This window comes from Hordeum vulgare, chromosome 2H (genome assembly GCF_904849725.1).
Source record: "Hordeum vulgare subsp. vulgare chromosome 2H, MorexV3_pseudomolecules_assembly, whole genome shotgun sequence".
Lineage (NCBI taxonomy): Eukaryota > Viridiplantae > Streptophyta > Magnoliopsida > Poales > Poaceae > Hordeum > Hordeum vulgare.
This window is the reverse complement of record NC_058519.1, coordinates 364,228,723-364,300,811: the sequence shown is the minus strand read 5'-3', so window position 1 is coordinate 364,300,811 and position 72,089 is coordinate 364,228,723. Positions and strand designations below refer to the sequence as shown.

The window sequence follows — 72,089 nt, the reverse complement described above, 5'->3', positions numbered from 1 at the left end:
GCTGCCGGCAAGCCGCTTTCTATGGTAGTTGCTGGAGTTCTACGGGCTTCAGATGCAACATGTGGGGCCAAACTCGGTGTTGTACTAGACATGCTTCGCCACGTTGTGCCACACATACCTAGGTTTCTTGCCCTATCCTTCTTTCTTCCGCCTACTTTTTCCCTTCCGCACCTAGATGCACGACGATGTGTTGTACTCCTGCGGCGGTGCATTAGTGTACTCGTGGTGAGGCGGGCTTTTTCCAAAGATGAAGTGGATCGACTCCTTCAAGAAGAGGCAACGCTCCTTCTTCTATGTCCGCAGCCTCGGCCAGGGATGGGACTTCGTTAACCTCCCGTTGTTTGTCGACACACCGCCGACTGGGGAGAACTGGAGCCTCGGGTGCGCAACGATGAGTTGCTGGCGACTGCGGGCAGGCTGAAGGAGCTCACGGGCTCCCAGGGGTTGATTCCCTCGGATCTAGTGGAGCCCTTCATTTCCCATTATGTGTTGCCACTAGAGGTGCGGCTACACCAGATCTGCTACATGAGCCACCGCAAGGACCCGTGCCGGCTGTCGACTATGGAGCTGCCACCGAGCAAGATCGCCGCCAGGGTAAATACCATCACGAGTTTCCGGCTGAATGAGCAGGGGTGTGGAAGTTCGGCATGGATATGTTCCGCCATGGCAATCGCACGCCGCCGGTGAGTTCTCGTCCGACTGAGGTCATCCTTGCTTTTTCTTGCGGTATTTGATGCGCGGTCGCGCCTTTCCTTAGTGTTTTTCTTGGCAAAATACGGTGGACGGTCCTAACCCTGAGAACTTTGAGCCAGACCACACGGATTCTGATTCTGAGGACTACAAGTCGGACGGGGGTGGCCCCTCCGGCTCCTAGGATCCGGATGTTGGGGAACGTTGCATGGGAAACAAAACTTTTCCTACGCACACGCAATACCTATCCATGGTGATGACCATCTACGAGAGGGGAGAGTGCATCTACATACCCTTGTAGATTGCTAAGCAGAAGCATAAATAACATGGTTGATGTAGTAGAACATCTTCGCGATCCAAATCGAAGCTCGCCCCGCGATCTCATCACGATCTCATACAAAAACATCACCGAACATTAAGTGAAGGTCGGAGGAGCCACCAGGGCCCCACATCTATTTTTATTAATTCCAAAAATATTCTCCGTAAATTTTCAGGTCAATCCGAGAACTTTTAATTCTGCACAAATATAACACCAAGGCAATTCTGCCGAAAACAGCGTCAGTCCGGGTTAGTTGCATTCAAATCATGCAAATTATAGTCCAAAACAAGGACAAAAGAATTTGGAAAAGTTGATACGTTGGAGACGTATCGACTCCCCCAAGCTTAAACCTTTGCTTGTCCTCAAGCAATTGAGTTGATAAACTGAAAGTGATAAAGAAAAACTTTTAGAAACTCTATTTGATCTTGTTGTTGTAAATATGTCTAACTGATGTTTAGATTTTAATCAAAGATTATAGACTAACCACATTTAGAATAATATTTAGGTTTCATATTTACTTATATGAATGGCATAATCAACTAGCAAGCGATAATAATAAGCCTTGTATGACAATTTTTTTATCAAAACAATCATAATACAATATGATATACTGGTATCTCGCTAGCCCTTTCTGAGACCACAAAACATAAATGCAGAGCAACTCTAAAGAACAAGGACTGACTAGACATTGTAGTTCATGGTAAAAGAGATACAGAAATACTCATTCTCAATATCAATTGATAACAAAGCATAAAAATGACAGAGGTGCTGTATAATTGGTACCTTTTTACAAGAAGGGGATGACTCAACAGTAAAGTAAAATAGATAGGCCCTTCGCACAGGGAAGCATTGATTTACAAAGGTGCTAGAGCTCGAGCTTTTAAAAGAGGGATGAATCAAAATCTTGGGCGGTATGCTTTCATTATCAACATAACAACTAAGATATCTCAATATCTTCCATGCTAGATACATTATAGGCGCTTCCCAAACAGAATAGTATAGTTTTTACTCCCCCTCCACCAATCGATCACACTCCACGGCGGGACGAATCCAGGGGTACCGTCCATACAAACAACAATCCTGGGGGAGTTTTGTTTCATTATACTTTGATTTGACTTTTGAGCATGGAACTGGGCATCCCGATTACCAGCCACTTTGTTGTGAATGATAGTGAATCAACACATATCTTGAGAATAACCCACCTAGCATGGAAGATACTGACTGCCCCTAGTCACTACATGAGCGATTCAGGCATACAAAACATAATATTTATTTGAAGGTTTAGAGTATGACACGTGCAAATTTACTTGGGACGACAGGTAAATACCACATATAGGTAGGTATGGTGGACTCATATGGAATAACTTTGGGTTTATGGAAATGGATGCACAAGCAGTATTCCTGTTTAGTACAAGCGGAGGCTAGCAAAAGACTGGGAAGCGACCAACTAGAGAGCGACAACAGTCATAAACATGCTTTGAGATTAACCAACTTTGAAAGCAAGCCTGAGTAGGATATAAATCACCATGAACAGAAACATCGTGGATGCCACGTTGGTTTTGTCTCAACTACATGCGTGAACTTGTGCCATGTCAAGCCACTCGAATCATTCGGAGGAGGATACCATTCGATCATACTACATCACAACAATTTTAATATGCATGTTGGCACTCAAGACAAACCATTATTCACCGCTAGCTAATTAAGCATGGAATAAGTAACTATAATCTCTAATTGTCATTGCAAACATGTTCAATTTATAACGATCTGAATCCAGAATGATGAGCTAATCATATTTACAAAAATAAGATAGGTCGAGTTCATACCATCTTTTCTCCACCTCCATCACTTTATCATATATCGTCATTATTGCCTTTCACTTGCACGACCGAACGATGTGAATAATAATAATAAGAGTGCGAGTGCATTGGATTAAGCTGGAATCTGCAAGCCATAACTCAAAGGAGAAGACAAGGCAATACAGGCTCTCTGATAGATAAATGATAATGCATATGAGAGCCACTCAGCATGTCATCATGGTCTTCTCCTCACGATCCAAATAAGAAAGAAAACTATTTACACGGGAAAGCCCCCAACAAGAGAAAGAAGAAATAAAAACGTTTTTGGGTTTTCTTTAAACACTACAACTAAACAAACTAGAAGGTAAAGCTAGAACTATTTTTGTTGGATTTTCTCAAGGTTAATTAAACACACAAGAAGAAAACAAAAAAAGAAATAAACTACCATGGATGGTACAATGAAAGAGTGTGAGTACCGACAACTGAAATGAGTGTGTGAACATGAATGTAATGTCGGTGGGAAATACGTACTCCCCCAAGCTTAGGCTTTTGGCCTAAGTTGGTCTAAGGCCATGGCTGGCCCGGATAATATCCAAAGTCATAGTTGGGGTTAAACCGGGCTGCGGCAGCTGCCGCTTGAACGGCTTCAGCATGGACGTGAGCAGTCTTTGCCTCTCTCTCGTACTCGTCTGCCTCCTCTCTGGTTAGAAAGTACCTCTATTTTCCCTGAAAGTTAAAGAAGACAGGAGCAGGAAGGGTAATATGGACAACATGTTGTCTAGCAAAAATTAGTAGGTATAGGAGGTGTTATTCTTTCTCTTATGGAACTGGTAGCGCACCATACCCTCATAATCAAGAAAAGCAAGTGGTAACTCAGTATCATTCTCCCTTATAGGTATCTCAAGATAATTAGCTGCGTGGGTGTTATAAATTTCACCAAAGAAATCTTTGTCCTTAGCATTTTTATGTAGCCTCCTAGTAATAATAGCTCCTAAGTTATATCGTCTATCACCCAGGACCGCACTCTTAAGAATAATAAGGTCAGGTACACAAAGGTGGCTATGCTCATGTTTACCGTTAATACATCTACCTATGAAGAGAGCAAGATAATGTATGGCAGGAAACTGAATGCTCCCCAAGGTAGCTTGTGTAATATTTCTAGTTTCTCCCACGGTGATGCTTGCAAGTTAATCATTATATTCAGCTTTGTGAGGATCGCGATGGCTACCCCATTGTGTAATTTTGCATCCATGGTTAAAATATACTTGGTCCATAGTATAATATTCATCATAAAGATTTAATAGAACAGAATGCGTATTACACTAGGATGAAAATTCAAACCTCCACATGAAGGAATCAGTGAGTTGATAATATTGCTTGCATTGGTCTGAAACGAAATCTTCAAGGCCAGCATTTCGTACGTACGCGTAAAATTCTTCCTTGAATCCGTCCTGGACCATGCATGATTCCCATGGCCATTCACAAGGCCGCACTTGAGATTCCCTTGGGTGTTCGAAGTCGGGCTCTCGTATCGCGAGTCTCGGGGTCTTCTTGCTCGAGGAACCACCTTGGTATATTTTAGTGACTCCAAATAAGGGGGAACAAATCTCAATCATTACATGTACCAACGACTCCCACAAATGTCTAGAAGCTATATCATGCATCAAAACTACTTCGGACCCTACAAATTTGATATGCAAGCTCAAGAAGAAGGTCACCACAACTTCAAAAAATTACAACATATAAAGAACTAGAACAAAAATTAATTGGACCATCGGAGGAGTTACATAGCGATGAACAATCCCCTAAAATAGTTTTGCGAATGGAGCTTTGAGCAAGGAGATCGAAAATGTCAGCAAGATGAGCTAAAACACGGGTTTGAGCAATGGTGGGATTTTGTCTGGAGGAAGAAGACGTGGATGGGTACTGGAATAAGTAAATGGGCCCCACGTGGGACCCACAATCCATTGGGGCGCCCAGGGCAGGGTGACCGTGCCTTGCAGGCTTGTGGCCCACTAGTGCCAAAAATTATTAAATAATCCAAAAAAAATCATACTAAATTTTCAGGGCGTTCCGAGAACTTTTATTTTCAGGTCATTTTCTACTGCGTGGACAAAACGGAAAATCATACTAAATTGAAACTAAGGAACATAAAATAAAAGTTGGGTACAGAAGGTTGTGCTTTCTAAATTCATCCATCTCATGCCCGTCAAAAAGAATCCATCAATAAGGTCGATCAAATCTTATTGACAAACTTTTTTTGAATGACATGGAGCCAGAGAACTTTCGAATAACACTAGGTTACCTCAATCGGGATATGCATGTCTCCAACCATAAGTATATTATATTTCCTTTTGACAGTGGGGAGAGGGAATTCAAAGTCTCCAATAGTAAACGTTGGAATTTTTTCAACGGAGTTGATGCTATGAACTTGAGGTTGTTTCTTCGGAAAGTGTACCATATGCTCATTACCATTAACATGAAAAGTGACATTGCCTTTGTTGTAGTCAATTACAACCCCTGAAGTATTCAGAAAGGGTCTACCAAGGATGATCGATAAACTGTCGTCCTCGGGAATATCAAGAATAACAAAGTCTGTTAGGATAATAACGTTTGCAACCACAACACGCACACCCTCACAAATACCGATGGGTAAAGCAGTTGATTTATCAACCATTTGTAGAAATATTTGAGTAGGTGTCAACTTATTAAAATCAAGTCTACATTATAAAGAGAATGGCATAACACGGACACCAGCTCTGAGGTCACATAAAGCAGTTCTAACATAATTTCCTTTTATAGAGCATGGTATAATGGATACTCAGGGATCTCCTAGTTTCTTTGGTATCCCACCCTTAAAAGTATAATTAGCAAGCATGGTGGAAATATCAGCTTCTGGTATCTTTCTTTTATTTGTAACATTTCTTTCATGTACTTAGCATAAGGAGACATTTAATATCAGTTAGGCACATATGTAAAAAGACAAGTCTTAGCATTTCAGCGAAGCGCTCAAAATCCTCATCATCCTTCTTCTTGGATGATTTAGGAGGGAAGGGCATGCGTTTCTGAACCCATGGTTCTATTTCCCTACTATGCTTCCTAGAAATAAAATCTCTTTTATCATATCTCTTATTTCTAGGTTGTGGGTTATCAAGATCCACAGCAGGTTCAATCTCCACATCATTCTCATTACTAGGTTGAGTATCGACATGAACATCCTCATTAATATTATCACTAGGTTCATGTTCATTACCAGATTGTGTCTCAGCATCAAAAATAGAGATATCAATTGGGTTTTCATGTGACTCTACAATAGGTTCTCTAGCTGCATGCAAATTCCTATTGTCATTCTTATTCCTTTTATTAGAAGGACCAGGTGCATCAATATTAACTCTCTAAGATTCTTGCTCAATTCTCTTAGGATGGCCCTCAGGATACAAAGGTTCGTGAGTCATTCTACCACCTCTAGTCACAAATCTAACAGAATGATCATTGTTCTTACTAATCATTTCATAGAGCAAATCATTTTGTGCCTTAAGTACTTGTTCTACTTGAGTAGTTACCATGGAAGCATGTTTACTAATAAGCCTAAGGTCATTAACAATTCTACTCATATAATCACCCACGCGATTAAGCATGTAAGCATTATGTTTCAATTGTTTACTAACATAAGCATTGAAATTTTCTTGTTTAACAAGAAATTTATCAAATTCATCCAAGCATTGGGTAGTAGACTTATTATAAGGGATATCACCGTCATCAATTCTGTGAAGAGAATTTATCTCTGCTACCTGTGTCAGTTATCAAGACCATGTATTTCTTCAATAGGTGGTAGATTCTTAACATCTTCAGCTTTAATACCTTTTTCTTTCATAGATTTCTTTGCCTCTTGCATATCTTCAGGACTGAGGAATAGAATACCTCTTTTCTTCGGAGTTGGTTTTGCAGGTAGTTCGGGAATAGTCCAATCATTATCGTTGCTCAATATATTTTTCAATAGTAGTTCAGCTTGTTCAACAGTTCGTTCCTTGAAAACACAACCAACACAACTATCTAGGTGGTCCCTAGTAGCATCGGTTAGTCCATTATAAAAGATATCAAGTATTTCATTTTTCTTGAGAGGGTGATCAGGCAAAGCATTGAGTAACTAGAAAAGACTACCCCAAGCTTGTGGGAGACTCTCATCTTCAATCTCCACAAAGTTAAATATTTTCTGCAAGGCAACTTGTTTCTTATGGGCAGGAAAATATTTTTCAGAGAAGTAGACTATCATATATTGGGGACTATATGCACAACGAGGAGCAAGAGAACTAAACCATATCTTAGCATCACCCTTTAGTGAGAACAGAAACAACTTAAGAATATAGTAATAACGAATTTTTTCCTCATGAGTAAATAGGGTGGCTATATCATTCAATTTAGTAAGGTGTGCCACAACAGTTTCAGATTCATAACCATGGAAAGGATCACATTCTACTAAAGTAATTAACTCAGGATCGACAAATAATTCATAATCCCTATCACTAACACAGATAGGTGAAGTAGCAAACTTGGGATCATATTGCATTCTAGCATTCAAAGATTTTTCCTTCCACTTGCATAACAATTTCTTAAGATCATCTCTATCCTTACAAGAAAGAAAGTCCCTAGCTACTTCTCCTTCCATAACACAACCCTTAGGTATATCAGGCAAATCATATCTAGGAGAGCTAGGTCTAGTAGGTGCATCATAGTGTTCAGTTTCAATAATTTCATCAGATTTAGAAATATCATCAGTTTCAGCATTCACTCTAGCAATTTTTTCATCAAGAAATTCACCTAATGGCACAACAGTATTAAGAAATGTATCATCATAAGCATCATGCATAGCATAAGTAGCGTCATCAATTACTTGCGACATATTAAATTCACTAGCAGGTGCTGGTGTCGCAAATTTACTCATAACACATAGTGAATCAAGTGCAGAGCTAGATGGTAGTTCCTTAACTATCCTCGTAGTTGAGGGGTATATATTAGTTTTAGCATATTCACATTCTTCATAGTGATCAACAGATATAAATTGCATGTGATTTAGAGAATAAAGCTAGGCTCCCCGGCAACGGCGCTAGAAAAAGGTCTTGATAACCCACAAGTATAGGGGATCACAACAGTATTCGAGGATAGAGTATTCAACCCAAATTTATTGATTCGACTCAAGGGGAGCCAAAGAATATTCTCGGGTATTAGAAGCTGAGTTGTCAATTCAACCACACCTGAAATTCTTAATATTGATAGCAAAGTATTTAGCAGCAAAGTAGTATGGAAATAACGGTAATGGTGGAAAACGTGACAGTAGCAGTTTTGTAGTGATTGTAACAATAGCAACAGAAAAGTAACTTAGCAAAGATCAATATGTTGAAAGCTCGTAGGCAATGTATCAGTGATGGATAATTATGTCGGATGGCATTCATCATGCAACAGTCATAACATAGGGTGATATGAAACTAGCTCCAATTCATCAATGTAATATAGGCATGTATTCCATATATAGTCATACGTGCTTATGGAAAAGAACTTGCATGGCATCTTTTGTCCTACCCTCCCGTGGCAGCGGGGTCCTAATGGAAACTAAGGGATATTAAGGCAACCTTTTAATAGAGAACTCGACGAAAGCATTAGCACTTAGTGAATACATGAACTCCTCAAACTATGGTAATCACCGGAACGAATCCCAGTTATTGTCACTCTCGGGGATGTGGATCATAACTCGTAATAGGTGTCTACAACTTGCAAGATAGGATCAAGAACACATATATATGAAAACATAATAGGTTCAGATCTGAAATCATGGCACTCGGACCCAAGTGACAAGCATTAAGCATAGCAAAGTCATAGCAACATCAATCTCAAAACATAGTGGATACTAGGGATCAAACCCTAACAAAACTAACTCGATTACACGATAGATCTCATCCAACCCATCACCGTCCCGCAATCCTACGATGGAATTACTCACAAACGGCGGAGAGCATCTTGAAATTGGTGATGAAGAATGGTTGGTGATGATGGCGGCATAGATTTCCCCTCTCCGGAGCCCAAATCAGACTCCAGATCTGCCCTCCCGACGAAGAATAGGAGGCTGCGGCGGCTCCGTACCACAAAACGTGATGAAATATTCTCTCTTATTTTTTCCTCCCCGAATAGGAATATATAGAAGTGGAAACGATGTCGGCGGAGCCACACGGGCCCCACAAGACAGGGGGCGCGCTCTCGGGGGCGCTCCCTGCAGGCTTATGGCCAGGTGGTAGCCCCTCTCTAGTTGATTATTTTGCCAATATTTTTTATTAATTCCAAAAATATTCTCCGTAAAATTCCAGGTCAATCTGAGAACTTTTATTTCTGCACAAAGATAACACTAAGGCAATTCTGCTGAAAACAGCGTCAGTCCGGGTTAGTTCAATTCAAATCATGCAAATTATAGTTCAAAACAAGGGCTTTGGGAAAGTAGATATGTTGGAGACGTATCATGGAGCTGGCAACCGAGGACGTGTTGAGTCTGGCGTTCGACCAGGGTCGCCGGGATGAGTTCGAGGCCAGGAGTGGCGACGGACGGGCCCTGGTCATTTCGACGACGCAAATGAACCAGGCTGTGCCGGGGGCGCCCCGTGTTCTGGAGCCAGTCGGGTGACCTGATGGATGTCCGCCGTCCTGGAGGATTGGGGTAAGCTGAGCCACGCCCCAGCGTCAGCCGAGGCGAGCTCTTCGATTGGGGGGCAGCCCGTGGCGCTACCTACGGCCGCTGACATGATAGCTTGGTACCACCGCGGGAAAGCCAACTTCGCCCAGTCAGCGGTGGGTAACTCTGTGCTGGTGGAGAAGGCGTTTCAGCTAAGCTTTTATGGAACCTTCCTTTCCGCGTATACTATGGTGGGTGCGCGCGAGCGCACCGCTTGAGCGTAGTTCCCGAGATTCGGGCCGGCTGCGCGGCTTCGTGACAACTGGGCAAAATCTTCTTTGCTTCTAATCTTCTTCGTTGTGTTTCCTTAGGCCGACACGACAAAGCGTGAGGCACTCTTCCATGAGGCGGCCCCGCTGTGCCTCTATAGCAAGAAATCTTACTTCAAGATCCGCAAGGTGATGGACGTCCGAACGATCAAGCTAGAGAAGGTCAAGGGTAAGTTTTCAATGTGGTGGGTGCGTGCGAGCGCACCCACTGGGTGTAGTCCCCGAGATTCAGGCCGGCTGCGCGGCATCGTGGTAGCCGGGCCAAATCTTCTTTGCTTTGTATTGTTTTGTCACCGAGTCACTGGTGACTCGTTGTTTACGCAATGGGGGCGCTTCCCGAGGCAAAGGCGAAGGAGGTGCGTCGTGCGCTCATCGATGTTCGGGGCAAGCGCGATGAGTTTGCTGGGGACCACGGCCGTCTAAGAATGGAGTTGGAGGCCAAATAGGCGGCCGCAGTGCAGGTCAAGGCGGAGGTGGAGTTGCTTGCTGGGGCACTCCAGGACGAGACGCGGCCAAGGAGGCAACATCGCAGCTGTCGGTGGTGCTCAAGGCGAGAGCGGAGTGGGGGGTGACCACGACGCTCAAGACTCTCGACGAGGTGGACGACATGTTTATCGGTAAGTGCCTTTGTTTTTGTTTGTTGCATTTCACCGGCTCTTCTTCTTGTCATCTTTCTTCCAGCCAGCTTGCTTCCTGAAGACACGGGCGTGAACGGAGCAGGTCGTGGAGGCCCGCCAGGAGGAGCACCCCTGGAGGGTTGCGAGCCATACATCGATGCCGGTTGGGCAATGGACAAGGTGGTCCATGCCTATGATACCCAGCTAGATTTCTGGTGGCTTCTCTATGAGAAGCTCTAGATGGCCAGCTCGAACATTGTTTCGACCCTTTGGCCCGACCGGGCGGCAGGGATTCCCGTTAGCCTGGTCGCAGGATGGCTTGAACACGCCGTGGACCGCTTCAATGCGTGGAGGCAGTTGGAGGCGAGGGGTGGTGCCAGGATAGCGATAACTGTTGTCCTCTCCTGGTAGTAAGGTACTAACATGAACCGGTTGGCCACCATGCGAGCGGAGTCGCAGGTGCATCTGACGTAATATGACTAGGGCATCGGCCTTCGGGCCAATGAGCTTGCGAGCCACACATCGCTGGACACGTACTACCCCGAGATGGGTGAGGACGGTGCAGCGAACTGGAGGACGAGTTTGGAGTCCCGATTGCCTCTAATGATGAGGAGGTTGGATCCAACTCAGAGGAGCCTGCTGCTGATGATGGGACTACCGAGGCGGACGCCGGGGGGCGGCCACATCTTCTATGCAAGGGACGGAACCGCCTGCTGGTGTCGCCGAGGAGGACCGGACGACAATGCCGATTAGAGACGTGGAGGTGCCGCCGGTTGGCGAAGCGGAGGCTAGCCGGCAGACACCGCTAGCCCCCGACGCTTAGATGAGCCCGAAGACCCCGCCGCCTAGGAGGTGAGGCGGCACCACCAACGCCCGCAGCATTGCTTTTATCTTCCTGCTTTTCTGACTCGTGCACTTTTGTTATAGACAAGTCCACCCACTAGGGGTGTAAGTTTATTGTAATGCACTCTCGGCCTTGCGCCGCTATCTTTTAATTATGCAGTGTAGTTTTATTTCAACTTGGTTGCCGTCTGTTGGTTCGTTCGACACTTTCCTCTTGCGTTAGTCGTTTACCCATGTGCCCTGCTCCTTTGCCTTTTTCGTACTGGCCAGCCAGCTTGCGGACTGTGTCCGAGTGAGGAGTGGGCTGCCGGAGGGTGGGTGTTGGTACTTTTGGCTTTTGGAAGTGGGGTTTTTGAACTAACCGAGTAGCATGGCTGGAGCCGACACGCCCCTTGTCGATATTTCCCGTGCGCTATGCCCCTTTGCTTGTGCTCCCTCCGACCGGATAACCAGGTTGTGGTCTATAGCCGGCAAGGGTTAGGCCACCGGGGAGAAGGTATGGTACTTTGCCGAGCCGGGGTGGGGCTTGGGTGGTCCGACAGTATCCGAGCTGGCTGGGCCGATCCGGGGGCGGTCGAAGAAAGAAAGAAATCGAACCATTGGTACGATGGAAAACATAGTCCCCGAGTCTTGCTCTAGGGCGTCGGAAGTTCATTGATTTGCTTGAAAGAGGCAAGATACATACATACACTTGTTTAACTATAAAATGGGCAGAGGAGTTCCGCATTCCACTTCGCTCCGTTTTGGAGCCGGAGGCGTCCTTCTTGTTCTTTCTTGCCTTATGACCATTGATCATGTAGCAGGTGTTATTGCTCAGAGATTTGCTGATGAAGAATGGGCCCTCCCATGGGGCGGACTGCTTGTGCTAGTTGGCTGTCCATTGGCCATTCGATCACCTGGAGCAGGAGGTCACCATCTCAGAACGAGAGAGGCTTGACCCGCCGGCTATGGTAGCAGCATCGTTCCTATTGGTAGATGGCTGTTCGCCGGCCGAGCGTTCGAGTGGCTCGACCAACCTGGGTTTTAGGCCGGCCAGGATGAGGCTATTTGTCCGCTCCGCCTGGCCGTTTGATTGCGTTTGGGCCACGGATGCAAGGTCGAGCCAGATTCCATGCCCGCTGCAGTAGTGGGCCAGCGCACCCTTGGCGAAGTTGGTGCCGTTGTCGGTAATGGTGCTATTGGGGAGGCCATAGCGGACGGTGATGTCCTTGATAAACGTAACGGCTATCGGACCGTCAAGCTTCTTGATTGGCCTGGTCTCGATCCATTTTGTGAACTTGCCGACGACCACCAGGAAATGCATCACACCGCCTCGGGTGGCTTTGAATGGGCCCACCATGTCCAATCCCTGGACGGCAAAAGGCTGTGGGGACCCTGACTTGTTAGTCGAGATCGTTGAATGCATGTGTATAGTGATCCCACAGATCAATGCTCACTAAACACACATATACTGAATAACAAGAGTCATACATCCATACATAAGGTCTGATACAAATAGGGCTATTAGGGCCAAGTCAATACATAAATACGGCCTTGAAGGCCGACACACCAACATACTGCTAAATGCGGATAACTTGGAGGATAATGGGAACCCATGCCATCTGCGTTAACCTACACACATTCTGACTGGGAAGCATCCTAGATCGCATGTTCATCCTCGACGAACTCTTATTTGAACTCTGTTTTTTACATGCGAGGCCAATTAGATAACTAGTGGCAAGACAATGAGTACTTTGAATGTACTCGCAAGTAACCCATGATATGGAACAAGGCAACAACGAAGTATGACATAATACTAGTATGCAGATTTTGCGGAAAGTAGGCTTTCCCCCAGTGCACCACACCACAACATGATCAAATTCTTGGGCGACATGCACCACAAGGGATAACGGTAACCCAATGAACATGATACAAATATCAATATCAAGTGAGGTCTGGACATTCCATGTCCACCCATCATGCCAAGTCACTGAACTTAGCTTGAACATCATCTTTCCCCATGTCAGCATCTTTTTCTTATATTACCCCATGCACAAACACTTGGTTTATGCGGAAACAACTGGGCATAGTTTAAGCAAGATTACCCAACTGTCCTTGGCCGTGGACACGACTATTTGAGTATTTTTACACTCTACAGAGGTTGCATGTTGTACCCACAAGACTCGGGGAACTTCCGTCTCATCCACGACTCGCGGTATATAACATGCCGAGATAAGCACCCGAACAATGTCTTTCTCTTGGTGATACTAAACAAAGACTCCACTCGTTGGTGCCATCCCTCATGATATACATCATACGAGCCTCGCTCTAGATCATATCATCCATGACGACACGCAACGGTGTGCCCGGAACTTGTAAAAACAGCATGGTTGCCCTATCTAGCATGACCCCATCACGAATTTGACCACGTTAGTGCCGCCACTAGTAATGCGAGCTCTCTACTAGTATCGACAAAGGTAATCAACAAAGCCCCATCCCATAAGGGGTATCGTGGTCGCACATGTAAGGTTGGGACGGTTGACAAATCATAAATCTAATCCCATTTCCGAAACCACACACGCAAAACCTTTCTTCGTAAACCACTTCTTTCTCAAGTGGTCATCCATCTCAACACCATCACCCTCGGGCATTACTGGGACCCGACGGGTTTTTTGAAAAGCCTTCCTAACACACCCCTCATCGTCACCATGCATAATTAAGGCATCATATGACATGCACAAGTAGGGTCATGCCCAAATGCAGGTTTGAACGAGGTGTTCTTCGGGGACAAAGGGGGTCTCTGATCCAACAGGAATATATGCATAAGTAAGGCATCATATGCCATGCAAGTAAATGTTTCTTAGGCATGGTCAAAGGGCTGCTTGCCTTGGTCAGCAAAGTTTGCGGGGTGTTCAGAGTCTTCGGGTCCAACTCCTTCGTCAACCAAGTGATCTATCCTCGCGATATTAATAGCAATAGTAAGAATCACCACACAAACAGAACACAAAACTCACTCCTAAAATGTTACTCTATTCTGCAAAATACTAACTTCACATCTAAAAATATTTAATTCTTCTTTTGGACTGAAAGAGGTTTTAGAATCCATTTTAACAAAGGATACAAATACTCAAAAGTAGGTTTTAAAATAAAATCGTGTATAAAACTTTTAATAAATATTAAACAAGTAGTATTATTAAATTTTACATATTTTCACATGATTTATGGTGGAAAAAAAAATTGGATTTGGAAGATTTTTTCTCCATGTAGAATTTTTGGCAAAAGCCAGAAAATAGAAAATCAAAAGGGCTCATCACCATGGGCCAGGCTCGGCGAGCACTTGGGCCGACCCAGCCAACCAGCCAGCCAGCCAAGGCGCACACGCCGTCAGGTTTGAACCTCACGCGCGGGGCCTTGTGGCCAGTGACTGAGAGAGGAAGAGGGAGATAGACTGAGACCGACAGGTGTTGTCACCTTGTCAGGGTCGTCGTTTACCTCGCGATAAAAGGAAGAGGAGCTCACCGGCGTCAGCTTCGTCGACGGCGAGGGAAGATGAGCATAGGAATGGGCTCCTCGCACTCCCACCGTTCAGATGAGGGTTGAGGGAGTGTCTGAGGTGGCTGGAGTTGCCGGTGACGAGAGGGCCATGGCGGAGGGCGTCAGGAGGTGGTCGGTGCCGACGCTCAGTGAAAGAAAAGGAGCGGGGTAGTGGTGAGGTGATGTTAGGGCGTGTTGCGGTCATGATAGAGGTGGAATGGAGGCTGGAGCAGGCTTGTGTCCCGAGATCGACGGAGCCCCGACGCGGCAGCGCCTCGGTTGATCTCGAGCACTGGTGCTCAGGAAGCTCAAGTGGGGTGATTGGGTCATCGATTGAAGGTGATAGAGAGGTTCTGGAGGGGGGGAGAAGGCTCGGGAATGAGCCCATGGTCTTCGTGGGCAAGGTTTACAACCGAATGAAGGATTGAGGAGGAGCGGCGCTGGACCTTTGGCGCCTTGCGGTGGCTAGCACCAGCTGACCGCTTCGGGCGTGCGCGGGCACGCGTCGCCGGGGGCAGGAGAAAGGGAGAGAGGAGGGGGTCGACGCAGCGCTAACACCGGTCGTCGAGGCAGTCAAAGCCAGACAGCCTGTGGGGGCGAGGCCTAGCTAGGGCTGGCCTAATTTGGCTCAGGCATGCACAATGGCGTTTCGAGAGCGCAGTTTTGGCATGCCACGGCATGTTGGCGCCCTCTGGCGCACTCCCATCGTGTCTAATAGTGCCTAGGGCATTTGGAGATGCCCCTGGGATACTTTGGAGCTGAGGAGAGACATGGAGGTCAAAGAAAAAGTGAGAGGTAGTCTCTGCTAGTGATGAACCATAAAAGGAATTGGGGATTTTTTTCTTTCTCGCATTGAAATAGAGATGGGGCTCTCGGCTGCAGATGTGGGGCTAACCCACAAACCTATGATAAAAGTTTGGAGTGAAGGAAGAAAGTAGAAGGGGTGAAAGTAGTTGTTTTACTAAGTCACTAGAAGGTGTTTTATGCTTCTTTGAGCAAGTTAAACCTCACCAAATGTATTTGAGAATTAACAGGATTAAATCATGGGTAAAAATAGTAGGATTCACCAAGTTTGAGCTCATTTGAGAAAGGTTGACAATGTAGACATGGAAAACACTAGAAATTGGCGGAATTAGAACCAAGGTGAGTAAACGAGCTCCCACAAATGCACAAATTGGTGTAGCATCCTTCTTTGGGGGTTGTATCACTCCTACAAAGTTTGAGAGGAATTGAGCAAACTTGGCAATGTAGAGTTGTTCCAACTTGGTTTTGGACAACAAGGGTTTTTGGTTTATTGGGTGACCCAAATCAACTTGGATGGGGATGAAAGTTTGCAGGGTTACCTCCTATAACATGTGGGACATTCTTGAATTTTCCTCGGATTTATTGAGAAAATTTCTTTGGAAATATTGCAAAAGCTTAGAATAGGCAGAAATGGTTTTGAGGGGTTTTGCTCAATATTTTGAACATGATCATGTTTTGAAACTCAAATATATGGAAAATGTATGTCCTGTGAGTTTCCCTAAATTTTCTCAAATATATTTAAGGTAGGTAAATAATATTTTCCTATGAAATACCATTTCTAGCCTCTGAAAAGGATGTTTAAATAATATAGGAAAATAACTTCTAAAATAATTATTTTGTGGTTTTGGGAAGTCATTTTAATAATATAATTAAGGGAAAATCTTTGGGTAAAACATCTCTCCTAAATTAAGGACTTGTACTACACATCCCAATTAAGGTGTTTTGAAGCTTTAAAACTAAATAAATGCCTTTTGTTGAAATAATATTTTATTAAGAACAGTTTCTGATCCTATACACATGGCATGATCATTGGTTAAGGGTTTGGGGTCAAGGATATAAGGTTTTATAAATAAATTAGTTTTGGTAAGTTAAAACACTATCAAGCACATAAGCAAGTTGCAATCAAATCAGTCATCACAATCAGTCAAAAAGTTTTAATTGGTTCCAAATTTTGTAAAATAGAAAGTGATAAAGTGGTACAAACACAGGGTGTGACAAACCTACCCCCTTACAAGAATCTTGTCCCCGAGATTCCTAGGCTACGCGCTAAAACTATAAGGGAACTCGCGTCTATGGGTGTCGTAGACGGGACGACCGCCGGCCAACTCCTCGCCGACAGCGCCGCCACGGTGCTCCACATCCGCGAGCAGGCTAGGCCCGGGGCAGCCGGCGTGAGGCCGTGGGCCGCGTTGAACTCGCGTTGATTGGTCGTGAACTAGCGTTGGGTAGCCTCTAGCACCTCCGCCTCATGGAGTAGCTATTGGCGGTGGTTGTCGAGCTCTTCGACAGCAACCGCGGGGTCAGCCACTATAGCGATGGGGGTGCACAACGTGTCCATCGTGGCACGGAGCAGGGTCCGGTATCCGGACACACCGCCTAGCGAGATGGTGGTCAGCACCTCCATGCGGTTGCATAGGTCGTCGATGTCGCCAAAGAGGTCGCTGTCGCTAGACGGCGGCAGCTCGTCTCAGCTGAGTACCTCGGTAGGGTACTTGTCGGTGACGACCGCGACATAGACGCGATGCGAACCGAAGGAGAAAATGGAGCCGTCTATGGGGAAGTCCGCATCCTCAGGATGGGGTGCGTTGTCGTTTACGCTGTCGAGCGTGCCATAGTGCACGACCAAACCGTGCGCCACACGCTCGCCGAAAGGGGTGAAGGGTCCTCCCGGGAACGTTACTCCAGTCGGCGTTGTTGTCGGACCCGCTTTGGGAGCGAACTGTCGTGGTATTCCTGTGGCAGATGCCAGGGAGTGGCTTAGATCGTGGTTTGGGGCCAACGGGCGCCGGCGGTGTCTAGGAACAGGTGTTGGCATCATACACATGACGCTGATTTACCCAGGTTTAGGACCCTCCGATGAGGTAAAACCCCTAGTCTTGCCTGTGTGACTATATGAGATCACAGTACAAATGGTGCTCTTTGAGATGTTCATGAGGAGGGATACACAACTCTAGTTGCCGGCCTCGCTGTCCCGATGGTGTGCGTGTTTCTATGTAAAGGTCAACCTATTGGATGTGCCTCCTCTCTAGGCGCTGAGATGAGGCTTTATAGCGCAGCCTAGGATTTACAGTTAAAGGAGTAAGTAGGAGGTGGGACCCGGCTGTCAGCCTCTATGGCTGACAGTGGGGCCCGCCGGCTCTCGGCTCTTGTCCGGCGCGGGCCCGCCGATCGTGAATCTCAGCGGCGAACGCGCAGGTCGTCAGAGAGTAGGTAGGGGTGAACATGGCTACATGGTCGGCTCGCATTGGTCAGCCTCGATGGTGACGGGGTCCTTGTAGCCTTGCTGACCCTCACATCATTGCGCCCGTCACCACGCCGAGCTTGTCAGCATGCACTGCTGCCACGAGCACCTCTTCATCGCACGTTGGGTCTCGTCACCATACGTGGGTACGATCGGATGGGACGGGAGCCGACCGGCCGGCTTGCTTCAGGCCAGACGGTCAGGCCGATTGTTGCCAGTTGGCCTCGTGCGCGTCGGCCAGACGGGAAGGCTACAGCGAGCCGACCGAGTGGTCCAGTTGGCCCCAAATGTCTTGGAGATGGGTTCTCTCCACTTGGGCATACCCAGGGGCTGTATGTCCGTCACTTGTTACGAATTATCTTGCTACAAAACTATCTATCACTGTTACCTACAACACTTGAACATAATTCCTTGGTGAAAAATACTTATCGTTTCCTTCTGCTCCTCATTGGGTTCAACACTCTTACTTATTGAAAGGACTACGATTGATCCCCTTTACTTGTGGGTCATTAGCCACCTGAAACTTAGTTATTTTGTCAAATTGAAACCGTGTGTCATGACTAATATTGTGTTGTGACACGTGTGTCCTAAGAATGCATCCCCACGGATTGCACATCTGCCCCATAGGATTTACACGGATCGAATGGCAGGCCATATCTCTCACACCGGAGTTACATTTGGCACACATGGTTGCCTCATCTAAACCATCGCCTCGAAAGCACATTATTCTGGCAAAAAACCCTCCCCACTCCAAGTTAGAAAATCCTCACCCCGTATCCCCGGTCACACTCGTACCTGCACTCCTCCGCAACTCTGCATGTCACCGGCTATCATCGCGGTGACCACGTAGCTCAATGCCTATCACCCTAACCTCCTACCACCAAACCACACCGTGTTTTGCCACTTCAGCTTGTCTCCCCTTATCGGCACCAAATTTCACGTCGATGCTCGCCCGTCGACCCAACTCCGTCCGATTAGAGAATCTGCAATATTTGGTGTTTCTCTCATGGAGAACCAGGTAACTAATTTATTGAAATACTCGCTCATATCTTATCCCAGTATGTCTATGCCTCTTAATCACAAGGCCGAAATCATTGTGAATTCATTTTTCTTCTAGCTGATTCAAATGTTTTCATTCATAGAGTGCACAGTGCAAGGATAAATCAGGACTATGCGGCCCTATCCAAAATGGACGAGAAGTTCCATCTCACTGTACCAAATGACTTCACGAAGCACATGATCTGTTCAGTCTCACCCTACTACGGTTTGCATGGCCTACTTTTCTGAACATAGACTATATATTGCTACGTTTGGATAGATGGTGCCACATGCAGCATCGACGTCAAAGGGGATTTTTTCTTTATATATTAGGAAAATGAATGTTGTATTGTTCTTTGGATTACTCTCATATTTGCATGACATCATAGTTACATTATTTGTTTAGCTATTTATTTGTGTCCTTTGATTTCTACTGATGTACCGTTTTTTTAGTTACTCTCACAAAATCATGTGACTATATTTTTTAACAATCAGATCATTTCATGCAGTACATCTCTTGCTTTGAAGCAAAATATGTAGTACAAAATATTAGCGTTTACATAAGGGATGACTCTAGGGATATCATATTGGTCACAAACCATAGATTTACAATCGTTTTTTGTGTAAAACTTGATGGATATGGTCAACCCTATTTTTATACAAGCCCTTGGGGAGAAGTATCTATTTTTATGTATGGAAAACTGGCACTGAAATTATAATCCACGTAAAGGAGCCAAGTCATATGATACATGTTGTCTTTCTTGACAACATCATCCGTCCATACTTTGTTCCAATTAGAAAGTGCTCTTTATGTTGGGGGACATTGCATGCATGGGAGACAAAACAATCCTAGGAACACCCAAGATCTATCTATGGAGAGGCATCGCAATGAGAGGGGAGGGTGTGTCTAAGTACCCTCGTAGACCGCTAAGAGACAACGCTAAAAACTCGGTTGATGTAGTCATATGAATTCACGATCCAATCATGATCCGTCCCGATAAAGCTTCGAACGAACGACACCTCACGTTCAGCACTAGCATAGCTCGATGACATCACCACCACCTCGATCGAGCAAGTGAAGGCGGAGTAGTAGATGGGATCTCTGTCAGCCCGACGGCATGGGGACAATGGTGGTGAAGTAATCCTAGCAATGCTTGGCCAAACACTACCGTAGATGCGATAGAAGAAAGAAACGGAGCAACGAGAGAGAGGGAGGGTTGTCCCAAGGGTTTGGGGTGCGAGTGCCCTCCCTCTCCTCCACTGTATATAAGGGGGAGGGGGAGGAGTGCCGGCCTTGGCCCCTCCTCCAAGGAGGGGGCGGCGACCCAAGGGAGAGGAGTAGCCCCCAAGTAAACGGGTCGTCCCCTTTAGGGTTTCCCCACCCCACCAACTATAGCCCCATGGGCCTAGGAGGAAGGGGCTCCTGATGACTACTACACAACATTATTCTTGTAGACTACATGGGGCCTGCAACCGCAGAGTTTTGTAGGAGAGTAGAAATTTTCCCTCAAGTGGATGAGCTAAGGTTTATCAATCCTTGGGAAGTGTAGGATGAAGTTAGACTCTCTCAAACAACTTTGCAATCAAATACAAAAACTCTCTCGTGTCCCCAACACACCCAATACAATGGAAAATTGTATAGGTGCACTAGTTCATTTTTTGTAATCTGGAAATATAAAAACAACAATGTAGGAACTGTAAATAGCACGCAAAACATTGTGTAAATTCTTGGTAATGAGGCCTAGGGTTCATATTTTCACTAGTGCAATCTCTAAAAAATGTTAACATTATAGAATCATATGATCATCCCTCGACGTCCAACAAAGAACCAGTCCAAAGTTCCTATCCAGGGGAGAACAATAAGATGAAATTGGTGTAGGTAGTAGGACCACCTCAAAGTTATTCTTTTTGTCCAATCTTTTGAGCTATTCCTATAAGTGTCACAAACATCCCTAGAGTTCCTTGACTCTATGGAAACACTAAAACAAGCAAACTATGCATCCAAAACAGAATCTGTGAAAAACAAAACTGTCCGTGAAGATCTGAATGGACGCCATACTTCCCTGACTCCAACAATGTAAACTATGTAAAATTTGCGTATCCAAACTATGTAAACATTTCTGAATTTTTTGACAGTCTAGTAAAATCCGAGAAATTCTGCACTCGACATAAAAGATTCTATCTTTTCACATAGCCAAACAAACAAGCATCCACACTACCCCAAAGGCTTTACTTGGCACCTTATTGAAACAAGAGACACAAAACATTATTAGTACAATAGCTTAATCATGTGAACACACAAACACATGAAGGATAAATATTGGGTTGTCTCCCAACAAGCGCTTTTCTTTAATGCCTTTTTGCTAGGCATGATGATTTCAATGATGCTCACATAGGAAGTAGTAATTGAAACATGCAAGAGAGCATCATGAAGCACATGACATGCACATTTAAGTCTAATCCTTCCTATGCATAGGGATTTTGTGAGAAAAAAATTTATGGGAGCAACAATCAACTAGCATAGAAAGGAAAAACAAACATGACTTTCAAACTTTGAACATATAGCGAGGAAACATGATATTATTGCAATATCTACAAGCATATGTTTTGCCCTAATAATAATTTTCAATAGCATTATGAAGGAATTCAACAATATAAAACTATCAGATAAAGCATTCTTTTCATGATACAGAAGCATAGAATTTTTATTACTACCCACACAAAAAAAATTCTTATCATTCATACTAGTGGGAGCAAATTCAATAAAATAACTATCACGAGATACTTGATTGAATAATCCTTGTGAAAATTAAAATCATGATGACAAGTTTTATGGTTATCCCTATTCTTTATATCATAAATGTCATCACAATAATCATCATACATAGGAGGCATGATTTGATCATAATAAATTTGCTCATCAAAACATGGGGGACTAAAAATAGCAGCTTCATCAAACATAGCATCCCGAGCTTGTGGCTTTGTCTATCATTAGCATTATAGATATTCAGACAATTCACACCAACAATATTGCTATCATGCTCATCATTCAAGGATTTCACATTAAGCATTTTCATAAATTCTTCCTCTAGCAATTGAGCACAATTTTCTGAACCATCATTTTCACGAAAGACATTATAGAGACAAAGCAAATGAGGCAACCTAAACTCCATTTTTTGTAGTTTTCTTTTATAAAACCAAACTAGTGAAAAACAAGAAACTAAAAGATTTAATTGAAAAATGTAAAGATATAGCTTCAATCACTCACCTCCCCAGCAATGGCGCCAGAAAAGAGCTTGATGTATACTACACAACTTTATTGTTGTAGATTATGTTGGGCCTCCAAGCATAGAGTTTTGTTGTACAGTAATGATTTTCCCTCAAGTGGATGACCTAAGGTTTATCAATCCGTGGGTGGTGTATGATGAAGATGGTCTCTCTGAAACAACCCTGCAATCAAATATAAAAAAACTCTTGTGTCCCAACACACCCAATACAATGGCAAATTGTATAGTTGCACTAGTTCAACGAAGAGATGGCGATAAAAGTGTAGTATGTATAGTAGATATAGGTTTTTGTAATATGAAAATATAAAAACAGCAAGGTAGAAAGTGTAAAACAACGATCAAAATGGCGCGTAAATGCTTGGTAATAAGGCCTAGGGTTCATACATTCACTAGTGCAATCTCTCAACAATGCTAACATACTAGAAGCATATGATCATCCTTCAACGTGCAACAAAGAATCAGTCCAAAATTACTATCAAGCGGAGAACAGTAAGAAATTGGTGTAGGTAGTAAAACCACCTCAAATTTATTCTTTTTGATTAATCTTTTGAGCTATTCCAATAAGTGTCACAAACATCCCTAGAGTTCATACTAGATCTCACGCATGATACATATCAATCAACCGTAATGTCATCTAGATACTCCAATGTCACCTCCAGTATCCGTGGGTAAATTATGAGACATGCATCAAACCATTTCAGATCTATCATAATCAATCCAACACAAATAACTTCAACGAGAACCCCAAGATTTCTGTCGGAGAACATAGTATGAAAATGTGCAATCAACCCATATGCATAGATCCCCAAGGTCACCGGAATGTGCAAGTTGATGCCGTAATATATATCAAGTGAATCACTTGAATACCCCAATGTGATTAGGGGTATCCATATGCAGGACATACATCAAGTTTTTTCAAACCAAAATATTCAATCCAACATAAGGAAATCTTAAAGGGAAAGATTTAATTCATCACAACAAGGTAGCAAGGGAATAACATCATATGATACAACTAGATTAACAAGGCCCGTGATACATGAAGATCGTGTCATCTCAAGAACACGAGAGAGAGAGAGAGAGAGAGACTGAACACATAGCTACTTGTACATACCCTCAACCCCGAGGGTTAAATACTCCCTCCTTGTCATGGCTTCCGCTAGGATGATGAAGATGGACACGGGAGATAATTTCCCCTCTCCGACAGGGTAGTGGATAGGATCTACATGGATTTTTTTGTCGATACAGAGAGTTGAAGTGGTGGAGCGGAAGTTCTCTCTTCATTTATGGGGTTTCTGGTATATATAGGATTTTTTAGCGTTCTAATTACGCAAATGGAGCCATGTGGGCCCCACAAGCCATCATGGCACAACCTAGGGGGCGTCCCGTGTTGGCTTGTGGCCCATGGGTGGCTCCCCTCCGGTGGTTTTTCGCTCCGATATTTCTTATTTCCTCCAAAAAATATAAAAAAAATGGGTGATTCACGGAACTTCCATTTTCCGCACAAAAACAACACCATGGTAACTCTCCTGAAAACTGCATCAGTCCAGGTTAGTTATAAATAAATCATATAAAGTGCATCAAAACCATATAAAAGTATTGTAAATATAGGCAAACATGGCATGAATAATTCATAAATTATCGATATGTTGGAGACGTATCAGCTCCAATCCCACCACGGCTTGGTGCGCCTCCCTCTTAGCCTGTGTGGCCCTCTAGGATGGGTGGGCCCTTCTCGGTGGAACCCTTCTACCCTTTCGGCACTCCTAGTACACTGTCAAAAGTACTAAGTACCTTTCCGGAGCACGAATACAACTCTCCCATGTATGAATCTTTACCTCTAGACTATTCTGGAGTTCCTCTTCATGCCCGGTATCTCATCCGAGACTTCGAACAACATTCGATCACCAACATACATATCTAAGTAATACTATATGGTCATCCAACATTAAGATTGCGGACCCTACGTGTTCGTGAATCATGTAGACATCACCGAGACACCTCTGTGATCAGTATCCAGTAGCGGGAGCTTGATGCCCATATTGGTTCCTACATATTCCACGAAAATATTTATCAGTCGAACCATGAAGTCAAGGATTCAATCAATCCCGTATGCAGTTCCCTTTGTCCATCGGTATGTTACTTGTCCGTGATTCGATCATCAGTGTCTCCATACCTAGTTCAATCTTATTATCGGCAAGTCTCTTTACTCGTTCCATAATACAAGATCACGTGACTAACTCCTTAGTCACATTGCTTCCAAGCTTCTTTGATGTTGTATTACCATGAGGTCCAGAGATACCACTGTGTCATACGGATTGACAAATCCTAGTCTTAAATCATGCCAACCCAACAGAAATCCTCGGAGATACCTGTAGATTACCTTTATGATCACCAAGTTATAAATTGACAATTTATACACGCAAGGCATTCCTCCGGTGTCACGGAGTTGCATGATCTCACGATCTTAGGAACATATACTTGACATGAAGAAAGTAGTCGCAATAAACTAAGTGATATGATCAAATTCTATGCTTATGGTTGGGTCTTTTCCATCACAACATTCTCCTAATGATGTGATCCTGTTATCAAATGACAACTCATGTCCATGGTTAGGGAACCTTAACCTCGATTCCTACTATAGAGATATGAAGGATGCCTGCAAGAATAACAAGGTTGCCTGGCAGCATGACTAGGTCCATATAATGTATAAAGATCACGTCAAGTACATGGCCAAGGATGCATACATAAGCTACAAAATGTGCGGCGGATCATTGCTATGAGGAAGTGCCTTCGTCCTGGGCTGACCGACAACACTTGTCACAAGAAGTGCTGGATTTGAGGATCATAACTACTAGTTTAGTACACATGTCCTTGTTAATTCAGTTGTGCAAATGTTATTGGTAGTCAACTATGAAATTGGATGTTTATTTTGGTTATGTACTCATGTTATTATAAGTATATATGTTATTGTTCTGTAGACAGATAATAAATGTTGTGAAAACAGAGCAAATCATATCGTATACAATTAAGCTAAGGAACACGCTGGTGATGATTTCAACAATCACATACAATTGTTTACTAGGAAGTGTTTGCACACATCACACATAGCTTATTAGCATGAATGATATGTGTTATTATCAGTCAACGCATACAATCCTGATTGATGACATGTTTACCACGTATCACACACATCATCTTACAATGAATTGTTTGTGTCATTTTGGTTCATCGCAAACAGTTCATCCGAGTCACCCGTTTGCCGCGTGTCACACACACCTTGTTACGCTGAATCGTTTATGTTATTTTGGCACATCACAAACAGTTCTTTCGGGTGACCTGTATGCCGCATATCACAGATATCTTGATATGCGTAATCATTTGCATTATTTTGGATCATTACATATAGTTCGTATGGATCAACTGTATGCCACGTATCACATACAGAATAATCATCTGAATCTTGCATGATGGATAAACCATTGCACACAGTTCATGTTATTGGAGACGTTTCTATAACTTATATCATTTGCAATTCATGCATCACACACAAGTTTGTCGAAGGGAATTCTATGGATGTGTAATCTTACGTGCGGCCTTAGACAAGGGAACCCGATCTCTCCCTTGCCTTTTGATATTGTGGTGGACTTTGTTTCGGCTATGCTTGACAAAGCTATGTCATGGGCCACCTCAAACGAGTCGTGCCCCACCTCATCTCTTGCTGGATTTCTCATCTTCATGTCATACACTGTGTTTTATCTTCTTTGCTAAGTTAACAAACATAAAAAACTAGGGCCAATTAAATTTTTTGTGAGTGCTTGTGAGGCTTGACGTGATTGTTGATTACTTGTTTGCTTGCTATTATTTAAATCCCCAAAGCTCCCTCCTACTCTCTAGACTCATCTCCTTATCCCAAACCTTTGTATAATGACCGTACCATGTGTATAGGACATAAAAATACGTTTACCAAATATTATTTAAACCAAAAAAGCATTTACTTAATTTAAGCTTTCCAAAACCCGTGAGTTGGGATTTGTCCTGCAAGTCCTCAAATTAGAGAAGTTGTTTTACCCCAAATATTATATTTGGATCCTATTATCAAAAATACTTCCCAAAACCAGAAAATTTATATTTTAAATGTTATTTTACGATTTTATTTAAATACCTTTGTTGAGGCCAGAAATAGTCATTTACAAGAAATAATACTTTTCTTGCTTTCAAAATATTTGATAAAATTAATGGAAACACAATAGACATATATATTCCATATAAAATAGTTTCAACACATGGTCATGTTCAAAATATTGGACAAAACCCTTCAATACCCTTCCTGCCTATTTCAATCTTTTGAAATATTTTTATAGGAAATATTCTCAATAAATTCCATTAAACTTTTATCATGGCACACATGATATATGTGATGATCTTGCCAAGTTTCATCTATCCAAGTTGATTTGATTCACCTAAATATTCCAAAACCCTATCTGTCTAGAACCAAATTTGAGCAACTCTACATTTACAAGTGTCTCCAATTGTGCCCAAATTTTGTGGACTTGTTCTGATACTCTAATAATGCATACACACAAAGTGGTGCAGCAAGGAGAATAGAGGAACTTGCCCAAACCCCTCAAAACCCCATGTGTTGATTTCTAGAATAGGGAAATTTTACATTGTGAAGTTTCTTCAATTGATCCCAATCATTTTGGGCATGCTACAATACACAAATATTGTCACTTCACCAAGTGGTGCATTAGTGGGAATTAATTTACATAGGTTTATCTTCAGAAAGCCATTTTTGCCCATTTCGAAGGTTTTCAAGTCTACATTGGAAACTTTCTCCAATAAATCCCAAATTTGGTGTATGACCTTATTTATAACCTCCATTTGATCATGGTAACTTTCAAAACGAATGGACCACCGGAGGTAGCCCAAATAGTGACCAAACACCTTCTAGTGGAATCCAAAGTCCAATAATAGAGCCCCCAAATGGCTTCTCCTTGGCCTCCAATTTTTACCACACCTCCAAGAGACCCTCAGCAACTCCTAGTAAAAACCCAACGGCCTCAGCTCAATAATTGATGGGGTAAAACCCTGTGATAGCCTGGCTTATTAGGGATGATAGACTACTCATATCAATAAGGAATTCCTTCTTTTTCGGGAGCCCATTCGAATAGAACTCCCAGGTTAAGCGTGCTCGGCTTGGAGTAGTTCTAGGATGGGTGACCGACCGGGAAGTTCATACCGGGTGCGCATGAGTGAGGACAAAGTGCGCAGAAAAGACTAGTATTGATATGTGGGGCCAGTCTAGATCCCGCCAGGAGTAATGATCACCGGCGTGTGTGTCCGGGGCGTTACAAGTTTGGTATCAGAGCCGACCCTTGTGGTTACACGGATGTTTGCGGATAGGTGTGCGGTCATGTTGTTCATGACATTTGTGACCCGTCGTGGCACACGGCATGGTACATGTACTGGATTGGATGCACAGACGTTTGTACCAAGAGGGAACGCTCCTGTGGCCCGACGAGGACGTCGGTTCCTCTGAGTGGTGGTGTTTGTGATAGCCTGGCTTATTAGGGATGATAGACTACTCATATCAATAAGGAATTCCTTCTTTTCCGGGAGCCCATTCAAACAGAACTCCCAGGTTAAGCGTGCTCGGCTTGGAGTAGTTCTAGGATGGGTGACCGACCGGGAAGTTCATCCCGGGTGCGTATGAGTGAGGACAAAGTGCGCAGAAAAGACTAGTATTGATATGTACAATGATTTCTCCTCCCCCTCTCCCTCCCAGCAACTTTCACAACACCCCTTGACTTATTGCACCTTTTTGCATCCCGTGGACTAAAACTGGTCGCACCCATCCTGCCAAATACATTCCCCTGCATGCAATAGATGCACTCTGGAGCGTGCTACAGTGCACACCCGTATTGTAGCGGCTCCCATCCCGAGCCATAAGGCAGCCTTGGGCAGAGGGATCATTTCCCTCCAGGTCACCTCGACGTCCTCTACTCGTGACCATGTTGGGCCCCTCCTTCCTCGCTCTCATTTGTCCCATGCGGAGCTCGCCCGAGCATCTCCGCGCGCCCGGATCATGGTGGACGTGGGCTGAGCCATATAAGGTCTCCCCGTGCGCCCTCTGGAGCGCTCGGGGTCCCCTCCTTCCCCTAAGATCGCATCGACCAACCCTAAGCTCCTCCCATGCCCTGTAAATTCGCCCCCATGGTCGAGGCCATCAATCGTCCCGCACTCAAATTCGAGCCTATCGTGCACTCCCTCTTCCTCTAGACTACATGAGGGCACCCCAGGCCCTGCAAAGAGCCTTTCCCCTACCGCCCAATGTCTTTTCCTCGACCATGTCGTGCTGCCCAAGCGTGTTGTCGCCGCTGTCCGCCGCCATCGACGACGACGCTCCTCCGAGCCTCGGTGTTTGTACCGTGCGGGGATGGGTGAGCATCTCCCTCCCGAGATCGCTGATGGCAAGGCGGTCGCGGGAGGCAACCGGTGTCACCGGAGAGGGAACCTGGAGCGCTTGGTCGTGCCTCCCCTCCCCTCCAGAGAGCGCCCGCGTGAGGAAAGGGATGACCCTGCCAGTGGAGCCGGGACCCCACTGGTCAGCCTCTAGGTCGATCGACCGAGCCCACTTGTCAGGATAAATGGAGACGGCCTCTGGTCCTAGTCATCTTCCTATGAGGAAGACGCACCCTAGTAGCACACTTTATGTGTGACCATTGACTCGCGCGTCAAATCTGCTAGGCCGGCCCACTTCCTCTTGAGTGCCCTCGGCGCGTTATAGTCCACTAGGTATAAATCTTTTCCATTCTCTATTTCTATATAAACTTGTATAATCAATAATATATCCAAATTAACTCAAAAAATGTTGATTCAAATTTCTAGGAGTTCCTAAAATGAATACCTATCCAAACATGTGATTTGCATATTTTTCCAGAAGTAGTTTCTGTAGGTATAAAATTCAAATTTGAATTTGATGTATTCAAACCCCTCTTTGCAAAAATCCTAGAGCGTGAAAAGAAACTCCAAATTGAGTGATTCCAATTCCGAGGGACTCTGCAAATCATGACCTATTTTTCTGGCCTTAGTCAACATTTTTCTTTGCATTATTTCTATTGCACCAAATGAAAAGCCCCTCTTTACCATTTATTGCATATTAGGAAATCCCTAGAATACTCATGCCAACTCCAAATCCAGTGAAACCACTTGCTAAATTTTTCTAAAATCATCACCTAATTGATAGGCACATCCACTCATTTTTCATAAAAATATTTTGTGTAGACTTCTTATAGGATCACCAATTCCTCTATTTCCACCGTTTAAAAATCTCCGGTGAGACAAATCCCTTAGAAAAACATTAGGTAATTTTTCTTTTGACTAGAGATGTCCAAGAAAAATAAAACTACTACATATGAGGCATTTTTGTTCACAGTTTGTTGTGTGGCTTATCGTGGTTGTTTCCAGCAATAGTTGACGAAGTAAACAGAGTGCTCGGCATTAGACGAGAAGCGTGAGAAGACCTCGAAGAATTTGCTGAGCCAAACAAGCAACCCTTTTACCATGTCTAAGAAACCATTTTATTGCATGCCATATAGCACCATATTTGGTTGCATTTGATTCATGTTGAGTCGGTGGCTACCTTGGTGCGTTGCCTCCGAGAAACTCCTCGTTGATACTTGCACTTGAGAATGACCCTACCACCTATGAGGGTTGTGCGGGTGGGATGTAGTTAGGTTGCTTGTAGTTGCTATGTAAATGGAATGGGACTATGCATGGTGACAATGGAAGAAATTATTTCAAAGGCTTTTTGAAAACCCCGTCAGGTGCCACTAATGCCTGAGGGAGAAGGTGTTGAGATTGTTGACCACTTGGAAAAGGTGGTGTACCGAGAAAAGTTTTTTGTGCGTGGTTTTGAAAATGGAATTAGGTTTTAGATCTGTTGATGATCCCAACCTTACATGTGAGACCGCGATACCCCATTATGGAAACGGGGCTTTGTTGATTACCTTTGACGATGCTAGCAGAGAGCCCACATTACTAGGGCGAAAGTAGAATGGTCACTCTCGTGACGGGGTCGTGCCAGGTAGGGCGACCATGAGCTATTTTTACAGGCAGCAGGCACGCCGTTGGTCCCTTCATGGATGGTACGATCTAGACTGAAGCTTGTATGATGTACATCATGAGGGATAGTTACCAGTCGAGTGGACTCTTTGTTTAGTGTAATCGGGGGGAAAGCCATTGTTTGGGTGCTAACCTCGGGTCTGTGATATACCACGAGTCGTGGGTGACATGGAAGTTTCTCGAGTCTCGTGGGTACAACGCGCAACCTCTGCACAGTGTAAAACTATTTGAATAGCCCTATCCAAGGTCGAGGATAGTTGGGTAATCCTTCTTAAACTACGTGAAGTTGTTTTCTCTTAAACCAAGTGTGTGTGAGAGAGAAAGATGGATTTGTGTGTAAGATGATACTCAAGCTAAGTCACACAACTTGGCATGATAAATGAATGTGTGACGTTCAACCCCTACTTACTATGATACTGGAGTTATGTCACATGACTTGACCTAGCAAAAGAATGTGGGATGTTCAACCCCTGGTCATGATGACATCTATAACTTTTTCATGTAGATATCTGCAACACGTTGATGCATGATTTTACAAGATTTAGCATGTCATTGCACACAAAATTAGATATCTGCAAATTACCTACTTAGTTCTATGTCATTCTTTGTTATTGCCTAGTTCCAAACATGGGTTGCTTGCGAGTACATTCAAAGTACTCATTACCTTTCCACTGGTTATTTTATCGGCCAGGATTGAGAGAAACATGACATATTGAAGATTACCTTGGTGGCGTGTGTGCGAACTAGGACACTTCTCAGTCAGAATGCATGTAGGGTTAATGCAGATGGCATGGGTTAATGCTATCGATGAAGTTTTTCTGCTGCAATTTATATGAAGACTTGGGCACGGAGGCCATATCCGAGCTAAACGGTATGTAATGGATGTAAGTCTCTTGTTAATCACTTTATGTGTGTTTAGTGAGCATTGATATCTGGGTCACTGTGCACGTTCATTCGGTGATCACGACTTATGAGTCGGGGTCCCCAGAGAGATCGCATCAGAGCCATCGTGACTGTAGGAATCCCTTAGTTAGCACAGATGTTAGATCGGACAAAATTGTTTTTCCAAACCTTTCAAATCACTTACAAAACCTATATCTTTCTCACCTCTCCTAAATTGTTAAAGGAAGTGAAGGTTTTGCCTTAGCACTTCCACCCTTATTCCCCTAACTCTCCTTGTCTACTTTATCAAAACATGCAAACGGTCGCTAGCACCCTTATGCCCTTGACCACTCAATCACTTGAAATCCTCATGGGTATCTTGGAAGGAAGCAACCTTGCCAAATGATCACCCACATACTTGGAAGCCAAGGTTGACAATGTTGCGACAAGACGACACCTATAGAAGCTGCCTTCCTGAGGAACGAGGACATCAAGACTCAGAAGATGGTGACACCCTCCACACTATCCCAGAGTGATGCAACCTTTGCCTATGATGACCAGGACATAAGATATGCAAGATCATGCATCACTAATAGAGCAACACTGTCCTTGTCGTTGTTGTGTCTACAACCGCTAGTGGATGAGAACCTCGCCATTTGGTCCACCTCAACATACTGAGGATGAAAACGGTTCTCTTCATCCCCCGCCCATGGTATCGACATTTTCATCAACATATCCGACATGTCGGAACTCTACCATGCCTTGCTAATGTCATTGCATAAAGGATCGTCCGCTCGGAATACTTGATGCCTTGGAAGACAACAAAATATGGAGAGGATTATGAAGACAACAAAAGACCCTTTCAAACGGCAACCATGGAGAACCACCTTCGTCGGCAGCTCACCAGACGAGAAGCTGTCAAGGACTCTTTCCAGCTCAACCCAAGTCATTTGGACAAACGACAAGAAGAGACATAGCGACACAGAAGAAGACCCAGAAGACTGAATGGACTCCTCTCCAAGACATGAAGTAAGCACGACTATTGAGTCCAAGAACCCCTAGGTTATGATGAGTCGTGTATCCCTTATGCGAAGTCTAGTCCATGGGATGGTTAGAATGGAATCATATTCTGTGTTGCTTATGTTTCTTGTTTGTGCCTTGATATAAGTCGCACTTTTACCACGAGCAACAAGTGTGCGACTATATCACTTGGCTCATCTTGTTGTTTGTGTTCGGCCTTTAGGCACTTGTTTTATGCACTTGCACTATACCACACCCTTAGGCACTCCCCTCAGTGCCACTTGTCCCCTCTCTCACCTCTTCTCAACAACTAAAGACTAGCGAGACAGGATGCACCAAGGATCCACCTCGATAGACAACAAGCACTAAATACTATGAATTCAACGTACTCAACCCGATGTAGCCTCATAAAGTTATGCTTTTCCGTCAATATTGGAAACCCCTCCCTATACCAACCTATACCCAACAAATTTCCCCAGCACAAACCTCTCATCTCATATTTAATAAATGGGTTTTCCATAGCACCAGTTGAGCTCCGATAACCCCTGCTTAGCACAGGGTTTATTATGGAACATGTGATCACAATGAACAGGTATCGTTCATTCTTAAGTTAGGACCGAAACCTTGATGCCATAGGAAGGATTATTCCAAGGAGATATAATTTGTAGACCTTGATTTAAGGAGACTATAATAGGTGTCTTGAGGTTGTAGCTGACCCCTTCGGTGGGTTACAGGGGCTTTCATGGTGATAGGTGACTTGGTGGGACAAGTTAATAAAGTAGCATAACCTACATGTCCTTGGAGTAAGCTTGGATTTAGTGGTACAATTACGATCACGAGCTAAATTCTTGATCATATGATAACCAGATCGTCACAAGTAGTTTCATGAATTGATGATGTTACAATAGTGACTTGGAGTAACAAGTAGGATCCCGTTGGACACTAGTTTTGGATTTAATAGGTAATCTTAATAGAGTGTCGATGATGAATGAGGTCACATGGTTCAGTGTAAATTCGATTCAGTCTGATAATCTTGATCATTATACCATGTATCCCGGTAGATGACAAAGTAGGAGTAACTGGATGATGTGAGGATTGATTTAAAAATCTATCTAAGCTTGACCTTGGTGTTTAGTTGGTCATGACTTTGGAAGTTGGTGGATATAGCTTGATACAATCCCTGCGATGATTTGTGGACAATAGAAACTCTAAATGGCTATCTAGAACCACATTAGTGTTGGTTTTGTAGTGTTTTATTCAATCTTAGCAGCTTGTAAGCTTTCCTGAGGATTTTACATAGGGAATATATATAAAAGTTAGATATAGTATACTTATGAGATTTTGGTTCACACCCTCTTCCAAACGTCGTATATGGATAGCATAAGTGATGTTGGAGATGACTTATATAACATGGTACCTTTCATGATACTTCATGATATTGTTTGGAGGAATAGGTAGAACTATTGGCATCTAAGAATTGTTCTCAATGACAAAAGGGTAGACGTTATCTCACATCCTAAGTTCCTTGAAACCTCGAAGCTCCACCGAGCCACAATATGGTTGGATTATGACCATAGGTCTTGACTCTAAGTCATTAGACTATGGACAATACTCCACCACGAGCACCACCAATCATCTCCATGAGGAAGTGGGCATGAAGAGCTAGATTATGTTGGGCCACAAACCCCTGGTCGAGTGATCATCCGGAACAAATCGCCGCTCCTCTCACATATCTCATGAGTAGCGTTCTTATGTGGTGCTTGGAGAAATACATTGTTATCCTCGGGGATGACATGCTTATTTACCCGGAATGAGAAGGATACGCCGACAACCGTGTGATCACCTGGGATGATTTCAAGGAAGGGTTCCACACTGCTCACATCCATTCTGGGATCATGGCTATCAAGAAGCGGGAATTTCGAGTGCTGAAGCAAGGAAGTAGCTCTATCAAGGAGTACGTGTAGAAGTTCAACCTTCTATCAAGGAATGCACCTGAAGACATCAGAAGTGAGGAAGCCAAGATAGAACGCTTCATGGAAGGGCTCCAATAAGACCTGTAGTATCAACTTGTTGTCTGTGACTGCCAGACTTTCTTCGAGCTGGCGAACAAGGCTCTTATGCTTGAAGGCGAGCGTCGTGCCATGTAAGACAAACAAAAATGCAACACGAGCAACAAAAGGTGGTTCCAGCAACTCGAAAAATTGCCCCTGACAACCAGCCCCAGCAAAGCCAACTTATCAGCCTCAGCAAGTCAAGACCCATGCGCCTCGTCCAAGCTACCAGCCTCAGCACTATGCCAACCCTAGGCCAGCATACAACAATCCCAACAACACGAGTGCCAACAACAACAACTGATGCCAAGTCACCTGCATTGGTTGTGGTCAGCCTGGGCACTACTCGAGGTCGTGCCCCAACGAGAAGCCCGATGTGATGCACCCCAATGCGCCAAACCAATGCATCTTAATCTTATTTGGATAAAGCCCCAGAAGCTCCGGTTCCCTCTCTTCTCAAGATATATGGACGAGACCCAACCCAGTCTTTCTCACAAGAAGGTACGACGAGGCTAATAGACCAAACATCCAAAGACACGCCGAAAGCACGCATCAACGACGACCACGAGAAAGGGCTCATGGAAAAAGAAGAAAAAGACGAGACCACTACTGTAGCAGAAGATCTTGACGCAAAGCTTACGACGACATACTTCCACACTCTCGAGGATGAAGACCACTTGTGACCGTAGCTTGCCTGCTATAAGGGGGTCAAGGACTACCCCGTAGGCAGGGAGTTACACGATGACCTTGACCCTTCTATTCTAACGCAGGACATCTCGGTGTCGCTAACCAATGTGAGCACCCCTAGGACCAACACCCAGACACACTACCTTGCCATGTATTCCAACTTTGGAGTACACCTGCAAGCCAGACCCTTACAAGAACTTAGTTCACCATACCCTTTACCCATAGTCAAGCCTAGCTTATTACAAGAACCCCATTCACGTTCAGACGAAGAAGAACGAAGCTTTCAAAGCTGTATCATCAAGCACTTCAAGACCCACAGGAGTAACCACATCAAGGAAGGAGCAACATGGGAGCGTGAAGACTACCTTAGACCCAAAGTTCTTTATCTCTCCAACATGGGACGGGATTCTTGTAAGGGGGTAGTTCTATCACACCCTACGTTTTGTATTGTTTGCTAAGTTAACATAGCTCAAAAATTAGGGCCAATAAATTTTTTTGTGAGTGCTTGTGAGGCTTGATGTCATTGTTAATTGCTTGTTTGCTTGCTAGTGTTTAAATCACCAAATCTCCCTCCTACTCTCTAGACTGATCTCCTGGTCCCAAACCTTTGCCTAGTGACCAAACCATGTGCATAGGACATAAAACTACTTTTACCAAATATTATTTTAACCAAAAAACATTTATTTAATATAAGCTTTCAAAAACCCTTGAGTTGGGATTTGTACTACAAGTCCTCAAATTAGGGAAGTTCTTTTGCCCCAAATATTATTCTTGGATCCTATTATCAAAAAGACTTCCGAAAACCATAAAATTAGTATTTTAAATGTTATTATTCTATTTGAAATACCTTTTTCTGAGTCCAGAAATAGTCTTTTACAAAGAAAGATTATTTTTCTTGCTTTCAAAATATTTGATAAAATTAAGGGAAACTAAGTAGACATATATATTCCATATAAAAGAGTTTCAATACATGGTTGATGACCCACAAGTATAGGGTATCAATCGTAGTCCTTTCGATAAGTAAGAGTGTCGAACCCAATGAGGAGCAGAAGGATCTGACAAGTGGTTTTCAGCAAGGAAATATCTGCAAGCACTGAAATTTTCGGTAACAAGTGATTGTGTGGTGAGATGATTCGTACCAAGCAACAAGTAACAAAAGTAGCAACGGTGTAGCAAAGTGGCCCAATCCCTTTTGTAGCAAGGGACAAGCCTGGACAAAGTCTTATAGGAGGAAAAGCGCTCCCGAGGACACACGGGAATTTCTGTCATAATAGTTTCATCATGTTCATATGATTCGCGTTCGTTACTTTGATAGTTTGATATGTGGGTGGACCGGTGCTTGGGTACTGCCCTTACTTGGACAAGCATCCCACTTATAATTAACCCCTCTCGCAAGCATCCGCAACTATGAAAGAAGAATTAAGACAAAGTCTAACCATTGCATTAAACTAGTGGATCCAAATCAGCCCCTTACGAAGCAACGCATAAACTACGGTTTAAGCTTCTGTCACTGTAGCAACCCATCATCTACTTACTACTTCCCAATGCCTTCCTCTAGGCCCAAATAACGGTGAAGTGTTATGTAGTCGACGTTCACATAACACCACTAGAGGAAAAACAACATACAACATATCAAAATAATGAACGAATACCAAATTCACATGACTACTATTAGCATGACTTATCCCATGTCCTCAGGAACAAAAGTAACTACTCACATAGCATAATAATATTCATGACTAGAGAGGTAATGAGTAGCATCAAGGATCTGAACATAAACTGTTCCACCAAATAATCCAACTAGCATCAACTACAAAGAGTAATCAACACTACTAGCAACCTTACAAGTACCAATCGGAGTCGCGAGACGGAGATTGGTTACAAGTGATGAACTAGGGTTTGGAGATGAGATGGTGCTGATGAAGATGTTGATGGTGACGAGTCCCCTCCGATGAGAGGAGTGTTGGTGATGATGATGGCGATGATTTCCCCCTCCGGGAGGGAAGTTTCCCCGGCACGATCGTCGTGCCGGAGCTCTAGACTGGTTCTACTCAAGTTCCGCCTCGTGGCGGCGGCAAAACCACGAAAAAGCTCCTCCTTGATTTTTTTCTGGACGAAACCCTCCATATAGAAAAAGTGGGGGGCCAGTGGGCCAGTTGGCTGCCCACAAGCCCCCATGGCGCGGCCTGGGGGTGGTCGCGCCGTGCAGGCTTGTAGGCACCCCCTGGTGCCCCTCTGCCACTTCTTCGGCCCAGTATTTTTGATATATTGGGAAAAAAATCCCCGTTGATTTTCACGGCGTTTGGAGTTGCGCAGAATAGGTATCTCCACTTTGCTCCACTTTCAGGCCAGAATTCCAGTTGCCGGTATTCTCCGTCTTCATGTAAACCTTGCAAAATAAGAGAGAAAAGGCATAAGAATTGTACCGTGAAGTGAAATAACAGCCAAAGAAGCGATAAATATCAACATGAAAACATGATGCAAAATGGACGTATCAACTCCCCCAAGCTTAGACCTTGCTTGTCCTCAAGCGAAAGCCTAGCTCAGTAAATATGTCCACATGTTTAGGGAGAGAGGTGTCAACAAAAGAAGATACGAACATGCATGCATCATGATCAAGATCAGAACAACAATACCAACATATAATCTCTCATGCTAAAGTGATAATTCCTTCACAAACTAAAGCAGGGATCAAGAACCTTACCGAGAAGTAACAACCGATAGCCTTTAGTCATTGAAGCAATTGCAATTTATCACAACATCAGAAAGAGTCAAATAAGAGCTTGTAAAGAAAATCCACATACTCAATCATTCTTTCGTTCTATACAATTGCTACAACTCACGTGGTACTCATGAGATCAAAGTTTCAGGTGGACACAGAGAAAGATAGGGGCTTATAGTTTTGCCTCCCAACTGCTTACCTCAAGGGTAATGTCAACAATAATAATTCATGAATGCCTACCTCCAAGTTGATATATGAATATAGATGTTTCCCAAGCATACGACGTTAGCCAAGATAAAGGCGAAATAAGGAATTGTGGAAGATCACCATGACTCTTTCAAGGACAAAAAGTAAAGGTACAAGATAGGCCTTTCACAGAGGGAAGCAGAGGTTGTCATGCGCTTTTGAGGTTTGGATGCGTGTCCTCTTAGTGCGGAGGAACTTCACTTTATATTGCCTCTTGTGATAAAGAACTTTATTATGCAGTCTGTCGCTTTTATGTCTTCCTCATCATAGGTTCGCATAAAGCTTATTTTCCACACACTAATAGATCATACATATTAGAGAGCAATTTGTATTGCTTGCACTGATGAGAAATTACTTGAGGGATCTTATTCAATCCATAGGTAGGTATGGTGGACTCACATGGCAAAACTGGTTCGAAGGTTTGTGGATGCACAAGTAGTATCTCTACTTAGTGCGGGAGGTTTTGGCTAATATGAGGTGGAAGCAATCGTCACATGCTAAGGGATCTCTAATCATATAACATTGTTCAGAGCCAAGCAAACACAATTCATTATGTTGTCTTCCTTGTCCAACATCTACTTCTAGGCATGCAATAGTTTAGTGAGTGTTCACAATCATAGATGGTGTCAGAGATGATATATTTATATGTGAACCTCTCCTTCCTTATCACTTCCTATTAATTGCAACAATGACCAAGGTCTACGTTTGCCTACCCTCAACAAGTTTCAATCCTCATTCTTTTTATATGTGAAGCCATCACTTCCCATGAGATCATTACATGATTTTTCATGCTTTTGTTCTATTCTCACTCTTTTGATCATGGCAAGAGGCAAATCCCTTCAACTAAGACACTCTTTATTATATGGCTCACGAGAAAGAATACATCAGGGGTGACACAAAGCAGAACTCAAAACTAAAACACTAAGACTTTTAAACTACTAGAGAAAGAAAAAACTGAAAAGGAAAACTAAAAAGGAAAATTAAAACAAAGGTAAAAGCCAAAGATGTGATGATGATACGATACCGGGGCAACTCCCCCAAGCTTGGAAAAAGCCAAGGGGATTGCCCATACCAATGCTCAGTTGTCTTCCTTTGGTGGTGATGGTGGTGCAGTTGTTGAAGAGGTCTTGAGCTTGTTTAATTACCACTTGAGCATAAAATTCTGCTCCCTCAGATCACCATTTTCCTCTTCAAGCTTCAACACCCTTTGGCATAATTCCTGCTTACTCTCCTGCAAGAAACGAGAAGGGATAAACAAGGTCTTAGGCTTCTTCCTTGAGCCAGGGAGGCTCGACTTCTTGAACTCCACATGAGAGCGTCCAGGTTGAGGTAGAGGAGCCTCCTCTTCATCGGAACTTGTTTGTTCCTTCCCCTTGGGATCATGGTCTTCTTCCTCATCAGTGGTCCAGCCATATGGATCAAAGTCCCCATAGACCTTGGGGTTAGTAAGGAAATCAGCCACATAGCTCTCCCCCTCTGAATTCTGAGAAGACATCTTGACCTAGATCTGCGGCAGAAGACATAATCGAAACGAAAAACAGAGGAAATCTGCGTGATGCAGGGGTCAGACCAAACGGAAGTATATATAATGATTTTTTTTCTAGACCAGAAGGAGTACCCTGCACAAAAACGGAGTCCAGGAGGCACACGAGGTGGCCACAAGCCCTCACGGCGTGGCCAGGGGGTAGGCCCGCGCCGTGCAGGCTTGTCGGCTCCTCGCGCACTTTCCGGACTACTTCCAATTTTTGTATTTTTTCAAATTTTCCAAAACAGAGAAAATTTCCTACTGGAAAAGTTTTAGACTCTGTTTTCTTATCGAATCACATACCTCTTCATTTTCGGAGTCTGAAACAGGCTGATAAATGTCCCTTAGGTATTCTTCCGGAGTTATGGTATTGATGATATTGCTTTGAACATTAATGGGAGTACATTAGATATAATGCTTGATTCTCTGCCCATTTAGCACTCTCGGACAATTACCTTCCGTGTTGTTGATCTTGATAGCACCGGAACGATATACTTCCTCAACAACATAGGGACCTTCCCATTTAGAGAGAAGCTTGCCTGCAAAGAATCTTAAACGAGAGTTATATAGAAAGACATAATCACCTACATTGAACTCACGCTTTTGTATCCTCTTATCATGCCACCTCTTAACCTTCTCTTGGAACAGTTTGGCATTCTCATATGCCTCAGTTCTGCATTCATCAAGCGAGCTAATATCAAATAACCTCTTCTCACCGGCAAGTTTGAAATCAAAGTTGAGCTCTTTGATTGCCCAATAAGCTTTATGCTCTAGCTCAAGAGGTAAGTGACATGCTTTCCCATACACCATTTGTACGGAGACATGCCCATGGGATTATTATAGGCAGTTCTATAAGCCCACAGTGCATCATCGAGCTTCTTAGACCAATTCTTTCTAGACCTGTTAACAGTATTTTGCAAAATCAGTTTAATCTCTCTATTAGTTAGCTCTACTTGACCACTGGACTGAGGGTGATAGGGAGATGCAATTCTATGGTTGACATCGTACTTAGCAAGCGTTTTACGGAAAGCACCATGAATGAAATGTGAACCACCATCAGTCATTAGATATCTAGGGACTCCAAATCTAGGGAAGATAACTTCTTTCAGCATCTTGATAGAGGTGTTGTGATCAGCACTACTAGTGGGGATAGCTTCTACCCACTTAGTGACGTAATCAACAGGAACTAAGATGTGAGTATACCCATTGGATTTTGGAAAAGGTCCCATATAATCAAAGCCCCAGACATCAAATGGTTCAATGACAAGTGAATAGTTCATAGGCATTTCCTGACGTTTGCTAATATTACCTATTCTTAGACATTCGTCACAAGACAAGACAAACTTACGGGCATCCTTGAAGAGAGTGGGCCAATATAAACCTGATTGCAATACCTTGTGTGCAGTTCTATCTCCCGTAGGCCTCGGAATGACACTTCTGTAGGATATGTCCCTGTTCATGTTCGGGTACACAACATCTAATAACACCATCTACTCCTTCGTTATAAAGGTGAGGATCATTCCGGAAGTAATGTCTCAAGTCAAAGAAGAATTTCTTCTTTTAATGGTACGTGAAACTAGGTGGTATGTATTTGGCAACGATATAGTTTGCATAATCAACATACCATGGTGCACTACGTGAAGCATTGATGACATTGATACGTCTCTGTCGTATCTATAATTTTTGATTGTTTCATGCCAATATTCTACAACTTTCATATACTTTTGGCAACTTTTTATACTATTTTTGGGACTAACATATATATCCAGTGCCCAGTGCCAATTCCTATTTGTTGCATATTTTTTGTTTCGCAGAATATCCATACCAAAGGAAGTACAAACGTAATAAAAACTTACGGGAATTTTCTTGGGATAATTATGATTTTTGAGAAGAAGAATCAACGTGAGGCGATGCACGGAGTGCTCACAAGCCCTGTCGCCGTGGCCAGGGGTGGGCCCACGGCAGGCAGGCTTGTGACCACTCCTTAAGGCGGTTGAAGCCATTCTTTCGGTGCAACAAAGATAATATCCGGAAGAAAATCGTGTTAAACTTTCAACCCAATCGGAGTTACGGATCTCCGTGAATTCAAGAAACGGTGAAACGCAGAATCTGGGAGCGCAGAAACAAAAGGACATAGAGAGAGAGATCCAATATGGAGACCATGGACTAGAGGGGTAACCCTTCTCCCATCTAGGGAGGAGGTCAAGGAAGAAGAAGAAGGAGGGGGGCTCTCTCCCCCTCTCTCCCGGCGGCGCCGGAACGCCGCCCGGGACATCATCGTGTGACCGCGATCTACACCAACACCTCCGTCATCTTCACCAACATCTCCATCATCTTCCCCCATCTATATTCAGCGGTTTACTCTCCCGCAACCCGCTGTACCCTATACTTGAACATGGTGCTTTATGCTACATATTATTATCCAATGATGTGTTGCTATCCTATGATGTCTGAGTAGATTATCGTTGTCCTATCGGTGATTTTCTTATGGTTATGTTGCTGTCCTTTGGTGCCTATCATATGATCGCGCGCGTGGATCACACTGTAGGGTTAGTAATACGTTGATAGGACTATGTATTGGCAGTCTAGAGTGACAAAAGCTTCAAATCTAGCATAGAAATTCATGCATATGGGATTGAAGGGGGACCAATATATCTTATTGCTATGGTTGGGTTTTACCTTAATGAACGTTAGTAGTTGCGGACGCTTGCTAATAGTTCCAATCATAAGTGCATAGAATTCCAAGTAAGGGATGACATGCTAGCAGAGGCCTCTCCCACATGATACTTGCTATCGATCTACTAACGTAGCAAATTGCTTAGGGAAAATTCTGCGACTCCTACCACCACTTTTCCACACTCGTTAGACACTCGTAGTTGTTTCTTTATCTAACCAGCCCCTAGTTTTATTTACGTGTTCTTTACTTTTTTGCAAGCCTTTCCTATCACTCCTACAAAGTACTTCTAGTTTCATTCTTGTTCTAGGTAAAGCGAACGTAAAGTTTGCGTAGAGTTGTATCGGTGGTCGATAGAACTTGAGGGAATATTTGTCCTCCCTTTAGCTCCTCGTTGGGTTCGACACTCTTACTTATCGAGAAAGGCTACAATTGATCCCTTATACTTGTGGGTTATCAAGACATTTTTATGGCGCCGTTGCCGGGGAGCAATAGCGTGGGGTGAATATCCTCGTGTGTGCTTGTTTGCTTTATCACTAAGTAGATTTATTTGCTTTTCTAAGTTGTTCTCTATCTATAGTTATGGATATGGAACACGAAATACCAAAAAAATTAGGTGCACTTGCTACTCATGGAGATGGATAACCTCGTAAAACCCTCGAGGCTCGTTATGTGGAAAATATTATGCACTTCTTTAATAATCATGAGAAAGCCCCATTCAATTATATAATGGGATACATGTTGGATCAACGTGAATACTTTAGGGATTATCGCTTGACTCAAAAAGGGAAATTTTTATGGGATCAAATCCATTTGTTGAAATGGTATGCTTGGGAACAATGCAAGAGATATGGTGTTACTTGTTGCTCTAGGATGAAGGCTCCACACCTTCCCTTTTCTTGTGAATTTAATGATCATAGAACCCTGGCTTCTTATGCTAATGGTATATATGATTACTATGATGTGGATCAAATAGAAGAGTTTGTTCCTTTTATGGGTGCTTATGAAATTGAGGCTCTGTTTAAAAGGTGTGATGATAATGATGATGCTCCTTACCGATCTGACAATTTGGTTATGCTTTGTTATTGTTATACTAATGATGAATAAAATGCCCATATTGAACGATTTAAGGAGAAATCCTATGCTTCCCAAGAAGAGACTATTATTTTGCAGGAAACTATGGAAGAAGAAAATGCTGAAATTGTGAGCTCATTAGATGAAAAAGATGAAGAGGAGAGCGAAGAACAAAAGGAGGAAGAGCGGACTAGCTACCCGTGTGCACCTTCTAATGAGAGTAACTATTCTACTCATACATTATTTAATTTCCCTTCATTCTTACCAAAGGATGAATGCTATGATCCCTTGGATTCGTTTAAAATATCCCTTTTTGATGAACTTGATGCTTGCTATGCTTGTGGCCATGATGCCAATATGAATGATGCTTATGAAGATGAGATAGCTATAGTTCCTTATGTTACACATGATGATTTTGATGAATATAATATGCATGTGCTTGCTGCTCCAACTTGCAGTTATTATGAGAGAGGAACTACATCTCCACCTCTCTATGTTTCCAATACGATAAAATTGCAAGAAACTGCTTATGCTATGTATTGACCTTTACTTGGTGTGCATGAATTGTTCTTTTATGACATGCCAATTCATAGGAAGAGAGTTAGACTTCGTAATTGCTTGATATATGTCACCTTGTGCTCACTACTGAATTTCAAATCATTGCTAATTAAAATTGGCTTTGATATACCTTGGGATCCGGGTGGTTCCATTACTTGAGCACTTTATGCCTAGCTTAATGGCTTTAAAGAAAGCGCTGCCTGGGAGACAACCCTGAATTTTTAGAGAGTCATTTATTTCTTTTGAGTGCTTTTATTTAGTTTAAAACAAAAAAATATAGAGGGGTACTTAAAACTTTTTCAAAAAGAGAAGCGATTGAAAGGTGATGCATTGCGGAAGTGAGGGTCGACCTTGAACACTTGTGTTCATGCTCATGGAAACAATGTAGAATTTTTCATGGAAGTTTCTCACAAAAATAATTATCCCCTTGTACAATTCCTTTGTGTTTTTAAAAATAATGTGCCAAATAAAGCCTTTACGATTAGTTTGGGTGATAGTTGTTTGATCACGCTGAGAAAAGACAGAAACTTTCTGCTCACGAAATTAATTTTAGTTTTTATTCCGGAAGAGATTTTGAGTTGATTCTTTTTGCTTCTGATTTATATGCAAATTTTCCAGACGTTCGTAATTGTTCAGATTTTTTGAAATAACAGAAGTAAACGGAATATACAGATTGCTACAGACTGTTCTGTTTTGACAGATTCTGTTTTCTACGCATTGTTCTCTTATTTTGATGAATCTATGGGTAGTATTGGGGGGGTTTGAACCATGGTGAAGATGGATTACAGTAGATATAATCTTAATATGAATTTATAATGAGTTCACAATAGTACTTGAAGTGGTGATTTATTTTATTATACTAACGGATCTCACGAAGTTTTGTTGAGTTTTGCGTGATTGAAGTTTTCAAGTTTTGGGTGAGAGCACGATGGATGAAGGAATAAGGAGAGGAAAGAGCCTAAGCTTGGGGATGCCCGAGGCACCCCAAGGTAATATTCGAGGAAGACTCAAGCGTCTAAGCTTGGGGATGCCCCAGAAGGCATCCCCTCTTTCCTCTACAATCTATCGGTAATTTTACTCGGAGCTATATTTTAATTCGTCACATGATATGTGCAAATGCTTGGAGCGTCTTTTGTGTTTATTTTTCCTTTTTATTTTACGCACCATGCTGGTATGAGATAGTCCTTGGTTGGCTTTATAGAATGCTTCTCGTGCTTCACTTATATCTTTTGAAGTTTGGATTGCCTGTTTCCGTACACATAGAAAACCGCCATTTGTAGAATGCTCTTTGGCTTCACTTATATTTGTTAGAGCGGGGCATATCTTTTGTAGAAAGAATTAAACTCTCATACTTCACTTATACCTATTTAGAGAGTTAACAGGAGTTGGTCATTCATATGGTTAGTCATAAAATCCTACATAAAACTTGTAGATCACTGAATATGGTATGTTTGATTCCTTGCAACAGTTTTGCGACATGAATATGTGATATTAGAGTCATGCTAGTGAGTAATTGTGTATTTTTAGAAATACTTGTGTTAAGGTTTGTGATTCGTGTAACATGCACGTATGGTGAACCATTATGTGATGAAGTTGGAGCATGATTTATTTATTGATTGTCATCCTTTGTGTGGAGGTCGGGATCGCGCGATGGTTAACTCTTACCAACCTTTCCCCTAGGAGCATGCGTGTAGTACCTTGTTGCGATGACTAATATACTTCTGCAATAAATATGTGAGTTCTTTATGACTAATGTTGAGTCCATGGATTATACGCACTCTCACCCTTCGACCATTACTAGCCTTTCTAGTACCGCGCAACTTTCGCCGGTGCATTACACCCACCATATAGCCTCCCTCAAAATAGCCACCATACCTACCTATTATGGCATTTTCATAGCCATTCCAAGATATATTGCCATGCAACTACCACCGTTCCGTCTCATGACATGTGCCACCACTTCCATATTGCCATTGCATGATCATAAGATACCTAGCATGATGTTTCCATGGCTTGTCCATTTTTTGATGTCATTGCTATGCTAGATCATTGTCACGGTACACTACCGAAGGAATTTCATATAGAGTCATCATTGCTCTAAATATTGAGTTGTAAGTGTGATGATCATCATTAATAGAGCATTGTCCCATGTGAGGAAATAAAAGAGGCCAGCGAAGCCCATTTACAAAAAAGAGGCCAAAGATGCCCACCAAAATAAATAAAAATAAAAAAATAAAATAAAGACGCCAAAGAGCCCACAAAAAAAATGAGAGAAAAGAGAGAATGGACAATTGCTACTATCCTCTTTCCACACTTGTGCTTCAAATAGCACTATGATCTTCATGACAGAGAGTGTCCTATGTTGTCACTTCCATATACTAGTGGGGAATTTTCATTATATAACTTGGCTTGTATATTCCAATGATGGGCTTCCTCAAAATTGCCCTAGGTCTTCGTGAGCAAGCAAGTTGGGTGCACACCCACTAGTTTCTTTTGTGAGCTTTCATACACTTATAAGCTCTAGTGCATCTGTTGCATCACAATCCCTACTCACTCACATTGATATCTATTGATGGGCATCACCATAGCCCGTTGATACGCCTAGTTGACGTGAGACTATCTCATCCTTTTTTGTCTTCTCCACGACCACCATATTCTAATCCACCTATAGTGTATTGCGTGAAAGTTGAAAAGGTTTGAGAACGATTGCTTGGCTGAAACCGGGGTTGTGCATGATTTAAAGTATGAAACAATTGCTTGGCTAAAACCGGGGTTGTGCATGATTTAAATACGTTGTGTGGGGATGTTGGAGCATAGTCAGACTATATGATTTTGCAGGGATAACTTTCTTTGGCCATGATATTTTGAGAAGCCATGATTGCTTTGTTAGTATGCTTGAAATATTATTGTCTTTATGTCAAGTGATAGACCATTGCTTCGAATCACTCATATTTTAGTATTCATGCCATGATTAGATTATATGATCAAGATTATGCTAGGTAGCATTCCACATCAAAAATTACCTTTTTTATCATTTACCTACTCGAGGACGAGGAGGAATTAAGCTTGGGGATGCTGATATGTATTCGTCGTATCTATAATTTTTGATTGTTTCATGCCAATATTCTACAACTTTCATATACTTTTGGCAACTTTTTATACTATTTTTGGGACTAACATATTGATCCAGTGCCAGTGCCAGTTCCTGTTTGTTGCATGTTTTTTGTTTCGCAGAATATCCATACCAAACGAATTCCAAACGTAATAAAAACTTACGGGGATTTTGTTTTTGGAATATTTATGATTTTTGGGAAGAAGAATCAACGCGAGGTGATGCACGGAGTGCCCACAAGCCTTGTCGTCGCGGCCAGGGGGTGGGTCCGCGGCAGGCAGGCTTGTGGCCGCCCCTTAAGGTGGTTGGAGCCCTTCTTTCGCCACAACAAAGATAATATCTGGGAGAAAATCGTGTAAACATTTCAGACCAATCGGAGTTACAGATCTCCGGGAATTTAAGAAACGGTGAAATGCAGAATCTGGGAGCGCAGAAACACAAGGACACAGAGAGAGAGATCCAATCTCGGAGGGGCTCTCGCCCCTCGGCCTCCATGGAGACCATGGACCAGAGGGGAAACCCTTCTCCCATCTAGGGAGGAGGTCAAGGAAGAAGAAGAAGGAGGGGGGCTCTCTCCCCCTCTCTCCCGGCGGCACCGGAACGCCGCCCGGGACATCATCGTGTGACGGCGATCTACACCAACACCTCCGTCATCTTCACCAACATCTCCATCATCTTCCCCCATCTATATTCAGCGGTTCACTCTCCCTCAACCCGCTGGACCCTCTACTTGAACATGGTGCTTTATGCTACATATTATTATCCAATGAGGTGTTGCTATCCTATGATGTCTGAGTAGATTATCGTTGTACTATCGGTGATTGATGAAATGCTATGATTGGTTTAATTTGCTTTTGGTTATGTTGCTGTCCTTTGGTGCCCATCATATGATCGCGCACGTGGATCACACCATAGGGTTAGTTATATGTTGATAAGACTATGTATTAGCAGGCTAGAGTGACAGAAGCTTCAAATCTAGCATAGAAATTGATGCATATGGGATTGAAGGGGGACCAATATATCTTATTGCTATGGTTGGGTTTTACCTTAATGAACGTTAGTAGTTGCGGACGCTTGCTAATAGTTCCAATCATAAGTGCATATAATTCCAAGTAAGGGATGACATGCTAGCAGAGGCCTCTCCCACATGATACTTGCTATCGATCTAGTAACGTAGTCAATTCCTTAGGGACAATTCCGAAACTCCTACCACCTCTTTTCCACACTCGTTAGACACTCGTAGTTGTTTCTTTATCGAACCATCCCCTAGTTTTATTTACGTGTTCTTTACTTTCTTCCAAGCCTTTCCTATCACTCCTACAAAGTACTTCTAGTTTCATTCATGTTCTAGGTAAAGCGAACGTAAAGTGTGCGTAGAGTTGTATCGGTGGTCGATAGAACTTGAGGGAATATTTGTCCTACCTTTAGCTCCTCGTTGGGTTCGACAATCTTACTTATCGAGAAAGGCTACAATTGATCCCCTATACTTGTCGGTTATCAACATTCAATTGCTCATCGGGAAAGCTATCATCAATAGGTTGTGGGTCATCAAGAACGTTCTCCAACCTAGACAAGTTATCTGCGACTGGGTTGTCAGCACCCTTTCTGTCGACAACGTGCAAATCAAATTCTTGTAGCAAGAGAACCCATCTGATAAGTCTAGGTTTAGCGTCCTTCTTCTCCATGAGGTACTTAATAGCAACGTGATTAGTGTGAATAGTTACTTTGGAATCAACTATGTAAGACCTGAACTTTTCACATGCGAACAGGACTGCTAAAAACTCCTTTTCCGTTGTGGCATAATTTCTTTGGGCACTGTCTAGAGTTTTACTAGCGTAGTGAATAACATTCAACTTCTTATCGACTCTTTGCCCTAGAACAACACCAACAGCATAACCACTAGCGTCATATATGATCTCAAAAGGTAAGTTCCAATCAGGTGGTTGAACAATAGGTGCAGTTAACAAAGCCCTCTTAAGTATTTCGAAGGCTTCCTCACAATCATCGTCAAAGACAAAAGGAATATCCTTTTGTACGCGATTGGTAAGAGGCCTAGAAATCTTAGAGAAGTCTTTGATGAACCTTCTATAGAAACCAGCATGACCAAGGAAGCTTCTTATACCCTTGATATCTATGGGATATGGCATTTTCTCGATTGCATCAACCTAAGCCTTATCGAATTCAATACCTCTTTTAGAGATTTTATGTCCTAAGACGATGCCTTCATTAACCATAAAGTGACACTTCTCCCAATTCAAGACAAGATTGGTGTCTTTACATCTCTGTAAGACTCGATCAAGGTTGCTGAGGCAATCATCAAAGGAAGACCCGTAAACAGAAAAGTCATCCATGAAAACCTCGACAATCTTTTCACAAAAGTCAGAGAATATAGCCGTCATACATCTTTGAAAGGTGGCAGGTGCATTACACAAGACAAAAGGCATACGTCTATAAGCAAAGGTACCGAAAGGGCGGGTGAAAGTGGTCTTCTCCTTATCAGATTGTGCAACTGGTATTTGGGAGTAACCAGAATAACCGTCTAGAAAGCAGAAGTGTGTGTGTTTGGACAGTCTTTCTAGCATTTGGTCGATAAAAGGCAAAGGGTAATGATCCTTCCTAGTGGCTTTATTCAGTTTCCTAAAATCGATCATCATCCTATAGCCAGTGATAAGCCTCGGTGGGATCAGTTCATCCTTATAATTGGGGACAACGGTAATGCCTCCCTTCTTAGGGACGCAATGCACCGGACTCACCCAATCGCTATGAGCAATACGATAGATGATGCCTGCTTCCAGGAGCTTTAGTATTTCTTTTCTTACTACCTCATTCATCTTAGGATTTAATCTCCTTTGATGATCAACAACTGGTTTGAATTCAGGATCAGTTTTAATCTTGTGCTGGCATAGGGTAGGACTAATGCCCTTAAGATCATCAAGAGTATATCCAATAGCAGCACGGTGCTTCCTTGGAGTTTTTAGTAAGTTCTTTTCTTCATGCTCTGAGAGGCTAGCACTAATTATAACAGGATATATCTCTTTTTCATCAAGATAGGCATACTTAAGAGTATCAGGCAACTGTTTAAGCTCGAAAACAAGATCACCCTTAGGTGGGGGTGGATCCCCAAGCAGTTCAACACGCAGATTATTCTTAAGGATAGGATATTGTTCTAAGACGACTCTATCTATCTCATCCCTTTCATCCACATATCATTTTCATGCTCAAGAAAGTATTTCTCTAAGGGATCAGTAGGAGGCACGGCAATAGAGGCTAAGGCTATAGTTTCATCCCTACTAGGCAACTCCTTTTCATGAGGTTGTCTACCAAACTTAGAGAAATTGAACTCATGTGACACACCTTCAAAGCCAACAGTGACAGTTTGCTTCTCACAATCAATATGAGCATTGACAGTATTGAGGAAGGGTCTGCCAAATATGATGGGACAAAAGCTATCTTGTGCAGTAGCAAGAACGAGGAAATCAGCAGGATACTTGGTTTTACCACACAAGACTTCAACATCCCTAACAATTCCCACATGGCAGATAGTATCTCTATTGGCAAGCTGAATAGTGACATCAATGGGCTCTATCTCAACAGGTGCAATCTCATCTTTGATTTCATCGTATAAGGATTGAGGTATTGCACTAACACTGGCACCCACGTCACATAAGCCATGATAACAATGATCTCCTATCTTAACAGAAACCACAGGCATGCCAACAACAGGCCTATGTTTGTCTCTAGCGTCAGGTTTAACAATTCTAGCAGCATCTTCAAAGAAGTGAATATTATGTCCGTCAACATCGTCGGACAGAAGATCTTTGATAATAGCAATGCTAGGTTCAACTATAATTTGCTCAGGGGGTGTAGGTGTTCTAATGTAGCCTCTACGTATCACAGTTGAAGCTTTAGACTGATCCTTTATCCTAACAGGGAAAGGTGGTTTCCCAATGTAAGCACTGGGAACAACAGGATCATTATAGGCAATGACTTTCTCTTCAACTGGAGTGGGTTTAACTACATTGACTTCTAAAGGAGGATGATATTTAAACCACTTCTCTATGGGGAGATCAATATGAGCAGCAAAGGATTCACACTATGAAGCTACTATCTCAGAGTCAAGTCCATACTTAGCGCTAAAATCACTAAAGGTATTTGTCTCAGCAAAGGATTTAACGCTATCAAACGTGAAAGTCATACCTGACTCCTTAACTTCTTAAAGCTCCCAATCTTCAGAGTTGCGTTTAATTCTCTCCAATAAATTCCATTTGAAGTCAATATCTCTCTTCATAAAAGAACATGTACAAGAAGTGTCAAGCATGGTGCGATCATCATGAGAAAGTCGAGCATAGAAGTTCTGAATGACAATTTCTCTCGAGAGCTCATGATTGGGGCATGAATATAGCATTGATTTAAGCCTCCCCAAGCTTGAGCAATGCTTTCTCTGTCACGAGGCCAAAAATTATAAATATAATTCCGATCACGATGTTCTAAATGCATAGAATAAAACTTTTGATGAAATTCCAATTTCAACCAATTGTAGTCCCATGATCCCGTATCATCACATAGCCTATACCATGTCAACGCCTTATCCTTCAAAGATAAAGGAAATACCTTCTTCTTGACCTCATCCTCCGGCACACCTGCAAGCTTAAATAAACCACAAACCTCCTCTACCTAGATCAGATGCAAGTCTGGGTGTGATGTTCCATCTCTTGTAAAAAGGATTAGCCAGCAGTTTCTCAAGCATACCCGAAGGAAATTCAAAGCAAATATTTTCAGTAGGTGCAGCAGGTTGAGGAGCAACTATTTGTGCTTCTGGTCGAGGTGAAGATACCCCGAACAAGCCCCTCAAAGGATTGGTATCCATAGTGACAACTGACAATAAATTTCAGCACACTATATGAATGTTTCCTTACCAAGTTCCACTTACCAAAGGCGCTTCACTCCCCGACAACGACACCTGAAAAGAGTCTTGATGACCCACAAGTATAGGGGATCAATCATAGTACTTGCGATAAGTAAGAGTGTCGAACCCAACGAGGAGCAGAAGGATCTGACAAGTGGTTTTCAGCAAGGAAATATCTACAAGCACTGAAATTGCGGTAACAAGTGATTGTGTGGTGAGATGATTCGTAGCAAGCAACAAGTAACAAAAGTAGCAACGGTGCAGAAAAGTGGCCCAATCCCTTTTGTAGCAAGGCAGAAGCCTCGATAAAGTCTTATAGGAGGAAAAGCGCTCTCGAGGACACACGGGAATTTCTGTCATGCTAGTTTCATCATGTTCATATGATTCGTGTTCGTTACTTTGATAGTTTGATATGTGGGTGGACCGGCGCTTGGGTACTGCCTTACTTGGACAAGCGTCCCACTTATGATTAACCCCTCTCGCAAGAATCCGCAACTACGAAAGAAGAATTAAGACAAAGTCTAACCATAGCATTAAACTAGTGGATCCAAATCAGCCCCTTACGAAGCAACGCATAAACTAGGGTTTAAGCTTCTGTCACTCTAGCAACCCATCATCTACTTACTACTTCCCAATGCCTTCCTCTAAGCCCAATAATGGTGAAGTGTTATGTAGTCGACGTTCACATAACACCCCTAGAGGAAAAACAACATACAACATATCAAAATACCGAACGAATACCAAATTCACATGACTACTATTAGCATGACTTATCCCATGTCCTCAGGAACAAAAGTAACTACTCACAAAGCATAATAATATTCAATACCAGAGAGGTAATGAGTAGCATCAAGGATCTAAACATAAACTCTTCCACCAAATAATCCAACTAGCATCAACTACAAAGAGTAATCAACCCTACTAGCAACCTTACAAGTACCAATCGGAGTCGCGAGATGGAGACTGGTTACAAGTGATGAACTAGGGTTTGGAGATGAGATGGTGCTGATGAAGATGTTGATGGTGACGAGTCCCCTCCGATGATAGGAGTGTTGGTGATGACGATGGCGACGATTTGCCCCTAGGGGAGGGAAATTTCCCCGGCAGGATCGTCCTCCGGAGCTCTAGATTGGTTCTGCTCATGTTCCGCCTCGTGGCGGCGGCGAAACCACGAAAAAGCTCCTCCTTGATTTTTTTTCTGGACGAAACCCTGCATATAGCAAAAGAGGGGGGAAGTGGGACAATGGGCTGCCCACAAGCCCCCATGGCGCGGCCTGGGAGGGGTCACGCCGTGCAGGCTTGTGGGCACCCCCTGGTGCCCCTCTGGCACTTCTTCGGCCCAGTATTTTTGATAAATACGGAAAAAATCCCCGTTGATTTTCACGGCATTTGGAGGTTCACAGAATAGGCATCTCAACTTTACTCCACTTTCAGGCCAGAATTCCAGTTGCCAGTATTCTCCCTCTTCATGTAAACCTTGCAAAATAAGAGAGAAAAGGCATACGAATTGTACCGTGAAGTGAAATAACAGCCCAAGAAGCGATAAATATCAACATGAAAATATTATGCAAAATGAACGTAGCAATGGTCATGTTAAAAATATTGAACAAACCCCTTCAAATCCCTTCTTTCCCATTTAAAACTTTTAAATATTTCTATAGGAAATATTCTCAATAAACTCCAGTAAACTTATGTCATGTCACACATGATATATGTGATGATCTTGCCAAGTTTCATCTAAATCCAATTAGATTTGATTCGCCTAAATATTCCAAAACCCTATGTGTCTAGAACCAAATTTGAGCAACTCTATATTTCCATGTGTCTCCAATTGTGCTCAAATTTTGTGGACATGTTCATATACTCTAATAATGCATCCACACAAAGTGGTCCATCAAGGAGAATAGAGGAACTTGCCCAAAACCCTTCAAAACCCCTTCTACTAATTTCTAGAATTGGGAAATTTTACATTGTGAAGTTTCCTCAATTCATCTCAAACTTTTTGGGCATGCTCCAATACTTAAAAAATGTTACCACACCAAGTGGAGCATTAGTGGGAATTAATTTGCATAGGTTTATCTTCAAAAATCCATTTCTAAGGTTTTTAAAGTCTACATTGGAAACTTTCTCCCACAAATACCAAATTTGGTGTCCAACCTTATTTATCACCTCCATTTGATCCTGTTAATTTTCAAAACCAATGGAGCACGAGAGGTAGCCCAAACAATGATCAAATTTTTAGTAACTAAGTCCTTAGTCACATTGCTTGCAAGGCTTGTTGTGATGTTCTATTATCGAGTGGGCCCCGAGATACCTCTCTGTCACACGGAGTGACAAATCCTAGCCTTGAGCCATACCTGTAGAGCACCTTTATAGTCACCCACTTATGTTGCGACATTTGATACACACAAGGTATTCCTCTAGTGTCTAGGAGTTGCATGATCTCATGGTCATAGACAGATACATTGACATGCAAAAAACAGTAGCAATAAAATTACACGATCATATGCTACATTCAAAGTTTGGGTCTTTTCCATCAGATCATTCTCCTAATGATGTGATCCCGTTATCAATTGACATCTCATGTCCATTGCCAGGAAACCTAGACCATCTTTGATCGACGAGCTAGTCCTTCAGAGGCTCACTAGGGACAGTGTGTTGTCTATGTATCCACACATGTATTTATGTTACTAATCAATACAATTCTAGCATCGATAATAAACAATTATCATGAACAAGGAAATATAATAATAACCAATTTATTATTTCCTCTAGGGCATATTTCCAACAACTGCTAGTGGGGCCGGCGACCCTAGTAGTTAGTCCCTAGTCCGGTCGGCCGGGCCCGCTGGTCAGGATAAGTGGAGACGACCTTTGGTTGTAGTCGTCTTCGTGTGAGGAAGACACACCCAACAATACGCTTTCTACGTGGCCCTTGACTAGTGCGATAGAGTTGTTGGGTTGGCCCACTTCCTCTCCAGTGCCCTGGGCGCCTTATAGCCCACTAGCTATACATATTTTCCATTTTCTATTTCTATATAAACTTGTATAATCCATAATCAATACATATATCTCAAAAAATGTTGATTCAAATGTCTAGGAGTTCCTAAAACCAATGCCTATCCAAATATGCGCTCTGCATATTTTTCTAGAAGTAGTTTCTCTAGGGATCAAATACTAGTTTGAATTTGATCTATTCAAACCCCTCTTTGCAAAAATCCTAGAGCCTCCAAATCAACTCCAAATGGAATGATTCCAATTCCAAGAGACTCTCCAAATCATGCCCTATTTTTCCGTCCTTAGTCAACATTTTTCTCTGCATTATTTCTGTTGCACCAAATGAATAGCCCCTCTTTACCATTTATTCCATATTTGGAAATCCATAGAATATTCATGCCAACTCCAAATACAGTGAAACCACTTGGTAAATGTTCGTAAAACCATCCCCAAATTGATAGGCACATTCACTCATTTTTTATAAAAATGTTTTCTGTAGACTTCTTATAGGAGTACCAATTCCTCTATTTCCACTGGTTAAAAATCTCTCGTGACCCAAATCCCTTAGAAAAACTTTAGGTAATTTTTCTTATGACCACAGATGTCCAAGAAAAATAGAACTACTATCTATGGAGCACTTTTGTTTACCGCTTGTCGTGTGTCTTATCATGGTTGGTTTCAGCGATAGTTGACAAAGTAAATGGAGTGCTTGGAGTTGGACAAGAAGCGTGAGAAGACCTTCAAGAATTTGCTGAACCTCGCAAGTAGCCCTTTGACCATGTCTAAGAAACCATTTTATTGCATGCTATATAGCACTATATTCTGTTGCATTTGATTCATTTTGAGTCGGTGGCTACCTTCGTGGGTTGCCTCCGAGAAACTCCACGTTGATACTTGTACTTGAGAATGACCCTACCAACTATGAGGGTTGTGCGGGTGGGAAGTAGTTAGGTTGCTAGTAGCTACTACGCAAATGTTATGGGACTATGCATGGTGACAATGGAAGAAATGATTTCAAAGGCTTTTCGAAAACCCCGTCGGGTACCACTAATGTCCGTGGGAGAAGGTGTTGAGATAGGTGTACCAAAAAAAGTTTTCTATATCTGGTTTAAAAAACGGGATAAGATTTAAGATTTGCCGACCATACCAACCTTACATGCGCGACCACGATATCCCAATATGGGAACGAGGATTTGTTGATTACCTTGGGCGATGCTAGCTGAGAGCCTGCATTACTAGTCGCGGGAGTGGTGTGGTCACTCTTGTGACGGGGTCGTGCCTGGTAGGGTGACCATGAGATGTTTTTACATACACCTGGCACACCGTTGGTCCCTTCATGGATGGTACAATCTAGAGCTAGGCTCGTATGATGTACATCATGAGGGCTCGGTACCTATCGAGTGGACTCTTTGTTTAGTGTCGCCGGGGGAAAGGCATTGTTCGGGTGCTTACCTCTAGTATGTGATATACCGCGAGTCATGGGTGACACATAAGCTTCTCGAGTCTCGTGGTACAATGGTTAACCTCTGTAGAGTGTAAAACTATTCGAATAGTCGTGTCCACGGTCAAGGACAGTTGGGTAATCCTTCTTAAACTACGCCCAATTGTTTTTGCATAAACCAAGTATATGTGTGAGAGAAAAATGGATGTGTGTGTAAGATGATACTCGAGCTTAGTCAGACGACTTGGCATGATAAATGAACATGGGACGTTCAACCCTTGCTTACTATGATACTCGAGTTAAGTCAGATGACTTGACATAGCAAAAGAATGTGGGACGTTCAACCCCTGCTCATGATGATATTTATAACTTGTTCGTGTGGATATCTGCAACACGTCGATGCATGATTTTACAATATTGATCATGTCATTGCACTCAAAATTAGGTTTCTGCCAATTACCTACTTAGTTCTATATCATGCTTTGTTATTGCCTTGTTCCAAACATGGGTTGCTTGCGAGTACATTCAAAGTAATCATGGGATTGCCACTGGTTATTTTATTGGCCAGGCATGAGAGAAACAGGATATGTTGAAGATTACCTTCACTAGTAGAAACGAGGGCTTTGGTCCACTTGATGAAATCCCATTAGTCCCGGTTCACTTACGAACCGGGACCCATGGGGGCATCGGTCCCGGTTCGAGAGGCCAGGGCGCCGACCGGGCCTCGCCGGCCACTAGTCCCGCTTCTTCTGGCCCCTTTGGTCGCGGTTCCAGACACGAACCGGGACGAATGTGCCTCGCTCGTGGCTCACAACAATTGGTCTCGGTTTTTGGCTGGAACCGGGACCAAATGTTGTCCTTCACTCCCGGTTCCGTCCACAAACCGGGACGAATTCTTGGCCTATATATACCACCCGACCGCGAGCAGAGCAGTGCACTCCTCTGTTTTTTTGGCCGGCCGTGGGAGACCTTTGTAGTGCTCTAGCTCACCTCCTATGCACATGAGGTGTTCGATGAAATGCCCAAGCCACACTTAAGCTTTCTCCTCTCGAAGCTCCTTGTCCAAGCTCCATTTTCCTCTAGTTTTGTGTAGCTTTAGCGGTTCGTTCGTGTCCCATCCCCGTCCTCACCGCCGTCGATCGCCCGCGCCCATCTCGGCATCTACACCACCGTGGTTAGTGTCTTCTTCTGATCTTCTTTCTAAAAGAAAAAAGTTCTTACTTGTATGATTTAGATAGATACTTGTGTAATTTTCTTACTTCTATTATTGTTTGTTATTATATAGTGCGATGGTTTTGGTATCCGCCTCCGTCGACCCTCGTCCTGTCTATGATTCGGATGTGGTATATATTATCTTTTATAACAATTTGTTTTATTTAGTGTTTATGACAATTATATCGTCCAACGTGACATAGATTTTTATCTCGGAGTATGTGAACCGGAAATTCGAAACAACATACAAATTCAAGAAAAGAGTAACTTGAAAGAAAAATTACAAAGAGTTGAAGAGAAGAAGATGATATTGGAGTTGGATGTTGCCGATGTGCATGACGATCACAAGATCAAGATGAATGCAATGTGCTTGAAGATTAGAAACATTAGAAAATATGCAATTCATACTGAGGCTTGGTATCATTATGTCGTTGGATCAATTTGTACCTTAGTTGCGGTTATGATTGCATTTGTTGTTGCACTTAAATTTAGTAGTTTCAATGTATGTTCTAATTAGATGCTCTAGAGAGCTATATGTTGTTCAATAATGAGAACTATGTAAGAACGTTATGCATTTATTTTGGTCACTATTGTACTTTGGCTTTAATGTGATGATGAATTTATTTTAATTTGGTCACTTATCTATTCATGATATGTTGTAATGGTTTTTAATACACGCACCCATGTGGAAAAAATCAAATAAGTTCGAAAAAATGAAATGCCTTTTGTAACATATGAGTTTTCGTATGAAACCCTCATACTTCGAAAGAGATTGTTTGATTTGTACACGAAGTGCATCCAGTTTTTGCGGCAACCCTCTCAACTTTTTAACACATGCTATATGGGTGAAATGATGATACCATGCGAAGTTTCAACTATTAAAAGTTCATTTGTAGTGCTTTTCAATTTCTGGGTCATTTAGCTCCAAAAAAATCAGTAAAACCATGAAAAATACCAAATGAAGTCAGAAAGTGTTGAAAATTGATGATGTGGCCTTGAATGGTTCATTTTGAACACATAAAAAGTTTGGAGTTCAAGTAAGTTCGAAAAAATGAAATGCCTTTTGTAACAGATGAGTTTTCGTATGACACCCTCATACTTCGAAACAGATTGTCCAATTTGTACACGAAGTGTATCTAGTTTTTGCGGCAACCCTCTCAACTTTTTAACACATGCTATGTGGGCGAAATGATGAAACCATGCCAACTTTCAACCTATTAAGAGTTCGTTTGTATTGCTTTTCAATTTATGGGTTATTTAGCTCCAAAAAATCAATAAAAGCATGAAAAATACCAAATGAAGTCAGAAAGTGTTGAAAATTGATGATGTGGCCTTGAATGGTTCATGAAGACTCTGTTTTTAGTGTGGATCTACATGAAATGTTATGTTTCGTGTGCCGAATCATGTGAAGAATAGGTCTTGTTGGAATTTCTTGAATCATGTCGAATCTTCTGAAGAATATATCTTGTTAGCGTTTCTTGAATCATGTCGAATCATGTGAAGAATAGATCTTGTTGGAATTTCTTGAATCATGTCGAATCATGTGGAATCATGTCGAATCATGTGAAGAATAGATCTTATTCGAATTTCTTGAATCATGTCGAATCATGTGGAATCATGTGAAGAATAGATCTTGTTGGCGTTTCTTGAATCATGTCGAATCATGTGAAGAATAGATCTTGTTGTCATTTCTTGAATCATATCGAATCATGTGAAGAATAGATCTTGTTGGAATATCTTGAATCATGTTGAATCATGTCAAATCATGTAGAATCATGTGAAGAATAGATCTTGTTGGAATTTATTGAATCATGTGGAATCATGTGGAATCATGTTGAATCATGTCGAATCATGTGAAGAATAGATCTTGATGGAATTTCTTGAATCATATAGAATCATGCGGAGCTTGGTGAAGAACAACGTGTTCTTGCCTGTCTTGAACCTCTCCTCAAGCTTGGCCTTGGCGGACTTGGCGGCGGTGAGCTTCTTGTCCTTGGAGGTGAGGGAGTCGGGGGCGCCGGAGACCAGCTCCTTGAGGTTGACGTCAATGTAGCGGGTGGGCATGAGGTGGGTGAAGTTGACGAGCTTGAGGAAGACCTTGACGCGGGACTTCTTGGCTGTCTTCTTGGCCGAGTCCTTGCGGATCACCTTTTTGGGTATTTGGCCAGGACGGTGACCAAGCAGTGCCCATAGGGGCGGTCGCGGGTGCCCTCCTCGAAAAGGTGATCCGCAAGGATCACTGCCTTCTTCCCGGCATACCTGCCCTGCAGTAGGATCAATGCCTTGCCCGGCTTCAGGAACTTCACCATCTTCCTTCTCCTCTCCTTGCACTGCACCGCCGCCGATGGGTTTCTGGTTTGGGGAGGGGTTGGAGGATGTGGGCGGGGGAAAGCTCGCGACATGGTTGGGGAGGAGATTATATAGGATTGGCGGTGCTAGGGTTTCACCGAATCATGTGAAGAATAGATCTTGTTTTTCGTGGTTCTTCACCAAGCACCTTGGTCGTGGCAGGCACAGGCCATTCGTGTCGGTTTGTGGCACCAACCGGGACCAAAGACATCCTTTCATGTTAGTTGCTGGTAATAACCGGGACCTAAGACTCCCTTTAGCGTCGGTTTGCGGAACAAACCGGGACTAATGGTCTCTTCTTCCCGCCCGTAAGGCTGCTGAAAATTAAACTTTAGTCCCGGTTTGTTCCTCAAACCGCGACAACAGGTTTTAGCATATAAGGCAGGAGTTATCGAATTTTCCCCAACCTATCCCACTTGCCCCGCGCCGCCGCCGCCGATCCATTCCTCCTCATCGTCGCCGCCGTCCCCGAGCCCGTCGTCGTCGCCGCCCCCGAGCCCGTCGCCGTCGCCGTGGCTTCCCTCGCCCCGAGCCCGTCGCCGTGGCTTCCCTCGCCCCGAGCCCGTATTCGTCACCGCCCCTGAGCCCATCGTCGTCGCCGCCCCCGCCCCGAGCCCATCATCGTCGCCGCCCCCTAGCCCGTCGCTGTCGTCGCCCCCGCCCCGAGCCCGTCGTAGTTGCCGCCCCCGAGCCCGTCGCCGTCGCCGCCCCCGAGCCCGTCGCCGTCGCCGCCCCCGCCCCGAGCCCGTCGTCGACCTCGACCCCGGCCTCGACTCTGACCTCGACCCCGACACCGACCCAAACCTCTCGTGAGACATCCCCATGACTAGCGTTCTTGCTAGGATATGATTCTTGTATATTTGCAAAATATTTGCTCAAGCCCCGAATGTTGCTACGAAAATATTTGCAAAATACATATATTGTGTTTTATTATTGTATATTTGGTGTCATACTTACATGTTGAGGAAAATAGGTAGTGGGCGCTAGCTAAATTCAAATGAGATGATTATTGTATAAATGATAACTCGAAAGTAAAACATTAAACAATAAGAAAATTTTCTGAGAGGAATTTGTCTCGACATCGACAATGCCCGGCCTGCATCCTCGTCATCAAGTGGTCAGCGAGAGCCTGCTTGATAGGCGCCAACATGTCCGGGACTGGGCTCTGTCAGGCTAGCACTGGGAGGTGCTACCTTCCGGGGGGCGTACCTTGGTGAGGAATCCGGGTCTCATTGTTGACCCGGCGCTTCTTTGGTGGAGGTCACGTGGGCCATTATCGGTGCCGAGGGAGCTGGCCCCCACAGAGGTGGTACGTCGCCGTGTTAGGGAGGAGGACAAGCATGTCTGTCGCTACATGGCTGTGTGGGATGCTAGGTTCTCCAATACCTGGCAGGTTCTCGAGGGACATCACCCGAGCTATGATCCGGTGATGGTTCCTTATCTTTGGGTTGCCACCGCTTATACCGTGAGACGTCAACTGGATTTTTATTAGTGATATTGTATGATAATATTAGAGATGTATTAGTGATAATATCGATTATGTTTCGGTTTGTCATTGCTCCTTGTATGACTTTCATGAGTTGTTAAATGAGTAAGAAGATGATGAGTTATATGTCATCTATTTGATGTATGGAACGGGCTGGCTTTAGGTGTCATGGGGGTCGCTTCTCCTTCTTTTCCTTGTGTGCTAGATAGAGGAAGAACCCCGACTGTTGTCGTGGGGGTCGCTTCTCCTTCTTTTCCTTGTGCTAGATATTTGTAATGCACTAGGGAAAGGAGGAGTAGCGACTATCAGCGACGATCCAAATATCAGAGGGAGTGCCCACCATATACGTGAGATGAGAGTTTAGGAAGGAAAGACTCGACATACCTAAAGTCAACCCGTTTCATATTGAGTAATAGTGATTTGTGTGTTGATCAGCTTTAGGAAGGAAATGTCTGACGACGAAAGGTGAATTCGCTATTTGCGAATACTGCCAAGATGAGCGCGGCCTGTGCGACACTCCTCACCTAGTTGATGATAGGCGCTTCAGCATCATGCTGGATGAGGACTTCGAAGTGGATACAGTAAGTCACAACGACAAGTATTTTTTCGTAATTACGCATGACTTCTTTTGCTTCAACTTATATTTTATTTAGTATTCTACTAGCGTATCCCCTGCCGTCCAAGAATTTATGTCTTGGATAAGATTGGTTTCAATACTGAAAAAACTATGGAGGTAAAGAGAGTTCACTTGAGGACCGAGCATGGTTATACTTTTGTCGTAAAGTTGTACAATGCAGACACCTACTCCTATTTTGAATGCACAAATTGGCAAGAACTATGCAAGGCTTATGCATTTGAGCCTAATATGCTTATCACCTTTGATATTTGTCCGGAAGATGAAATTGAAGGTAATATGGACATCTGGGTCAATGCGCACACGCCTCCAGTTCTACCATTATGTGAGTTTCTCAACCATATTTATTAAGTAATTTATATTTTTATTTAAAAATAGTTGACAACTTATTTCCATTGACAGCTGATTTTCATTCTTCAAATAATGTACAGAAGATGGTAGACAGAACCTATTACTACAATGATGAAGCGGAATTAACTTCTAAGGAGAAACATCATCTTGTCGCATTTATCAATGATCTTGAGATTTACAATACCTATGAGCAAACTCCCCCACATTATGGTCAATATGTGCCACTAGTGCACGTGGTGAACTATGGTAACATGCATGGAGATTGCATGGTAAGATTTTCTACTATTATGACATCCGTGCATATTTTGCATAAATTCTTGTAAAATTAAACTTCATTGCTAGCTACAAAGTTAATACTATGTTTTTCAACACAAAATCCCGCAAGATTGTGTGCCTCATCTGATGTTTCCAAGTGGTCCCATTGATTTTATGAGCATACGACCAACACGGCCAGGTCAGCCTAGGTATCTGCATCACTCCTGTCCATACCAGATTTCTAAAACCGATGAAATGACAATCAAAGACTAGAAAAAATGTATGGTCAATCGTAGAGAGCTACTTGGAAGCAACATTGTGTGCAGGCCAAGAATGGGAGACAATATGATCTCCATTCTCCGTAATGGAGAGTCAGGGCCTATCTTGTTTTATGATATTCTGCCTAAGAGACGGTAGAGTAGGTCCTATGAGAGAGGAGTAGGTCCTAGCTACAATGTGTTATAGTTGATGATGATGTGGAGGAGGAGTTATGATTATGACTGGTGACCAACTTTTGTTATATGATGTCTCATTGACGAAATGATGATTAAATAGTGTTGGTGGTAATGACTATGATGATTATTGGCTACAGTGATGCAAGAGTTTTTATATTAGTATGATGATGATGTTGATCATGCTTATCATCATGATGTGTTATTATGATCATGATTGGTTATTATATCATTGGGGGAAGGAAAGAAGATTAGATTCATGTGTGGATAAATCTTCGACGTTGGGTTCATTAGCCAAGATGTCATAAATGAATGGTCGGTACGCCACAATACCTAAGAGTCCGAGGATAACTTGCTAAAGTAATTACTTCTACATCACGGAGAAAGAGAGGACACTTCTCTCTATTAGCTAGCTAACACAATATGAAACCCCTAAATTAATCCTCAAAAACCCCAACACCCCCCACTCAAAAACAACCACCTCCTGGTCCCGGTTGGTAACCGGGACTATAGACCCTCCTGCGTGGGCTCCCCGCAAGGGCCACGTGGAGGCCCTTCTGTACCGGTTGGTAAAGGACCCGGGACTAGAGGTTTTGGGCTTTAGTCCCGGTTTCGGAACCGGGGCTAATGGGCCTCGGGAACCGGGACAAATGGGCCATTTTCTACTAGTGCTTGGTGGCGAACGTGCGAACTAGGGCGCTTCCTATTCACAATGCGTGTAGAGTTAAGGCAGATGGCATGGGTAAACGTTGTCGATGGAGTTTTTCTTCTGCAATTTATATGAAGACTTGGCCATGGAGGCCATAACCGAGCTAAACGATACATAATGGATGTAAGACTCTTGTTAATCAGTTTATGTGTGTTCAGTGAGCGTTGATTCTGGGATCACTGTGCACGTTCATTCGGTGATCATAACTTGTGAGTCGTGGTCCCCACACTTGAATATGCGGACAACACAGTCCTTACTTTTTAACCGGACGACCATAGTATGGCCACAGTTAAAACCATCCTAATTTGTTTCGAGGTGATGTATGGCATGAAAATTAACTATCCCAAAAGGCAGGTTTCCACTATAGCTATGTCAGCTGATGAGGGAACCAAACTAGCCAACACCCTAAAATACCACAAGGCAAAGCTTCCGATGATGTAACTTTGGCTCGCTTTCCTAAACAAAGCCATTACCTATGGGGACTAGGATCCGAGACCTCTTAAATTATCTACCACATGTGATCTGTGGGAAGGAAAATGATGTCATCGAAAGGCAGATTAATGCTTAATAACTTCTCTCTCTCGTCTATCCCCACTTTCGCTATGGGTGCTCTCTTACTAGGTGAAGGTACCCATGGTAAATTCGACAAAATCCATCTAGATTTTCCTCGGAAGCGGATACCAAAAAAACAAAAATATCACATGGTCAGATGGGTTTATCTGTGTAGACCAAAAAATCATGGAGGCTTAGGTATAACTAATACGAGATAGATGAACTTGGTCCTCATATCCCAATAGATTTGGAAAATTTGTCGGGACCCCGATCCTAAGTCATAAGAACCCAGCCTGTAACACATCACATCACCTTGCGGACTGATGCACGGTAAACTCCACGGCTTCCACCTTACCATGGCCGGGACCGTTTGCGTCTTTTGGCTCACGTATATGAATGTGTCGCTAGCATTCAAATGACAAAGAACCCGAGTCGACATGACTAGTTATTAACTCTAGTTGTACATCCGTACTGGGACAAGCATACATAACCCAACAAAGCAGGTGTCAGTCATCAACGTGTGTAGACGAGTCGTAGCAAGCTACAAGGACTCCATTACACCGCGTGACATTCCCCAGAAGGGACATACACAACAGCAAAGAAGGATACATGCGAGTCAATCAATGTGTCCGGAGTAGTAGCAAGCTACCAAATCTCGGTGGAAACACAAAGAGGCATTTCCCCGTAAAGAGTACTAGTAAAGGCACACAACTATGTGTAGAATCCCACACATATAATGCATTTCATAACATGCACACAATATGCACGATATGTGTAGATACAACATGGCGTCACAACATAACTCCATGACTCAAGCTTTTATTAAAGACTCATAAGAGTTAACATAGTATGATCTTACAAACAGGGCTCTCATGACCCGTCACTCAAGTCATACAAACATCAAGCGGAAGCACAACATGTCTGGGTACAGACATCTACTAAAAGTGTTTGGAAGAGCCTGAAAAGCTACAACGACCCTACCAAAGGAACCAAACCTCTATCTGGGATTCCCAAGCTATTCCGATCAATATCGAACACATCATGTAGGAACCTTTAATGAGACTAAAATCTTCTCTACAAAAACATAAAAAAGCAACCATGAGTACAAAGGTACTCAGCAAGACTTACATCAGAACTATCTACATATGCGTCAGTATCAATGAAAGAATTGTGGGATTTGATTGCAGCAAGCCAACTTTGACTCTTGGCTAACCTGTACTACGACTACAAGTTATTTCTTTGAGGTGGGATAGCGCACACGAGTCCACATATTCACCAATCAATACACCACCATGGATCCACTCTCGTCTCCATACGAGAAGGCCATCCATAGAACTCACACTTATCTTGCATATTTTAGAGTATCCATTTAAATTGTCTATGTACCACGCAATGTTTCCAAGTAGTCCATATCCGAGGATGCGACTATTCGAACAGATTGATTCACCCTGCAGGGGAATACTTCTTCACACATGCTCCCACCACTTAGCACCATATGCACGTCATGCATCTTGGCAACCTCCAAGCGGAAGCACTGGCGTGGGTGTCGGCCACGACCATTAACCACACAAGACCCTAGTCCAGGTTTATCGCCTATTTGAGACCAAACCTACAAGGAAGTCCGGCCGAAGTTTCCTTACCGTCCCCAAATGATGTGCGCAGGGTTCCCAACCCCACCATCCAGGTGCCACTTGGTACACCATGCCACTGTGTATCTACCGCAGAGAAGTCTACCCCGTCGGGCAGAGCTAAACACGGCCGCTAACACTTTTCCTACAAACACCAGAAACTAGTTGCAACTCCTGGACAGAGATCTAGGCGATTAATAAGCCGAGAGGCGTCGAGTTACCTGAACCCAATTTGTGGTAGTATCTCGTCTTGGATAACATACACGGAACTCAGTTCTTCAGGACACTTCCAATGAGACAACCCACAATGTACTCCTACATGGCCTCTCATCGCTGCCTTTACCAAATCGGGTTCACACCTTTACTCTCACACTGTAGAACATGAACACAACCATTCTGGTTCATCATCCAGATGGATCAGACCCGGTACGACTCTAAGCATAGCAGGCATAGTAAGCAAGCATGGATGAGTAAGCACAACAAGGCTCCAGCAGTTGCTACTCATGCTAAGTGGTTTCAACTATTTACTCTAGCAAAATCAGGTCATGCAGAGGAATGGGTTCAACTACCGAGAACATGTAACAGTTGAATCGTGTTTGTCCTAATGCAATAAAAGAGGGCAGGAGCGAGAGAGTGGGTTTATATCAGTATGCTCAAGGGGGTTTGCTTGCGTGACGCGTCTGAAGATAGCAATGAGTCTTCATCAATGTCACCGATCACAACGTTGGAACCATCGTCTACCGAGAGGGAACAACACCGACAAACAAGAAAGAACAATATTTACTTCACGGAAATGCAACACTATGATGCAAGATCATGATATGAAAATGAGAAGTGGCAGGGCTAATGTAGCTACCATTTCTTAAATTGAAGCTGGTTTGAATGAGAATTGAAATTTCACTTCAAACAAGGTATTTTTCAGATACCCTTTTAATTGATTCGACCTGATGCTCAGGCATAACTTGTTTTATCATGCATGAAGATGGCATATTGAGGTACTGAGTTTCCTAGCTCAATGTTTGGTCTTATTTATTGAAGTGGAATTCAAATGTATACCAAATTCCAACTACAAACTATTTATTAAATTAACCCTGATCATCATTTTGCCTACTTGGTGATGTTAACTTTCTCAGACATGCATGAAAATGCCATAATCAGGTTCCTTGAATTTTTCTGATCATTTTTGATATATAAATTATTTTCATTGGAGTTACGGTTGAATTTCTATGATTTTTAGTATTTTCTGGAATTTATAATTCATTTTTGATTTTTTTATTTCCAGAAAAGCTTTACTGTGTCACCCTCACGTCAGGATGAGGTCAGCAGGTCAACTGACCTAGGTCAGGTCAAACCTGACGTGTGGGGGCCACACGTTAGTGTCACACTTAGTTAACAAAGTTAAATTAAGTCACTAATTAATCTAGTTAGATGTGAGGCCCTTGTCATTGTCTCTAACGGCTAATTAATCAGGGATTAGAGCGGCCAAGTCATCCCCACCGGATCTTCGCCGGCGGCGACCACGGGCCCGGCAGAGGGTTGATACGTCTCCATCGTATCTACTTTTCCAAACTCTTTTGCCCTTGTTTTGTACTCTAATTTGCATGATTTAAATGGAACTAACCCGGACTACCGCTGTTTTCAGCAGAATTACCATGGTGTTGTTTTTCCGCAGAAATAAAAGTTCTCGGAATGACCTAGACATTTACGAGGATTTTTTGTGGAATATATAAAAAATATTGGCGCAAGAATCAACCGGAGGAGTGGAGCGAGGAGCCCACAAGCCCACTAGGCGTGGGCCCCCCTGGCCGTGCCTAGTAGGCTTGTGGGGCCCTCTGAGCTCCGCCGCCTCCAACTCCAGCTCTATTTAGTCCCTTTCGTCCGGAAAAAAATAATGGAGAAGAGTTCATCGCGTTTTACGATACGGAAGCGCCGCCACCACCTATTCTTCCTCTGGAGGGCAGATCTGGAGTCCATCCTGGGCTCTGGAGAGGGGAGATTGTCGCCATCGTCATCACCAACCTTCCTTCATCGCCAATTCCATGATGCCCTTCACCGTCCGTGAGTAATCTCATCGTTGGCTTGCTGGACGGTGATAGGTTGGATGAGATCTATCATGTAGTCGAGTTAGTTTTGATGGGGATTGATCCCTAGTATCCACTATGTTCTGAGATTGATGTTGCTACTACTTTGCCATGCTTAATGCTTGTCACTAGGGCCCGAGTGCCATGATTTCAGATCTGAACCTATTATGTTCTCGTCAATATATGTATGTTCTTGATCCTATCTTGCAAATTGTAGTCACCTACTATGTGTTATGACCCGGCAACCCCGGAGTGACAATAGCCGGAACCACTCCCGGAGATGACCATAAGATGAGGAGTTCATGTATTCACTAAGTGCTAATGCTTTGTTCCGGTTCTCTATTAAAAGGAGAACCTTAATATCCCATAGTTTCCATTAGGACCTCGCTGCCACCCGCTGCCACGGGAGGGATGGACAATAGATGTCATGCAAGTTCTTTTCCCTAACTACGTATGACTATATACGGAATACATGCCTACATTACGTTGACGAACTGGAGCTAGTTACTTATCTCCCCATGTTACAACTGTTATATGATGAATGTCATCCGGCATAATTATCCATCACCGATCCAATGCCTACGAATTTTTCCTACTCGTCCTTGCTATGTTACTTTGCCGATACTGCTGTCACTGTTGCTACTGTTACTCTGTCACTGCTGCTACTGTTACCGCTACTGCTGTCACTGCTGCTACTATTACCGTTGCTATTGTTGCTATCACACCACTTTGCTACTGATACTTTGCTGCAGATACTAAGTCTTTCAGGTGTGGTAGAATTGACAAGTCAACTGCTAATACTCGAGAATATTCTTTGGCATCCCCTTGTCTCGAATCAACAAATTTGGGTTGAATACTCTACCCTCAAAAACTGTTGCGATCCCCTATACTTGTGGGTTATCAAGACTATTTTCTGGCGCCGTTGCCGAGGAGGCATAGCTCTATTCTCTGAGTCACTTCGGATTTATGTCTGCTAATCACTACGAGGAATCCGAGAGATCCAAAAACTAAAGTCTTTCCCTCAAATACGAGGACCGGTAAGGAACTGCCATCTAGCTCTGCACTTGATTCACCTTCAGTTATGAGTAAGTTTGCGACACCACATCCTGCTAGAAATTTTGATGTGTCGCCTGTGCTTGATGATGCTAGTTCTGCTATCCATGATTCTTGTGATGATAATTTGCTTGATACTACTTTGCTACTAGGTGCATTCCTTGATGCACAAATTGCTAGAGTTGCTGCTGAATGTGATGATACTTCTGAAACTCCTGAGATTATTGAAGTAGAACATGCTATTTCACCTGTTAGAATTGCCTCATATGCCTGAGGGTTATGTTATGGAGGGAGAGATAGCTGAGGACTTTCTCGCTTGTAAGGATAACTATGATCTTGAGAAATTATTGCGCAAGTGGAAAGAAAAATCTCTGAACGCTAGGATGAAATAGGACCCGAAGTTTGCTACTTCCCCTATCTTTGTGACCGATAAGGATTATGAATTCTCTGTCGACCTTGAGTTAATCACTCTGGTGGATCTGATCCTTTTCATTGTTATGAGTCTGAAACGGTTGTAGCACATCTTACTAAGCTGCACGATATAGCCACCCTATTCACGAGTGAGGAAAAGATCCGTCACTATTATATCTTTAAGTTGTTTCCTTGTCGCTAAAGGATGATGCTAAGACTTGGTTCACTTCTCTTGCTCCTAGTTGTGTGCGTAGTCCCCAAGTTATGATCTACTACTTCTCTAAAAAATATGTTCCTGCCCATAAGAAGCAAGCTGCCTTGTAGGAAATATACAACTTTGCGCAAGTTGAAGAAGAGAGTCTCCCACAAGCTTGGGGGAGGCTCGTCCAGCTACTCAATGCTTTGCCTGATCACCCTCTTGAGAAGAATGAAATACTTGATATCTTCTATAATGGACTAACCGAAGCTTCTAGGGACCACCTAGATAGTTGTGCTGGTTGTGTTTTCAGGGAACGAACTGTGGAACAAGCTGAGATCCTACTGAATAATATCTTGTGCAATGAGAATGCTTAGACTATTCCCGAACCACCTCCGAAGCCAACTCCGAAGAAAAGAGGTATTCTATTCCTCAGTCCTGAAGATATGCAAGAAGCTAAGAAATCTATGAAAGAGAAAGGCATTAAACCTGAAGATGTCAAAAATCTACCACCTATCAAAGAGATCCATGGTCTTGATAACCCGACACAGGTAGTAGAGGTAAACTCTCTTCGTAGATTCAATGAGAGTGATATTACTTTTAATAAACCTGCTAGTTTATGCCTGGATGAATTTGATAACTTTGTTTCCAAACAACAAAGTTTCAATGATTATGTTAGCAGACAATTGGAACATAATGCTCGCATGCTTAGTCATTTAAGTGCTTGTGTGGATAGAAATGTCAATGATCTTAAGCTTTTGAGTAAACATGCATCTATGGTTACTACTGAAGTAGAACAAGTACTTAAAGCTCAAAATGGCTTGCTCAATGAGTTGAATGACAATTCTGTTAGAGTCGTCACTAGAGGCGGTAGAATGACCCAAGAACCTTTGTATCCTGAGGGTCATCCTAAGAGAATTGAGCAAGATTCTCAAGGATTTAGCTCTGGTGCATCTAGTCATCCTAGGAAGAAAAGGAAAGATGATAGGAACTTGCATGCTAGCAACCCTGTTGCTGTTACACCTGAGAATCCAAACGATGTCTCTGTTTCTGATGCCGAAACACAATGTGGTGATGAACATGAGCCTAATGATAATATCGATAGTGATGCTCATGAATATGATCAACCTAGCAATGATAAGGATGTGGAGAATGAACCAGTTGATCTTGATAACACACAACCTAAGAATAGGAGATACGATAAGAACGACTTCACTGCTAGGAAGCATGGTAAAGAAAGGGAACCATGGGTGCAGAAACCCATGCCCTTTCCTCCCAAACCATCCAAGAAAAAAGATGATGAGGATTTTGAGCGCTTTGTTGAAATGATTAGACCTGTCTTTCTGCAAATGCGTTTGACAGATATGCTCAAAATGTCTCCTTATACTAAGTACATGAAGGATATTGTGACTAATAAGAGGAGGATACCTCAGGTTGAGATTTCCACCATGCTTGCTAATTACACCTTCAAGGGTGGAACTCCTAAGAAACTAGGTGATCCCGGAGTGCCCACTATACCTTGCTCCATTAAAGGAAACTATGTTAGAACTACTTTATGTGACCTTGGAGCCGATGTTAGTGTTATGCCTCTCTCTCCTTATCGTAGGCTTGAACTGGATAAGTTGACACCCACTGAAATCTCTCTACAAATGGCCGACAAATCAACTGCTTTCCCTATCGGCATTTGCGACGATGTGTGTGTTGTGGTTGCTAACGTCACTATCTTAACAGACTTTGTTATTCGGGATATTCCCGAGGATGATGCCATCGCGGTCATCCTTGGAAGACCCTTTTTAAACATGGCAGGGGCTGTTATTGATTGCAACAAAGCCAATGTCACTTTCCATGTCAATGGTAATGAGCATACGGTGCACTTTCCGAAGAAACAATATCGAGTACATTGTATCAATGCTATTGAAAAAACTTCATCGATTCTTATTGGGAGCTTTGAATGCCCTATACCTACTACTAAGATGAAGTATGATTTGAATGTTGGGGATATGCACATCCCCATTGAGGTAACCTAGTGACTATTCGAAAATTATTTGTTTTTACGCGATTCGAAAAAAGTTTGTCAAGGAGACTTGATCAACCTCATTGACGGATTTCTTTTGATGACAATGAGATGGATGAATCTAAGAGTCACAGCCCTCTGTTCCAAACCTTTACCTTCGGTTGCTTAGAAGAAAAATGATAGATTTAGCTTTAGTTTCTCTTGTTTTCTGCTTTTTGCATCCCGTAGAAAAGTGTCCCGAAAATAAAAGTTCTCCGAATGCCCTGAAAATCAAGTATGATTTTTCTGGAATTTTTGAAAAATTCTGAGACGGAGAGCTAGTCAGCGGGATG

The 72,089-nt window shown here is 43.0% G+C and overlaps 1 pseudogene; it reads right to left on the bottom strand.

The window, feature by feature from the left end:
* Nucleotides 1–28,635: 28,635 nt before the first annotated feature.
* Nucleotides 28,636–59,895, bottom strand: LOC123427289 (annotated as a pseudogene).
* Nucleotides 59,896–72,089: the final 12,194 nt, after the last annotated feature.